This window comes from Pinus tabuliformis, chromosome 1_2 (genome assembly GCF_031772625.1).
Source record: "Pinus tabuliformis cultivar Carrire ecotype Pingquan chromosome 1_2, CPIR1, whole genome shotgun sequence".
NCBI lineage: Eukaryota > Viridiplantae > Streptophyta > Pinopsida > Pinales > Pinaceae > Pinus > Pinus tabuliformis.
The window spans coordinates 364893767-364965855 of NC_142298.1; the positions used below are offsets into that span (position 1 = coordinate 364893767).

The 72089-nt window shown below is 37.9% G+C and overlaps 2 protein-coding genes, 1 long non-coding RNA gene and 1 pseudogene across 5 annotated transcripts; all 4 read right to left on the reverse strand.

The window, feature by feature from the left end:
- Positions 1-25881: 25881 nt before the first annotated feature.
- On the reverse strand, positions 25882-26310 carry LOC149205885 ((S)-8-oxocitronellyl enol synthase ISY1 pseudogene; annotated as a pseudogene).
- Positions 26311-30067: 3757 nt separating this feature from the next.
- LOC149205886 (uncharacterized) lies at positions 30068-33573 on the reverse strand. 3 transcript variants are annotated; one of them, XM_089395201.1, is made up of 7 exons: positions 33548-33573; positions 32719-32841; positions 32225-32461; positions 32050-32097; positions 30798-30944; positions 30572-30706; positions 30068-30496 (listed from the first exon to the last, which is right to left on the reverse strand). In XM_089395201.1, exons 5-7 carry the CDS (start codon positions 30902-30904, stop codon positions 30349-30351), a joined length of 390 nt encoding a protein of 129 aa, XP_089251327.1. In that variant the 5' UTR covers positions 30905-30944; positions 32050-32097; positions 32225-32461; positions 32719-32841; positions 33548-33573; the 3' UTR covers positions 30068-30348. The 3 variants fall into 3 exon arrangements, with proteins under 3 accessions (XP_089251327.1, XP_089251329.1, XP_089251328.1); XM_089395203.1 differs by having other exon boundaries at positions 32225-32403; positions 33548-33566; XM_089395202.1 differs by lacking the exon at positions 33548-33573 and having other exon boundaries at positions 32225-33158.
- A 656-nt stretch (positions 33574-34229) lies between these two features.
- LOC149205887 (uncharacterized) lies at positions 34230-35723 on the reverse strand. The gene is made up of 4 exons (XR_016252500.1): positions 35430-35723; positions 34982-35086; positions 34556-34742; positions 34230-34348 (listed from the first exon to the last, which is right to left on the reverse strand). It is a non-coding gene; the product is annotated as an uncharacterized LOC149205887 (long non-coding RNA).
- Positions 35724-45564: 9841 nt separating this feature from the next.
- LOC149205888 (uncharacterized) lies at positions 45565-46314 on the reverse strand. The gene has a single exon (XM_089397533.1). It carries the CDS (start codon positions 46312-46314, stop codon positions 45565-45567), a length of 750 nt encoding a protein of 249 aa, XP_089253659.1.
- Between the last annotated feature and the right edge of the window lie 25775 nt (positions 46315-72089).

Here is a 72089-nt window from a genome sequence, read left to right on the forward strand (position 1 = left end):
GACAGAACACAGGAACAACTTCTCCTCACCCACAGGGGTACCACACAAGTTTCAGGTGGGCAACAGAGTTTGGTTACATCTGCAGAAAGAACGCCTTACAAGAGCCCATCAGAAGCTCCGACCACTCCGACAGAGTCCTTACAGCAGTACCAAGGCTATGGGGAACAATGCTTTGGAGCACATCAGTCCTCCATTCCTTCGCCGGCACCAAATGTTCAATGTGGACCATCATCAACCATGCTTCCCACCATCACTGGACACATCAGAGATTGCAGGGCAAGTTCAGCAGATGGAGGAACTCAACGCAATGGGGACCATTGCTTCCTAAGGGGGGAGGAATGATCCAGGTGGATGTTGGTGGCCACCCACCAACCCATTTGGACCCCCACGACTGTCTCTTTCAGTCTTTTCAGTTTCCTTAATTGTAGCACAGTTTACTATTTTTAGCAGTTTTTCGGGTCCTGAACTTCCGGAGCCGTTTTGAGGCCCTAAACGACGTTTTTTTGGAATTCTGGGGCAACCGAGCCCTATTGTTGCCTCCCAAAGTGGTAGTACTCGGATAGATCTTTCTAACGAGCTATCGTACGCGTCAAACGGAGATCGTATGCCAAAGTTACGACCCCGGGAAATTGATGTACCAATTTACCCAAACGGGGCCCACAATTTGGCGTTTCATCTTCTAGGGTTAGGTTTCGGTATGTGAAGGGTTTTCCATTGTTTCTCAACAATAAATAGGCCTTCGAGCCTCATTGTAATACAGTTCAGAACAGTTCAGAGGCATGTAGCCGCCACATCTCTTCTCAGAGATAAGCTACCATCGCCCTAGCTGATTTTCTGTTTGTAAGCATATTTCAGTATTTTACAGTAATGAAATGAAGTATTATTTCCGCTGCATCTCTGTATTTATGGTTATCACATCTCTGTATTTATGGTTATCTCTGTAATCTATTGCGTTCCTGCTTAAATCCGGATCAGAGAACTATGGCACAAGAGATTGGGTCATCTACACCATGGTTCCTTACAAATCATGTGGAAATTACAATGAGACTCCCTAAAGGCACCCTTGACTAGTAGGATATCTGCAAGGGGTGCACATTGGGGAAATATTTCAAATCCACTTTCAATGGCCGAGATAACAGAGAAGATGAAATATTTGAGTGAGTCCACTCTTATGTTTGTGGACCCTTTTCTATACCCTCCATAATAAAACATAAGTACTATCTTATCTTTATTGATGATTTCTCTTGAAAATGCTGGATCTTCTTCATGCAAAAGAAGGATGAAGTTTTCTCAAAATTTGTTGAATTCAAAGCATTAGTAGAGAAGGAGACTAGGAAGAAGGTGAATGCTCTTAGGAGTGACAATGGAGGTGAATTTTTTTCACATGCCTTCAAGGAATTTTGCGCAAAATAAGGTATTCAAAGAGAGCTGACAACACCCCATAACCTACATCAAAATGGGGTCGCTAAGAGGAAGAACATGAGCATAGTGGGAGAAGCAAGAGCCATGTTGCATGATCAGGGGTTGCCATTGCATTTATGGGTAGAAGCATGCAACAAAACAATCTAATTGCAGAACCAGATTCCTCATAGAATACTTGGTATGATCACATTGGGAGAAAGCTTGATGTTTTTGATTTCAAATTTTTTGGAGCTTAAATTTATTTTCATATCTCCAAGGATTTGAAGAAGAAAATTGAGCCTATAAAAGAGTTCATTAGGAGAATTTTGAGGTATAAAATGGGCCTCCTAAGGAAATTATAAAAGAATAGTGAAAATAATAAAATAATATTAGATTACATCATCAAATTTTAGAGGGAAAAAAGAAAAAACTATTTTTTCAACTCGTATTTTCAACTTATCTCCCTATTGGTTTACTCAAATTTTGATCAGAAACACTTGTTGGATGCAAAATTTGATTCCTCATCCAAGGAGTACCCATGTTGCATACTTTTGATAGACCCTACTACATGAAAAATGAGAAATACATGAAAAACGTGATTGCAATCACAATTTTTCATGTATTTTTCATTTTTCGTATAGCGGGGTCCTTCAAAAGTATGCAACATGGGTACTCCTTGAATTAGGAATTAAATTTTACATCCAATAAGTACTCTCGCTTGAAATTTGAGTAAAACCTTAGGGAGATAAGTTGAAAATATAAGTTGAAAAAATAGTTTTATTATTTTATTATTTTTTAATCTTTTTAGCTTTTTACTCAAAAAATGGTGAATCATCCCCCATGGTTGACATCATCATAATTAATCCTATTTGTCCTTATAAAGTTTATTTTGGTTGTAGATTTTTCTTAGGAGGCCCATTTTAGACCTCAAAATTCCCCTAATGGGGAGTTTTTGTAGGATACACCAAAAGTCCACACAATTATTGGGTGTATTTTCCTTTACAAAGGATAACAATTGTAAGGAGAGATGTCAAGTTCGATGAGGACAAGGCTATGCGATGCTCTCTGGAATGAGAGTTGAGTATTCCACCAGAGTAGGAGCTTCTATCTCCAAAAGAGGAGCCTTAGGATGAGCTTCAGGAGGTTGTGGAGCAACGACATACTGAGGAGCAAACAAGAGGTAGAGTGGAGGCACCCACTCTACCATAATCTTCTAGAGAAGGGAGAAATAGAGCCAAAGACGCTGATAGATTGTTGCAGGATGTTAGGGACAATGTGGGAGCCCCCACATCGAAACACATGCAGAGGAGGTCAGTTGATAGGTACACTAGTTACATGGCTCTCATGAAAGAGCTCATTGAGACAAAGCCTTCCTCATTTTAGGAAGTAGTTTCTCAACCTGTTTGGGTTGATGCCATGGTGGAATAATACGAATCCATCATGAAGAACAATGTATGGGAGGTGGTGCCTAGACCAGAAGGGAAATTAGTGGTTGGTTGCATATGGATATACAAAGTGAAGCATGCAACTGACGGGAGCATAAAGAAGTACAAGGCCATATTTGTAGCTAAAGGATTCTCTTAGATAGGGGGAGTGGACTATGAGGAAACATTTGCACTAGTTGCAAGATATTACTCAATGAAATCGATTCTAGCATTGGTTGCACAAGTGGGTGGAAAATCCACTAGATGGATGTGAAGGCCGCCTTTCTCAATAGTGTTGTTGAGGAGGAAATTTGCATAGAGAAGCCAAAAGGATTTGAGACATATGATTGGGAGCCACATGTGTGCGACTCAAGAGAGAATTGTATGGTCTCAAACATGCGCCCTGGGCATGGTACACTCGGATTAACAATTATCTCATTGGATTGGACTTCACAAAAAGTGAAGCAGATGTGAACCTCTATCACATTATGGTAGATGGTAAGTGGCTTATTCTTGTTTTGTATGTCGATGATTTAATATTGACATGTGATGAGTAGCTGATCCACTCTTGCAAAGAGGATATTGCAAGAGAATTCGAGATGAAAGATATGGGCCTCATGCATTACTTCCTCAGGATGGAAGTATGGCAGGGTGATGGTGAATTGTTTGTGTCTCAAGGCAAGTATGCTAACATGATACTTCAGAGGTTTCACATGGAAATTTTAAGCCCATGGACACACCTCTAGCCACAAACTAGAGGAAGGAGTATGCTTCTTTGGGTGAGGAAGTTGATGCTACCATTTATAGTAAGCTTGCGGGTTCACCGATGTATCTTGTGAACACATGACTTGACATGTGCTATGCAGTCAACAATCTTAGCCAAGCTATGGTGAGGCTTACCAAATTATATTGTAAGGTAAAAAAGCATGTGTTACAGTCCCTCAGAGGCACCACCAAATATGGATTATGGTACATAAAGACAGAGGGGTTGAAGCTACAAGGCTTCACCAATGCATATTGGGCAGGGAGTCCATATGACAAGAAAAGTATATCAGGTGCTATCTTCAGTGCTAGGTTCGTAACAATTTCCTACTACAACGAGAAGCAAAGGTTTGTGGCACTCAGCTTAACAAAGACTGAATACATGGCTATAAGACAAGCAACATGTGAAGCAATCTCGATGAGGAAAATACTTGTCGATCTTCTCAGTTAGGAGATGGATCCAACAAGGATATATTGTGATAATTAGGGTTGCATTAAGCTCTCTGAGAATTCAATATTTCATGACAGGTCCAAGCACATTGATATCAAGTATCACCATTTGTGAGACTGTGTGCAGAGGATAATTATGTTCCTACAATACATTCCAACTAAGGAGTAAGATGCTGACATCTTGACAAAGGAATTCTCAAGGGGTAAATTCAAATTCCACAGGTGCAGGATAGGGGTGGTGTAAAATCCCTTTATTGCTAAGAGGGAGTGTTGAAAAAATTTAGCAAGAAAGGCTCAATAATATTGTAGTCTTAGTCAAATTGAGTAAATCGAATTTCCACATCAACAAGACAACCTAGAGGCTATTAAGTAGTGTGACATGGATCTTGTCACTCAGCTATCTCAATAAATTCAAGTTAGAGGGCTTAGAGTTCAATTATGCATGTGTGATTGCTAAATTTTAGTAATCTGGTTAAGTTATTTTTAGTTTTATTCAGTTAACTGACCTCTAACTATAGATAGAGTTAGTTGAAGGTTAGTGGTGCAGTGGGACAACAATCTAACTCAGAGATCTGTTAGTTAATTGATCAATCAACTCAAAATATATAGTGAATGCAATGAATTCAAATTCCTCAACTAAATTGGAAATGACAAGGTAGTTTAACATTAGTTGTAAACTAGTTTTGAGTGTATAGGTGTTGCATGCAGTTAGTGATCAATCCTTGGGAATTGCACAATCAATTTGGAGGAAATTCATATCTTATAGTGGCCAATTTACTCAAGATTTGCGCAAGGAAATAAGAGGCTTGGTGAGCAAATAATTGGCTAAGTGTTGGCCAGAATTTCTCATTGAGCAGAGAGAGCAATTATTTTTTTGTAGGTTGAGCTCAAAGTTGGAGCTAGCAATTGTAATAGTTTCTCTATTGAACCGATTAATGCAAAAATGTTTGAGGGTTTTTTCCTAGTTGGGTTCCCCTAGAAATCACTGTGTATTTGTGGTTTTTCTTATTGCATGTCGATGCATTTTGTTCTAAATTGTGATTTTCATTTTGCAGATCAATAAAGTAGAATTGTGTCTCTTGTTTTCAGGTTGATATCTTGAGTAATTGCATTTTCTATCAAAATTTCTGTTTGTTCTTGAGGACCTTTTTTTGGAAGCATTTTTCCTTCGTTCTAGTGTCGGTAGTGCGTTACTTGTGCATTTTATTTATTCTTCTTCGGAGGGGCATTTTTTGTGGATAAAAATTAAGCCAAGGCACTATTGGCACTGGCTTCCTAGGCATTGGGAGGTGGGAAATTGGTGTTCAGTTGGTAGCAGTGGTTTTCTCTGTGGAAAATTCACTTTGGTTGTTTATATCACCAGTGCCCTAGAAGGGTGGGGGAAGAGTTGGAAGTTTGAGTGTGTAGCTTGGAAGTTTTGGTTCGAGGGTTTTATAATTCTTCTAAATGTGTGTTGTGACCACGAATTTTTTTGGAGTGGGTCTCATGCCTGAGCCATAGTTTAGTTCCTTTTCTGGTGTTTTGTTGTCAATAATGAGATGTTGAGGCAGTGAGGTTGGGCTAGGAGAGGGATGGGTCCTCATGGCTACCCAGTGAGTAGGGATGGACCAAAGAGAGCAGTGCAAGATGAAGGGGTTGTGGGCACTGAGTTGGTGGGGGAATTGGCCCAGGAGCGGATTCCCTCACCAGGACGTGTAGACTAGCCACCATCCATGGAATCCATATATATAAATGAGAAGCATAATGGAAACACTGGAGTAAATGAGACAACCAAGACACGATGACTATAATGAAGTCATCATATTCATGAATGAATTGCAACAAAACTAGTGGGATGTTCTTGACTGCTTGTCATCTTTGTGAAGGAGCCAGAGGGGCACCAACGATCGACTAGATGAGATGGAGGCATGCCTAGATCATGTGGAAATCCATGCCCATCGGGATACTAGACCTCTTGTAGCTCCAAGTGCTAGTCATGCACCTAATTTCCCCCATTGATCTGTGATGATTGTTAGTTGTCTTCTTATTCTCGATGTTTTCTAGGCTATGTAGTCTTTTTTTATTTTGGAGATTATGTAAAGCATGACAATTTATCTTAGTTTTTTCATCACTCTCCTAGCCAACACATCCAATTAGAGTGACACCGGGAGAGAAATGGCCTTCATGTTCATCCAATGCAATATTTTGAAGAATTAATATAAAATTTTGACAGAAAAAGAGAAGAAAATTATATATATATATATATATATATATATATATATATATATATATATATATATATATATATGTATATATATATATATATATATATATATATGTATATATATATATATGTATGTATATATATGTATATATGTATATATGTATATATATATATATATGTATATATATATATATATATATGTATATATATGTATATATATGTATGTGTGTATATATATGTGTGTATATATATGTATATGTATATATGTAGATATATATATATATATATCTATATATATATATATATATATATATATATATATATATATATATATATATATATATATATATATATATATATATATATATATGGAGAGAGAGAGAGAGCGCGTGTGTGCATGTTTGGATGAGAGAGATATAGAGAGGTATGGAGATAATACTTTTTGATCTTATTAATATTTTGTTTTTTCACTAAAATAGATGCATTGCTTTTAGTGTAGATGTTGATTCTAATCCTATTCGATTGATCACATATGATACCTTGATTTTAGTGTAGTTGTTGATTTATAATCTATTTGATTTCTTGCACTAGAAGCATTGATTCAGTGTAGATGTTTATTTCTAATCATATTTGATTGCTTGCATTAGATGCATTGATTTATAATCCCATTTGATTGCTTGCACTAGCGGGAGAGACAAACTCTTTCCTCTTATGAATATTTTTCTTTTTCATTGAATGTTTTCTTGATATGTTTGTCATGCCATATCTTACAAATTTCATGTTGGCCAACATTGAAGCAATGGGATATTCTATATGATACAAAACCCTAAAAAAAGTGGACATATTGTTTCATGAATATTATGCGTTCTTTTTATTCAAATCTTATTTGGTAGATCTCATTACACATCTCAGCTTAAAATAACTACATATATTATACACTTACAGTTGAATAACGATAGCAATATGTAAATTTCCATGTTAATATCTTAATCAAATCTTAAAATCCACAATCATATTATTTGAAATAAATATAACAAACTCAACATATAAATTGCCATGTTAATTTGTTAATCAAGTACTTTCAAATTATTTGAAACGTAAAATCTGTGTAGTTATTTTAAATACGACGATTATAGATTATAGTGTGAGCTAGTTAAACCTAAGATGGTGAACATGTATCTATAATATAATAGCAATGTTGGGGAGAAACAATGGAATTTTAAATAATTCAATGTTTGGGATTAGGTCAATTAATTCTTTATATACTTTATCATAGGAAAATGATTGCTTTGTATTTTGGTTGAGAAACCCTAAACATAAAGTAAGTAATATATCACTCTAAAACTTAGAATTACCTTAGCCATTAATTTGTAAGAAAGAAGTAATGAGTTTTAGAATTTGGCCATATGGTTTGTTTAACTGCGATTTTTTTTACATATAAGTAATTTCAAATTTATATACAACATATATTTTTTCTCAAAATATTTTCTTCTATTGTTCTTATTGTCACACGTATTGGTTTTTCCATATTTTCTTATCGATCGTGCAACTGAAATTGTAGACCATTCACATATTTAACTTGAGCTATTATAGTAAACATCATATCTTGACTCTCTTGATCTCAAATTTTAATAGTAGCATTCTCCAAAGTCAATCATTGTGACTTATGGAGTGTTAAAATCTAAGTAATTTTCAATGGTAATTGTTTACTATTACCTCGTTTGCATGAAAAGTGACTAAAATTGTTGAATGATGGAAAATGGGAATAATAAGAATGTAGTCAATTAGAAATAGTTTATAGTTTCAATAAGCAAACATTTCACATAAGTGGACAATTTATCTAAGATGAAAATTCAAGTATTTTATTTATGGTTGAATTATTATAATACAGAAATCAATGCATGTCATCAATAATTCTTTTGTGCTCCCATTGAAATCAATACACTTATTCAATACTATTGGCTTAAGGGGCTTGGGCCCAGGTTCAAAGTGTACTTTGCACCAACAAAACCCTCAACCACTGGCCTTTTGGGCAACGACCTACAAGCAGATCACAGTCTCACTCGAAGCGGTTATGGGGGGTTGCAGAACTAGGTTTCTGCAGCCAAAGGGATCTATGCATTGTGGCATCCCTATGTTTTATACTTATCTACAACTTCACATACATAAATAGCTTCTCACTGTTGATTTTATTCACAGATTTTCACTTATCACATTAACATATCATAGAATAGTATAACATGTATTCAGTATAAAACATGCATAACAATATGTATAAACATAGATAATGAACACATACACATAAGACTTTTCCAAATCTTCTTCTTCTTTATTAAAATGGGTCTTTCAATACATACACTTCTTCAACCTTTGCACCCAGCTGTAGGTGGTCTATGCACTCAGTTTCAGACTCTTCTAGGCCTCCGCGCACTCAGTTGTGGAGGCTTCCCTTAAGGCCCAAAATACAGACTAAAGACAGAAAGTATGACCATTGATTCATCTGTAACTTAACTATATTCAACAAAGTATTACGTCTCCTTATATAGATTTCATTACTACAAAACATGGATCCGAAAAAACAATGAACTAACACCAGATGCTCGTTACAAAATAAGGGGCTTTGACCCACCCCAAATCCCCTAGACACTACGCGATGAATAGAAATTCATGGGCTCCGCAAGCTCTGCTCCTCAAAATGCGGATCTTTAAGCAAAATTAGACCAAGTTTTGTTGCGCCCAATAGGCCCCCAACACTCACATGTGACTCATCTCGAGTCACTCAGCTATGGTGCCCTTGATATTCACTGCAATACCATTGTAGACTGCATTGTAGTATTGGAGTAGTTTGCTACTTGTTTCTCCTCTTGGCGCACCTCCTCTAGCAATGCCTCTATAGTTGGACCAACAGTCTTCCACAATACTTATTTCTCCCTTTTCTTTAACTCCTTGAGCCTTCCATCCACTTCTTGCGAAAGTTGGAGGGCCTCATCCTACCATGGTTGAGTCCTCTCTTGCAAGATATGCTCCTTCCTTTGAATATCTTTTATCTGTTTCTAAAGGTTCTTTCCTTAAGTAAAGTTGAAAGCATCTACGAGACTGGTAGGGTCTTCCAAGTTGCCAGGATCTCTTCCTACTACTTCTGATTCACTTGTAATTCTTCTTCGATCTTCTGAATGTTTGGATCCTCTTGCAATGAGGTCCAAATTTGCATAGTTTCATCCAACAACTTTCCACATTCTGCCACTGTGTCAAAGATGCTTTTCAAAGATGATTTTAAGTTCTTCTCCCTATGCTCTCGTACTTTTGGTGGTGTGGTTGGCTGTAGTATTATTTACAGCTCCGAAATATGCACTTCATATTCAAATTTCATCTTTGCGAGCTTATTCTTTGATTGCTTTATTGCGAGGGTGAGCTTCATGAACTTTTCTGCTGGCGGATCCTCTTCATAAACCTTTATGTCCAGAATTTTGCTACAAGTGTGCAATAAATTTTTACAGTTGCTGCTATTGCTACCATACCTCATCTCTTTGCTTAGCCAACTGCTCCAACTCCTTTTTTAGTGAAGCTTTCTCCTTTTACACATGACTGGTCACAAAGAAGTTCATTGTTCCCACTCCTGCAGCTCATTTGTTATCTTCTAGTGGAATTCATGCAGTACTTGAATCGGCAACACGAAAATTTTCACGTTGACGCTGCTCCAGGCTTTAACTCATTCCCTATCCTCCAGTGCTTCAAACCGTAGTGCTCCAGTTGGCACCTATAAAATCCTAATTCCGAATGTTGTCTTTATTCATCGCTCTACCTACAGTGGTTGAGTCGCCTACTCTGGTTGTCTCGCTGCCTGTGGCAGTGACTTCAATTCTGTGATACCCCGCTAAACCTTGGCCAAGATTTTTCTATATGTTAGCACTCAGAATGAACCTCAAGGCTGAGAAGAGGTAATTCCGAGGTAACCACAGACCAAGTTTTTGATTTGGCATCTAGCCCTGCCAGACTAGAGAGGGCTCTCTCTTTGCCAACAAAACATGGCTGCGATAACTAAATCTTAGGCTAGCTATGAAGTACGGGGATTTGATTGAAAGTTGTGGGTCGAAAACAGCAAGAGAAGGGATCATTGGGCTATGGAATCGAGGCTAGTTTTTGTCGGCAAACTTGGGGCAAAGTAAGTGCAATGTTCAGCCAGATAAAAGATGTAAATGAGAGAAGGAAAGAGGAGAAAGCCTGCTGCCCTACAGGCATCAATCAAGGGATGGATCTACAGTGGCAACTTTAGAAGAAAGAGAAGCACAAGGTTACTCAACAGAGCATCTAACAGAGGATGGATTCTGAAAAGATAACCACTACATTAAACAACATAATCATTGTGAAAGGAGCATCATGAGTGGATGGATTCCTAACAATTCCGTTAGAGAATGCTGTAATGAAATTAGCATAAAAAATAAAGCATGGAAATGAATTTACAAGAAAAACATGCTGCACATTAAACACCGTGATGGATCCCAAATCTAAAGGGCAGAAACTACTCCATTAAAAATAATATTCAGAAAAAGCTTTACACAGTACAAAGAATCTTTCCTTTGCTGAAACATTCGAACTCTTTACACTCTGAAATTCATAAAATTTATACCATTAGCTCATCCCTGTACTAAGGGAGTTGATCTCAACCATCTCCCTCAAGATAGAATTAGTTACATTAAATGACCAAATTTCTGAAAATAGGTGTCAAAGATGAACTCATATCTCTTGAACCATAACACCTGTTACAAAACTGAAAGACATTTCTGTAGATAAGGTCATGTTTGAGAAAAACCTCTCTCAAATTTTGGAAATTTGTTTCCAGTTGCTCGGAATATGTGCCACAAAATAATCTCTAAAACAGGAAATCATTAAATATTTAAATCTGTAAAAATAGGCTGTAAAGATCTAGTAAAATATTCCAATTCACGACACCTGTGAATAAACTGAAAGAGGTTTTTGTTATATGGCTCATGTTTGACAAAAATCTCATTGGGTTTCTCAAAATTACTTTCCATCTGTTGTAAAATGGCGCCACACTAAAATGACTAAAACAGTAAAACAAATGCAAAATTTGTTTTGTTTTAATGTAGGCTTCAAATATCACTGTATATCTCCCACATAGTAACACCTGTGCATAAACTGAAGGAGGTTTTTGTTATTTGGTATGTGATTGACAAAAACCTCTTTCACTTTTGTAAAATTCATGTCTATTACTTCAGAAACTGATTTTGTAGTAAACTTGTCCCTGTGTGTAACAAATGACCTCAAAACATGCATAACCAAGAACTAGTCATTCATTTCTATCATATATTCTAATCCGGGAGCCGGTTTTGGGAGTGTGATATACCGTTAGAAATATTTTTTGAGATGCTTCTGATGAAAATTCTTAGGATATGATTTTCACTGAAGATCATGTGCAAAACATCTCTGAAAACCAGACATTATAAGAGCCCATTTTGATCCCTCGTGATAGGCTACGAAGACTGGAACTAACATTGGCCTTATTGGGGATGGAAGCTCCTTGGAGGTGTCAAGAACACCATAGACTAAGTGCCTAGTTGATTGGGTCAATACGGTCAAAAACTTACAACCAAACTGAACACTGAAAATCACACACTGCAAACTGTAAACTAGATGCTGAAGGATGTCTGTCCAGCAAGCTTATTACACACTTATCCTACACTAATCTACTACAAAATCACTGAATGAAGTGATACTAAAGTGCCAAATCAACCAATCAAGTAGTTGTTGTAATGATGTGGTTGTTTGATGGTGTTTGAAACAGAACATAACTGGAAATTCTACCAGCAATATATACACATAGCACCTCTGGCTCTGTAAAAGGGAATCTGGTTTTTCATCCAACTTAAGAAAATATTCCATATATGCTGCTATAGGATCATAAAAACTAGATTCTATCTATTGCCCCAACTCATTAACATATGCTCTCGGCTAGAGATTGTCACATCCTTGCTGTAAATCAAAACATCCTTCAATCCCACCATCCAAGGGCAGCCTTAACTTTTCTTCTTTGGGAGGAGGGAGAGTTTCCAAGAACTGTTTAGGATCTTGGAAATCATATGATTCAATTTGAACACCCAATAGTTCAATTTCATTTTCTAATCTTTTAGCTACTAAACCAAGAAAACAATTTTTACCTTTAGGTGTGAGTCGGCTGGATTTCAAACAATGAAATAATGATGTTGAGAAACTCTAATCAATTTGAAATTTCACTAACTCATTCCTTAAAGTTAGTAATATTTCCCCTGATAAAATATTTTCCACATACCCTGTCTTTGGTGATTACCATCAATGCTCTAAAATCTGGATTCTTTGGTAGTGAAGTCGCTCTGAACTTTGAAGCTCAGGATCTTGAACAATGGAGTCACCAAGTGAATGATTTCAGCCTTCATATGTGTCTGACTGCTGTCCACCATTAGCAATCAGATCTGCAACTTGAATGATCTTTCCCAGAGAAGATCTATCACCTCGTCCCCGGCAACGGTGCCAATATGTTAGCACTCAGAATGAACCTCAAGGCTGAGAAGAGGTAATTTTGAGGTAACCACAAACCAAGTTTTTGATCTGGCATCTAGCCCTACCAGACAAGAGAGGGCTCTCTCTTTGCCAACAAAACATGGCTACGATAACTAAATCTTAGGCTAGCTGTGAAGTACGGGGATTTGATTGAAAGTTGTGGGTCGAAAATAACAAGAGAAGGGATCACTAGGCTATGGAATCGAGGCTAGTTTCTACCGGAAAACTTGGGGCAAAGTAAGTGCAATGTTCAGCCAGATAAAAGATGTAAATGAGAGAAGGAAAGAGGAGAAAGCCCGCTGCCCTACAAACATCAATCAAGGGATGGATCTATAGTGGCAACTTTAGCAAAAAGAGAAGCATAGGGTTACTCAACAGAGCATCTAACAGAGGATGGATTTTGAAAGGATAACCACTACATTAAACAACATAATCATTGTGAAAGGAGCATCATGAGTGGATGGATTCCTAACACCTCCCTTAGAGAATGCTGTAATGAAATTAGCAGAAAAAAAGCATGGAAATGAATTTACAAGAAAAACATGCTGCACATTAAACACCGTGATGGATCCCAAATCTAAAGGGCAGAAACTACTCCATTAAAAATAATATTCAGAAAAAGCTTTACACAGTCCAAAGCAGCTTTCCTTTACTGAAACATTCGAACCCTTTACACTCTAAAATTCATAAAATATATACAATTAGCTCATCCTTGTACTAAGGGAGTTGAGCTCAACCATCTCCCTCAAGATAGAATCAGTTACATTAAATTTGGACCGAATTTCTGAAAATAGGTGTCAAAGATGAACTCATATCTCTTGAACCATAACACCTATTACAAAATTGAAAGAGGTTTTTGTAGATAAGGTCATGTTTGAGAAAAAACTCTCTCAAATTTTGGAAATTCATTTCCAGTTGCTCGAAATTTGTGCCACAAAATAATCTCTAAAATAGGAAATCATTAAATATTTAAATCTGTAAAAATAGGCTGTAAAGATCTAGTCAAATATTCCAATTCACGACACCTGTGAATAAAATGAAAGAGTTTTTTGTTATATGGATCATGGTTGACAAAAACCTCCTTGGGTTTCTCAAAATTACTTTCCATCTGTTGTAAAATGGCGCCGCACTACAATGACTAAAACAATAAAACAAATGCAAAATTTGTTTTGTTTTAATGTAGGCTTCAAATATCACTGCATATCTCCCACATAGTAACACCTGTGCATAAAATGAAGGAGGTTTTTGTTATTTGGTATGCTATTGACAAAAACCTCTTTCACTTTTTTAAAATTCATGTCTATTATTTCAGAAACTGATTTTGTTGTAAACTTGTCCCTGTGTGCAACAAATGACCTCAAAACATGGATAACCAAGAATTAATCATTCATTTCGATCATATCTTCTGATTTGGGAGCCGGTTTTGGGAGTGTGATATACCGTTGGAAATATTTTTCGAGAGTAAGAGCCCATTTTGATCCTGGTGACAGGCTGCAAAGACTGGAACTAACATTATAGCGATATTCAATTCTATCCCAAGTCTCTGATATTATCTCTTGGAACTTCTCCCCGATTTCGTCGATGTCCCCATCATTGAGGACAAGTGGTATAACACCCCTAGATTTGTCTACCTTCTTCTTTTTCCTCATGCCTCGTGTGGTTATTGTAGGTACCCTCTTTTTAATGATGAATGATGACTCCTATGATACTCCTTCATCACTGAGGGGTTCCTGAGTACCATGTTCCTATTCTGGTTCTGTCTCTTTTGTGCCTTGTTCTTTTTTTGTATCCTTTCCACTCGGACTTGCATGCTGCGGAGTACCCTTCTCCGTTCCAATCTCTTCTCTGGGTGGATTCATCCAATCTGTTGACCATCGTTGTACTACTACAAGTAAGTCATCTTTGATTGCTAAATATGGAAATGGGTGCCATGTCCTTGTCGGGTTTGTCCTTGCCTTCACATAGACTCGATGGAAGTCTGCTTTAAAGTTCACGATGTTGCAGTATTGCCTATACAGATTGGGTGACAGCCTTTGGTGCTGATTCACCACCATGTGTAAATCCATTGACAACAGTATGAAGAAAATCATATTTTCCATCACGCACGATGACTCCTTAGTATGCCAGAGGGAGGCATACCTCGCTGCTTCACAAACATCTGCTTCGACAGGAGGAAACTGCAAGTCCTCTAGATCCTTCCACGCAATTAATGTAACGATGATAATTAACCACACATAATAAAATGTCTTCCCTTCCTCCTGTGCTTCCCTATAGTCTACCAAAAACTCCTTACACAAATAGGCGACCTAGTTAAACTGGACCCCAACGCTGCACTGCGCATCCAAAGAAACCACGGTTACAGGGACCTCATTTTCTCTGCACTTTCACATGATATTTCCTGCTAAGATGTGCGTGGCGAAGCACACCCCTTGGTCGTCGATGGAGTTAATTTCATACCCGCGTGATTTCTTCAATATTCCAAATTTATCCTTCATCGTCTGTGCCATCGCCTTGTCTTGATTCTTGCCCACAAACTCTTATACGGGGTCTTTTCCTTGGTGAGGTAGTCCTGTAATCCTTTTGATCAATATTTCATCGATCAGGATCCTCGTCCCCAACCAAAGGCATCCATCATGTACTAATGTGAGAAGCTTTCGCACACAGGCTGTATTGGATGTGCTTCTACCGAAGTGTGGCACATTTAGCATATTTAACAAGCCTTCTCTCTGTAATCCTGTAGCCCACTAGTGTGGCTCTAACCTTGTAACTCCACTTTCTGGGTAATATACCTACTGCAGGTATCTGCTTGGCTCAAACTGTGGGTATTTTCTTTGATCATTGAAATCCTAGTCCTCCATCTTCAGTTGTGGGATCTTCCCCAACACTTCATCGTCAAATGGCACTTCCTTCGGTAGCAATGGAGTGAACGTGCCAAACTTCACATCTTTTGGGTCCTTGACCAGCTTGGTGCTCGATTTTATTGGTGGCATGTAAGGTGGGAGCACAAAGGGAATTTCTGTGCCCTCTACCTCCATCCGGTGTAATTCAGCCTCCTCTTCACTGTCATGGATCTGTTGAGGTACCTTCTACTGCATTGGCTTCTTTCCCTTCTACATAGGTTTCTTCCCCTTGTCTTCCTTATTCTTTGTTTACAACTCTTTCTGTGTCTTCTTCCTCAAGGATGTTCTTAGTTCTACCTAAGAGACCTTAGCTGACCTCTTTTCCTATTTCTTCTGTGGTTGTGCTTCTGTGGGTACCTGCTTTCTCGGCGACCTCACACACCTTGGGGACATGGGTACATTTGTTGCTGCGGTTTTACCAGCCTGTGCTTCCATAATACCTACTAATCCTTTCTCTGCAAACACTCTAGCAAGTTCTTCAAAGCTTCTCTCAGACATACAATGACTTACTTTTCTCACACTTAGTTGCAAGTTCTCAAACTAAATTCTCTAGAGAGAAAAGTGTAATATGTGGTGCGGGATATGGTTTTTATGACGAATTTGAATTTCCGGTCCCATGATTGGTTAATATCTTGCTCATTTAATGTAGGTATGGTGCTATATTAAGCCAACTATGCCTCATACATGCATTTTACCCGCGCCATTTAACGACAACTTCCTTTTAATGATAGCTTTTTCCTTCCAACAGTCATATTTCCAGCCAACTTTGACAAATCTTCCCTTGTGGCATAGTCATACTTTCTTCATCGGAGTTCCTTCGGACTTCGCCATATTCTCGAGTATCGTGCAGTAATCTCCCTTCAGAAAAGTCCCTTCCTGCAAAGTAGTTTATAGTCCCGTGCCCATTTTCTACTGCAGGTGGCACTAAGACTTTCTTCCCTTCATTTTTCAGTGTGAAGTTCCAAGGATAGAATCGTCCTGATATACTTTCAATCTGCTACCATTCACTTGTCCTGGAATTAGTTGACCATTTAACTTCATGAGCTGAACTGCACCACCATTAGAGATGTCCTTGATGATATATGGCCCTAACCAATGTGTTTTAAATTTTCCTGGGAACTTTGCGAATTTGTTGTCATATAATAGTACAATATCTCCTTCACATAATGTCTTCTTCTTGATGTTTTTGTCATGCCAAACTTTCTCCCTTGCTTTCTGCACTTTTTGATGGAATCCTGCTATGAACCTGTCTTCTTCTAGAGCTAGTAACTGTGACATTGTTTCCTTCATAATGTTATGGTTTGCCATATTTGTGAACGTTGCAATCCTCAAACTTGACACAATGTACTCCATAGGCATAATTGCCTCTTGTCCATACACCAAACTAAAAGGTGTTTGTCCTATCAATTTCTTGCATGTTTTCGTATATGCCCACAACACCGCTGGAATCCTCAGATCTCAGTTATCTTTGTGCACATTGCATACTTAGATCAATGCATTCTCTAGAATCTTATCGAAAGATTCCACTATTCCATTTTCCTGAGGATGATAAGGAGTGCTCTTCTGGTGGTAAACATGAAATTCCTTAGTTAATACTTCAATGGTCTTATTCAAAAAGTGTGTCCCTTGGTCATTAATCAGAATCCTTGGGTAGCCAAATCTGGATAGTATATATTCAATATGAACTTCGCAACAGTTTCCGTACTGCAATCATTTACTGGCTGTGCTTCGACCCATCTTGTAGTTGCAGTGATTATATACCTCACATCAATCATTTTCCCTGGTGGACTGATAGGTCCAACAAATTCAATATCCCACTTGTCAAAAGCCTGCAAAGTTACCTGTGGTACTAGTGGCATCTCATTACTCCTAGATGGCTTCCATGTTCTTTGACATACATCACATGCTTGGCAAAATTCTTTTGAATCCTTATGTACTATAGGCCACCATAACCTAGCTCTCAAGATTTTATGCGCAACCATTTGTTGGCTTAAGGGGCTTGGACCCAGGTTCAAAGTGTACTATACACCAACAAAACCCTCAACCACTAGCCCTTTCGGCAATGACCTGCAAGTAGATCTCAGTCTCACCTGAAGTGGTTATGAGGGGTTGCAGAACCAGGTTTCTGTAGCCAAAAGGATATGCGCGCTATGGTATCCATGTGTTTACTTATGTTTTATACTTATCTACAACTTCACATGCATAAATAGTTTCATGCTGATAATTTTCTTCACAGATTTGCATTTATCACATAAACATATCAAAGTATAGTATAACATGTATTCAGTAAAAATCATGCATAACAGTATGTATAAACACAAATAATGAACACAGATACACAAGACTTCTCCAAATCCTCTTCTTCTTTATTAAGATGGATCTTTCAATACATACACTTCTTCGACTTGCGCACCCAGCTACAGGTGGTCTACGCACTCAGCTGTAGACTCTTCCAGGCCTCCACGCACTCAGCTATGGAGCCTTCCCTTAAGGCCCAAAATACAGACTAAAGACAGAAAGTATGATCAATGATTCATCTATGACTTAGCTATCCTCGACAAAGTATTACATCTCCTTATATAGATTCCATTACTACAAAACTATGGTCCACATACTATGGATCCGACAAAACAATGAACTAACACCCAATGCTCATTACAAAATAAGGGGCTTTGACCCACCCCAAAGCCCCTAGACACTACACGATGAATAGAAATTTGGGGGCTCCGCGTGCTCTGCTCCTTAAAATGCAAAGGCGTTGACCAAAATTGGACCAAGTTGGGATGCGCCCAACAAATACTTCTTTTTTCTTCTAATGAAATCAATGAACACTATTAATATAATTACTTTGAAATTAATGTACATCATACATCTAGTTACATCAAATAAGAAATCAACATCTACACTAAAATCATTGAATCTAGTCCAAGCAATCAAATAGGATTAGAATAAACATCTGCATTGAAATCAATGTATCTAGTGCAAGAAATAAAATAGGATTATAAATCAACATCTACACTGAAATCAATGCATCTATTGTAATCAATCAAATAGGATTAGAAATCAACATCTACACTAAAATCAATTCATCCAGTGCAATCAATCAAATAGGAATATGAATCAACAACTAAAATCAATGCATCCTAGGCAATAATTTGAACAAGATCAGGAATCAAAATCTACACCGAAATCAATGCATCCATTTCAGTAACAACTAAAATATTCATAAGATGCAAGGTTGCGTCTCTCCCTCTAGTGGAAGCAATCAAATATGATTAGAAATCGATAACTACTAAAATCAATTCATCATGTGCGATTAATCAAATAGGATTAGGAATCAATATCTACATGGAAATTGATGCATCTATTTTAGTGAAAAACCAAAATATTCATAAGATGAAAAAGTTTGTCTCCCTCCCTCTCTCAGTCTCTCTCTTCTTCCCTCTCTCTCCCCCACCCTCTATGTATATTTCCATCCATCTCTCCTTCTTTGTCTCTCTATATATCCCCTCCAAACACACACACTCTCCCTCTCTATGATATCTATCTATCTTTTCCTCCCTCCCTATCTTTGTCTTTCTCCTCTTCCTCTCTCCCTCCTCCATCTATATCTCTATCTCCCTTTGTCTCTTCTTCTTCATCTCTCTATCTCACCCCCAAAACATACACACTTTCTCCCTTCGTCTCTCTCTCCCTTCCTCTCTTTATCTCTCTCTTCTTCCCTCTCTCTCCCCCCACCGTCTATATCTATATTATCTCCATCTCTCCATCTTTGTCTCTCTATGTCTCCCCTCCAAACAAACACACACTGTCTCTCTCCATATCTATCTATCTCTCCCCCCCTCTCTCTATGTCTCTCTCTTCTTCCCCATCTCCCCCCTCCATCTATATCTATATTTTCCTCCATCTCTCTTTTTTTGTCTCTCCATCTCACTCCCCAAACATACTCTCTCTCTCTCCATATATATATCTATCTCTCTCTCCCTCCCTTTTCCTCTCTCTCTGTCTCTCTTCTCCTTCTCTCCCTCCCTCTTTCTACCTTTCTCTCTCCATATATTTCTTCTTCCCTCCCCCTCTCTCCCCCTACAACTCCATCTCTCTCTCCCTCTCTCTCTTTATTATATAATATAATATTAATATCCATAATTTTGAAACTTAATATTCATGCATTATATAATTTTATATTAGAACGGTTTATCTTAATATATCAATATATAATATATATGGATATTAATTTTATGATATTAATATATGTCCTAATATATTATTATATATTATAATATATCAAATTTAATATTATACTAAAATTAATATTATATAATATATTACAAAAGTAAAATTTTAATATATATCTATATATATTTTTCGACACATAGATTTTCATATTCCCATTAGAGTTTCTTTACCTAAATAAAACAAATTAATCTTATTGTTCAATCATAAAATACTCACAATTTGGGACGAATATGTAAATAATGGGCACTTTGTCTAATGAGAGAAAATGGTGAGATATAAATAACCATAAAAGAAAAGGGTGTGTATATATATCTATATATATATGAAATATTTTAAACAAATACTTAAATTGATAGATGTAGATAAAGAATTTAAAACCTTAAAAAAACTCATTTTCACTAAAATAGAGAATTTATGTTTATCCATATTTATTTTCCTTTTCCATCACACATCTTGTTTATGTCAATCACATTTGATGGTGCATTGTTTGGTTCTATCTGCTGTAATGTAAAACCAAAAATGATATTAAAGGATTCAGGAGACAATAATCTTTTCTTGATATGTTTGTCATGTCAATTCTTACAAATTTTGTTTTGGCTAGCATTAAAGTAATGAGATATTTTGTATGATACAAAACCCTCAAAATAATACTAAAAATTTGAATGAAAAGAACATGTAATATTCATTAAAAATATATCCAATTTTTCGAGGGTTTTGTATCATATAGAATATCCCATTGCTTCAATGTTCGCTGACAAGAAATTTGTGAGAAATGACACGACAAATATATCAAGAAAATATTTAGTGAAAAACCAAAATATTTATAAGATGAAAGAGTCTGTCTCTCTCCCTCTCTCTTCCCTCCAACCCTCCTCTCACTTTCTCACTCTCTCTATCTCTTCCTTATCACTCCCTCTCTCTCCCCTTCCAACTCCATCTCTCTATCACTCTCTGCTTCTCTCTTTCTTTATTATATAATATAATATTAATATCCATAATTTTAAAACTTTATATTCATATATATATGTAATATTATATTCAACTATTTATCTTAATATATTAATATATAATATATACACATATTAATTTTATATTTATGGTATTAATATCTATCCTAATATATTATAATATATCAAATTTGATATTACATTCAAGTTGATATTATATAATATAATACAAAAATAAAATATAAAATATATTAAAATAAAATTTTAATATTACGATTAAATATACTTGATTATTAAATTATAATTTATAATTTAATAAAACCTTAAAATGTTCATTTTTTCCAAATTAGGGAATTGTGTTTATATATTTAGTTATGACAAGTCTACTCGCATAGTTTCATCCTTCACACATCTTGCCTATGCCAATGACATCGTTTAATTTGATGGTGCATTGTTTGCTTCTATCTACTATAATTGAATCTCTTTTGAAGAATGTAAAACCAAAAATCATATTAGAGGATTCATCATCCTAGAGACGAAAATATTTTCCTGATATTTTTGTCATGCTGTTAAAATCATATTAGAGGATTCATCATCCTAGAGACGAAAATATTTTCTTGATATTTTTGTCATGCTGTTTCTTACAAATTTCATGTTCTCCAACATTGACGCAATGGGATATTCTGTATGATACAACACCCTAAAAAAAAGTGGACATATTTAATATTATGTATTATTTTAATTCAAATCTTGTTTGGTGGATCTCATTACGCATCTGAGCTGAAAATAATTACATATATTATACACTTATATGATAATAATATGTAAATTTCCATCTTAATATCCTAATCAAATCTTAAAATCCAAAATCATACTATTAGTGTTTAAACTCAACATGCAAATTGCCATGTTAATTTGTTAATAAGTACTCCAACATCATACTATTAGTGTAATTGACTCAACATGCAAATTGCCATGTTAATTTGTTAATCAAGTACTTTCAAATTATTTATGTGTAGTTATTTTAAATTTGACAATTATAATTAATTTGTTAATCAAGTACTTTCAAATTATTTATGTGTAGTTATTTTAAATTTGACAATTATAAATTGCAACTTAATCGAGTTAAAACTATAAAATGGCTAACTTGATCCATATTATAATAACAATGTCTGAGAAGGAACAATGGAATTTTAAATAAGGACTAGGCCTTTATATACTTTATCATAAGCAAACAATTGCTTTCTGTTTTAGTTGACAAACCATAAATCCTAATCCTAAAGTAAGTAATATATCAACATAAAATTGAGAATTGCCTTAGCTATTAATTTGTAAGTAATATATCAACATAAAACTGAGAATTGCCTTAGCTATTAATTTGTAAGAAAGAAACCATAAATCCTAATCCTAAAGTAAGTAATATATCAACATAAAACTGAGAATTGCCTTAGCTATTAATTTGTAAGAAAGAAGTAATGAGTTAATTGCCTTAGCTATTAATTTGTAAGAAAGAAACCATAAATCCTAATCCTAAAGTAAGTAATATATCAACATAAAACTGAGAATTGCCTTAGCTATTAATTTGTAAGAAAGAAGTAATGAGTTTTAGAATTCTACTCTCTATCTTTCAACTTTATATACAACCAATATAGTTACATAAATCATTTCAAATTTATATATAACAAATATGGTTAGGTTATTTGTTTAGAGCCGACCTTATACATGAATATATCACGCAAAAGCCTAATCAACAACCCAAAATCACATGGAATCACAAATATTATTATTGTTTAGAATATACTTACCTGAAAGAGAGCAAGCATGAAGAAGGCCTAGAAATCAAATTATACCTTGAATGGTGGCTCATCACACAAAGTAGGGGTGGGTGGGACCACTACGAAGAATTTTAGCAAACCTGAGCAAATTGGAGCACAACAAACCGAGTTAATCCAATGATAAGTTGTAATTGTTATATTAATTGATTTTTAGTTTTTTATTTATATCATTATTTCCATTTTTATTTAGGTAGACATTAATTTGTATAGAGTAAATATTTTTTATTTTATTTTTATTTTATTAAATAAGTGTCAATTATGCATTGAGCAAAAATAAAATTACACATCACTTTCATACTAAACTATACAATATATCTCTCAAAACAACTTTCATATTTTTTTTCTTCTTCTTTATTTTAATAAAAAATGTTTATTTACTTCTATACATCAATATAGATATACCATTAACATTAATAAATGGGATATTATACATCTTACAAATTAATCTCACTATAAAAAAATAAAAATATAAAAAATAAAAATAATGTTGGGGCAAGTCTCACATTTATTAGTCCCTACCTCCGGCATAGCAGGGACTATAGCGTTCCATCAAGAGTTGACCAGGTATTGGTTGTCGTTGACTACGGTGTTCACCAAAATTTAAGCCAAGGTTTGGGCATTTCAGTTTCGCGCAATGAAGTTTTAACCAAACTTCTGAATGTAGTCTCTTATTGCAAGCTTCACATGCCCCAATGCTGTTTTTAGTGAGGGGAAGCTATTTTATCCTAAGTTTTTGAACTGACGGTAAAGTTTTTGAAACAAAGGTCGCAGCAAAGTTTTCAAAAGCTATTTTATCCTAAGTTTTTAAATTGAAGCTTGGGGCAACCCGTAGAGCTTACAAGCTTACACTTGTCACTATTGCATAAACCCGTCGAGCTTACAAGCTTACACTTGTCACTGTTGCATAAACCCGTCGAGCTTACAAGCTTACACTTGTCACTGTTGCATAAACCCGTCGAGCTTACAAGCTTACACTTGTCACTGTTGCATAAACCCGTCGAGCTTACAAGCTTACACTTGTCACTGTTGCATAAACCCGTCGAGCTTACAAGCTTACACTTGTCACTGTTGCATAAACCCGTCGAGCTTACAAGCTTACACTTGTCACTGTTGCATAAACTCGTCGAGCTTACAAGCTTACACTTGTCACTGTTCGCTGCCAGGATAAGTTTTTGAAGTGACGGTAAAGTTTTTGAAACAAAGGTCGAAGAAAATTTTTCAAAAGCTATTTTATCCTAATTTTTTAAACGGAAGGTTGGGGCAACCCGTAGAGCTTACAAGCTTACTTGTCACTGTTGCATAAACCCGTCGAGATTACACTTGTCACTGTTCGCTGCCACTGTTCGCTGCCAGGATTGTTTACAGCTTCCCCTCTTCATTCCATTGCATGTTAGCTTCGGCTCAGGTACCTGAAATTGTTTACGCTTCTTCCTGTACGTAGGATTAGTGGAAGCATCAATCTAGCTTGATAGAAGGGCGAATGCACCCATTTTCACCAGCCTGGTAAAAGGTGAATCACAAGGGGTTACTAGCGTCGTTTAAAATCTGTCGAGAAATCCTGCAGAAACAAGGCAGCAGACACAGATATCTGGAAGGATTTCATCTCCCAAAAAGTTCGGCCTGTAAATTTGTTAGCACATATTCATTCAATGTTTTCTTTTCTTTCCATGCACATATTCTTGTTGTAATGACAATGTCCAAATTATCTATTGCAAATATTCTTGTTATAATTAATTGCATGAAAGATTTCATTATTATTTATATTACTCTACTTCTAAAAATAAAAATAGAAATAAAAATAGAAAGGGAGATTGCTCGTTTAATACCTGGAACATTGATGTCCTGGACATCTTCTCCAACGAGTTTCTGTGTCCCAAAACAAGCTCCCCTGCATTCATGGTATGCCCCATTTTATCCAGTAAGGAATCATTACTTTGAAGCCTTCATTCTATATAGAAACCTCATAAAATTGTCAATATATACCTTTGTTAGTTGTTTTTTGAACATAATTTGTTTTTCTGCAAATTATGGTTTTGAGTGCGCCCTACAAAATGAAGAAACAAAATATAATCCTATAGCATAAACAGAACTAGCACCAATAAGCCAAGAAGCTTAATCTGTAGTCAAATCTATTTCTGCATTTCCTTCGGGTCCAGAAAAACAAGCCATTTAGTTTCTGTAAACACAAAGTGACAGAATAACACATTTATCCCGTTCAAGATGAAAGTATTTCTGCTCCTTGTATTATTTGATGACCAAATCCGTGCTTACAATATGCAACTTTTTCATTCACACAAAACAATGGAATGTATGTCCAAAGAAAAAAAAAAAGTTACCTAGTCGTGCAATAATTTCAATGAACTGTTTATTCTATTGCTTTGTAATATGAAAAGATCCTTGAATGGTTCTCAAATCTCACCTCTAGAAAGAGAGACAAAAACATACAAGCCAAGATTTGAAGTCTGCCACTCAGGTAGCAGCACTATCACATATCAATCGCACATAGCAATGTGTTCTGGTACGTCAGGTCATTCGTTTTGTTCACTAAGACATTCACATGTACAATTAAGGCACATCCTAAATAACAATAAAAATTATTCAAACCAAAAATTCAGAAACATAAAATAATTAGAAAATGCGATTTAATTTTGATTGCACTTTGAAAAGTTACAGGTCGAAATAACTTTCCTTTTTATCCTAATCGAGAAGAGAGACTATGTATGCTTTGTAACTTTAGAAACTGCAATTAGTCATGCCCGTTTTCTGTACCTTTCAATCAAGGAATGATTTTATGGCTTTTCAACATATCAATCCATTCAAGACAAGACCTCTCTGTGTTCCTAAACCCCGGAAAACCATAGTCCTTGCTCTTCTTCATGCTCATGCTCATGCTCACACCCTTCATCAAACTTCTATTCAAACCATAGTCCTTGCTCTTCTTCATGCTCATGCTCATGCTCACACCCTTCATCAAACTTCTGTTCAATATTTTGTCAGCAGATAATCACCATTGTTCACCCACTTCTTCAAGCCTGTGCTCCACAAGCCCCTTTTCCCCTTCACTATTTCCTCCCACACACCGCTCTTACTTTTCATTTCCTCTGCCAAGAAAAATTAACGCCCCTCATAATCACCGGCCTCCACCTCTAGCTTCTCTGCAACCACAGTTCACAGATTTTTCCATCTGAATACATCCTCGTTGCTCACGTTAAATACTTTGTTCTTCCCATTTGGTTCAACGCACGCCCATATCTGCTGCTCCGCAACGGGTTCCGCATCTGAAGCCTCCGAAAGCCCCTCCCATGTGATGGAATTCCCCGGGAATCTGAACTGCGTGCCCTCCTTCTTGCAGATCGCAGCGTAAACTGCTAGAGAAACCAGAAAATTCATGGAGGAGTAGCTAGTTAAAGGAGAGAAACCGAATAATATTACAGCGGGGCGATTGATGGACCGACTGATCTTAATATCACTCTCTCCTCTTAATTTTTCAAATAGTATGTCCTGCAACTTATCATTGTGGCTGAATTTCGAGCCATTAGTCAGCCTGGGAAGTCTCTCCTGATTCGGAACCACGCCAGGATCAGTAATCAAATCCATGGCGGAAATATCATAAGCGCCCGGATATTTCTCCGTTCCCGTTTGCAGACACACATGTTCCAGACTGGGGTCATTGGGAGAAGACAATCCAAGACATTTGCAAGCATTTTACTGTTCCAATCGGCCTCTTCCATTCCTCGGCGGGCATTTGCCATCACCCAGAAGACGTGCGTGACATCAGTGAGAGGCAACGTGGGTTGCATGCAAGCACGATGTGGGGTTTTATTTGTCTTGTTGCTTAGCCAGTCGTATTGCGTGTTATGCATAAGTCAAGCACGTGGGCCTGAATTAATTGCGATTATGGTTAGTTGGTGACGTGGCTTACAGTAACCCTTGTTTTGATGTTATGGACAAATTGAGTAACTGGTTGCTCGGCCTGTACCCTACATGGCCAAGGGTTAAGGTGACAATATTTCCCACGATGGAAGTGATTTGTCTACTTGACTAATCATTTTGGAAAAGATAGCAAGGGAAGTGGGGGAAGGTTTGATTAAGTTATCAGTGATTTTGGGACCGTAGTTACATCTCCGTTCCTCGTCGCTATCCCTAAGAAAGAAGTCTTTATGAAATGGTGAAAAATGAAAATTACAAGAGTGAGTGCATTGATGGAAGGGTAGGAAAATGTAAAGTTTGGCGCGTGTAGGGAAGAACAAAGGAGACGGTGTGGCGTAACAAGAAACACTCTTCATCCTCCTCCACTACTACTACAGGTCTCGCGTCAGTCCAAATCCCAAAACGAAAAGTGGAGCACAGCTTAGCACGGTATACGATACACGATGACAGCAACAACAATAATAACAAGGAGCCACTGTTGTGGCGCTAGTCCTTGCCGGTTAACAGAACAGTTTGGTCAGTTATTATTATGAGATTTAATTTGCGTTATCATGAGAGCTGGTTTCCATTAGTAGTGCGTTGTAGACATGCTTACTTGTATTAAGATTTAATGAATTGGATGGCCAATTGTTGTATGAACTTTTTGACTTTATGCGAAGAGTGAAATATAATGAACTTTGCCTTTGTTAAGTAAGAATTGTCATAAATGTCATTGAACTGATAAATGCTTGTAATGTTGAGTTTGTATTTCTTAAAATAAGATTAGTTTTAGATATAATTTTCCAATGTCTCATGATTTAAAAAACGCTTAGGTTAATAATTAAAATATAATAAAATTTAACAGTGAATCATAGAAAACTTGAGGGAAAAAAACTATAAAAGGTAATAATAATGCATTATAATGTATGAAGAATTAGAGAGTGTTGAAGTAAGTTATGTATTTTAATAAGCACGGGGTATAAAATATGTTGAAATGCATAATAATGAATTATAATGTACGAAGAATTGGAAAGTGTTAAAGTGAGTTATGTATTGTAATAACCATGGTGCACAAAACATATTAAAATAATAGGAAGGTGTTAAAGTAAGTTATGTATTTTAATAACCATGGTGCACAAAACATAGAATTTTCTTATTTTTTTACATTTGAATATTATGGAAATATTCATAAAATGATAATGACCAAATAAACATTATTATGAATATAATTTTGTTAATTAAAGTCGTGGTGGAGAGTGTTCAATATTTACATAGATCATTCTCGAAGGTCAAAGAAGAACTTAAGCATTTAAAAATTATAGTTATGGAGTCTTGAACCCATGATTGAAAGATTACATATCTAGTAACATGTTTGGACATAAATGATACCATTCAGGTTAATCTCAATGCAATCTCAATGCAATGCAATTCTCAAATAGCAATCTCTATGCTTCAGCACCTTATCAACAACTCGCCGCCAAACAAGGTAATTAAAAGTTGGCGCTTGGAATTGATAGGGGAACACATCCAATCCCACCTCTCATTTTTTGATTATGTGATCACGAAGCATGTTGATAAAAAAGGTAACAAAGCAACAAACCTGCTAGCAAAACGGGGAGGTGAGTTATAGGGACAAGAAATGCAGCAAGATTGGCCTCCCTCCTGTAGAGATAACCACCTAGAAGGATGCGGAGAATAGTGGAGGAGGAAGCCACTTCCCCAACGGGGGTGAGACCCGAGACTAGAATGGTTGTCGAGCCCCATGAGGAGTGACAAATGGGTTGAAAACTCGCTTGAGCCTTCAATTGAGATGCAAAGAGAAAATATCCAAATCCATGTCATGTTCTCATTTCTCCTCCTCCTTTTAAAGCTTGATTGCTCCTGAGAAACCATGGGCAATTACCCTTAGTGGATAATGTCAATTGGTTGGGGATATTACACTATATAAAGGAACCATTTGTACAATAGAAAGAAATGCATAGGAATGATGATGAATTAATATAATTTTCTCGTCAAGGGTTTATGGAGCATATACTCCTAGTGCCCATTGTTTTTTATAGAGTTGTGTTCATTTGCAACTAGCATCTACATCAAAGAGTGAGAATTGGAGACATATAATTCCACTAGATAGAGGATGAGGCTATGTGTGTCATCTCTGTATTCATTAACAACATTGTGAAGCCATTGGTGAGGCCTCCCCCAATGGAATTGAGATTATCAAGATAAGATTAATTGTTTAGGATAGGCACCACGTGACTCCTTGCTCATGGTACAATGAACACTTTCCTTATGCAAAATTTAGCAATGGTCTTGGGTGTTCCATGTGCACATAGATATTTTAAACTTGAACAACATTTTCAAGTATAAGTTCACATAAATAAATGAGTTTTCGTACCATGAGAAGCTTCCAATTGTCAAAGCATGATTAAATATAACAATTGTTTTCTTACAAATTAAAAAGGTCATTTGCACTTTAATTAATCATGATGCTACTCAAAATTCCACAACCCAAATGAGACCATGACCTAAGAGTAGAGTTGCTTTCTAGGTAATGGAGGTGTGATAGAAAGGACAACAAAAGGTAGAGATCTAATCCTAGCAATGGGACATATTCAAAATAGTTTTTTTCCCAACTTTATCATGAAGATGATATTCAAGTTAAGGAATATCTAAAGTGAGAACATATTTCTCATAGCCAAATTCTATAAAACGGAGGGGAAAGGAAAAATGTGTTTTAGTTCTCGTAAAGCCTCTCATAAAGTGCCAAGTTGAAAGAACTATAATCATTCTCATAAAGTGCAAAGTTGAAAGAACTATAATCATTCTTTCAACTTAACTTTCCATAATTTTTATAAGCAACAATTTGAAATGGTGTTTATCATAGCCACTTATCAAGAGACATATAAGGAAGATATTTTGCATGGCACAGACCCTTTTTAAATTCATCTTAGCTTCCTTTCTATTAAGCGAAACAAACAAACAAACAAAAAATCAAAGTGCAATTTTCTCATTGCTTAAAAAGAGCAAACATTAAGATATATATACTACCAACTTCATGGTTCTCCATTATAAATAATTCTTCCAACATACCCCTTTCATATCAATACATAACCAAATTATATTACAACCTTGTAATAATTCTTCCAATATACTCCTTTCATATTAATACATAACCAAATTATATTACAATCAAGGCTCTACTAAAAACTCATATTTCCTTTCTTTGCAATTGAAAAAATCATGTTTGAAGCAAACTCTAAGGCATACATGGTCTTGCCCAAGATTTGACCACAAGGCCTGTGAGACCAAACCTCCCCACCTAACCATTGGGACAACATCCTTGGACTTGAAAACTCATATTTCTTATATATATAAAAAATAGTTAAGAATACCCAAAACCCAGAAAGATCTAGCAAGAGAGAATATCTACACTTTATAAACCCTAACAAGTTACTTCTTCGAATTGTCAAGTTTTATTTACATACCTATATTAAAAATAAACTAACCATGTAGTAAATTTGTCTGGTTTAAACACTAAAAAAATTGCAGGGCCACCCATGTCGCAAGAAATGCCACAAGAATATGTCAACCAATACTCTCCGTCACTTTTTATGAACTTTAATCTCCTTTGAACTACAACATGAGCAGATTTCACTACTTTCTTTGATCAAATCTAGATAAGTGGCACATGCAATTCTCCACATTACAGCATATATGATCCATTGCCTAGTGAACAGAAGGAACAGCGCTAATGACTCTGGTCTGCTTTCGGCATCTTTGAAAAATGCTATCGTACAATATATCGAATTGTACCCCTGCTCTTTCTCGGTTGATAACAAAGAGAATGTGATCAGCTTCCACAATTGTATAGTACCTGTCAATCTCACAAATTAGAAATCTTAATTAGGTCTTTCTCAAAGCTTGAGACAAGTTATTTTCTGGTTCTTACCAAACACCTGGTTGCAACGAGTGACCATCCGTTAATTCTGGACTTAGCAAGCAGTGGGGATGGGGCTCAGGAAAGCGGGGATAAAGCATCGAGATTGTGTTTAATGCTCCATCATTGTCTTGCCAATCCTCGTCACTGTTAAGAAATTTAGGGTTAATAGTAGTAACAACATAACCAATTGCTCAAGCAAGCAGGAAAGAAATCTGTCTGTTCAATAATCACTCACTTGTAACCTTTGTAAGGAAGTGGCACATTGCTGGGATAGCACCACTGGCTCATCTGCAGCGTCCTAATAAAGAGAAGAGGATGAATTCCAGACAGACTTGAAGGCATGGTGACTCCAAACAATTTTCGTGTCTTTCTCGTGGCATAGCTGTTTCAAGCAAAAGTGGTTTGAAACATCAATGTTTAGTCAATCCTTCAATTCAGAATTTTTAACCACCACTAATGCATATTACATGCATTCTACATAAAACTATAATTGCTTCCAATGAAACAGGAGGACTTGAATAGTGTCAAAAGCTTCCCTAGTCACTTTATGTCTAGCCTCACAGTTCATAAAGTCATCACCCCATTCCCTAATGATCTGTATGTGAGTAAAATATCTTAAATGGGGCCTTTTAGTAGCTCATGATGACAGGTACAATATGCCCCATACAATGTAAACAAAAAACCTCTTACGAAAATTAATTCATTACCAGAGATAGAGCACTGAAATGTACGACATAAAAGATAATAATAAAAACAAAAAACTGCATTCAGACGTAAACAACAGAGGGTACATCTTATTCTCCTTTGAGTACCCTTTGCATCACATCGCGTCCATAATGATTCCAATTAAATACATGACAAGCCTCTGAGTGATTACTAACCAGCTGGAATACTAGACCAGCTGCCCAAGTATCTTAAACAATCTTCAGAGGTGACTTAATGATATATTGGAAGACAAAATGGCACATTATAACGCATAATCACTTCCCTGACTTGCATAACATTCAATGATGCCCACATCAACAGAGTCTCCTAGTTGCAAATTGACTACCTGTAGCTTGCAACCAGATATGTAGACATTATACCCTGGGTTTCTAAGTGCAATTGAACTTTCTTTTAATTGCGGCTGAACATTCAATTTCAACCAACTCTGCCTTTTGCTTTTTGAGTCGACTTTCGTCTGTAGGCAGTATACCGCAGGCATGTACTAGCACACCATTTACTATGTAAAGTACTAGATTTTGCAAACTTCAGATTTCTATTTTCTTGACCAACCAAAGCTTGTACACAAGTGACGTTTATGTATATCGCAGACTATTTCTAGTTGAATGAAAGAAAAGACTTGCCATAATCTGCTGAGGGTATTTATCCCTGACATAAAGAATAATGACTATAATTCATTCATTAGGAGGATATCAATTATGCATAAACATAGATTCTATGATGACAATAAATAAATTTTACGACAAAAGGAGACAAGTACTTACATGTATCACCAGTGCAGGACATTTCACATGTCGGATCTTGTCAATATTCTGCAGAGCCAAATACCTCTACTTAACATGCTGGCCATGTTTGGTGTGAAAAAATCTTCAAATAGGAACGTGAATAGAAATATATCGGATGCTTAACACAAATCGGCTTATTGTTTCCATCACTTACTTTATAGATATCAAACCAGAAAGTGATTTTGAGAGGATAAAGTACACGGAGGCCTGAAAGTATAGCACTGTGAAGAACAACTGCCCTCAACCTTGGTAAGCGAGCTGCCAAGTGTAATGTAGGGCCAGTGCCAACAGACTGGCCATATAAAATCAATTCCTCCTGCTTCACTCCATATTCTGTTGTCAAACATTGGTACACTGCTTCAATGTCTGAGTATGTGTTTTATTCAGTTGCCTGTTCATTATAACCAGCATTATCTTACAAATGAGCTTCCAGTCTTTTTTACAGTATTCAATGTTTTCCCAGGGAAAAGGTTCCCCAGGATTGTCAAGCATATTGTGATAGTTCTGAATCATACCAATAATCTAGCACACTAACAGTGAAATCTACCTCGGGAGAATATTGAAAACTACTCTATTCATGCATGAACATTGAAAAACAATGGTAAATCATGCAGAACTAACGGCACTTGTCAAGCAGTTGCATCTCACCAGAACATTTCAATATAGTTGAAAAACTCTTGCCAAGACGGACACCTTATAACATTTAAAACAGCTGGCACCGCAATAACATTATTTGATACAACATCTGTCGAGATCAGCATATTATGTTACCTGAAAATTTGGGACCATTATTAGGACTATTTGTAACTAGGTGGAAATAGGCACCAAGCATGTACATGTAGTGACTATACACAAATTATATGCCATCACAAACTGCTCCAAGTGACCAGTAAACCTGATTGACCTGGTCTGATTTAAAAGATATCAGAAAACACCCAGTTCTAGATGTCTACGTCAGTGTTGCAAAAGTCGGACTCAAGAAAACTCAGTTGGGGTCATCAACATAGAGAATAGGAAAACTTGGCAAAAACTCAGCAACCATAAATTCATACTTGAATCGGAAAAAGTTGGAAAACTCAGGATAAATCTCAGAGTTTTACAACAATGGTGTGCATTCCAAAACTCGCTCGTATGAACTAATTAATTAAGCATCCTTCACTGTTCAAACTCTTTTTCATGTACTCTTATCTTCCGGCCTTGTCTAATCATGTTCATGTTGCAGATTCTTTCTGGTTTTGTATCAAATTATAGCTACTAGCATGTAGTATCAATAAAATTAGCAACTTTTCAAAAAAAACTGCTCCTCTGATATAAATCTCGGGGCATGCCGGTATGCTATATGAACACTTGACCTGTACCAGGGGTTTGGATCCCGCTCCGACCAAATATGGGGGTACTTTCTTTCCAAAAAAAATAAAAAAAATTGAATGTTTTTGGTAGCAAATGCTCAGCATTGTACAGGTATAGCCGAACTTACCAAAACGATACCAGACAGTCGAGGCATACAAGCCGGACCTAGAACAACAGAACCACAACCAAACGTTTGCTATACAGTTAACCGAGCAGGCAGGAACCGCATTGTGTTGAATGCTATGGCCATCACAAATCGAGAACTAGAACGAGGTATGTATCGAGAAGGAAGTATATTGAGGCTTGCAAAGTCAAATTTCTTCTAAAACAGAGAGGTGTCCTGCAATTGCATTTTACGTAATGGGTATCCCACGATTAGTGAGATGATCAAGCAATAGTCTGCAGAAGTTGTAGAGGGCTTCACTCCCCACTTAACCACAAAGTGCAATCACAACAGGATGCCAGAAGATGGTAGAAGTCATTACCTGAATGTTGTGGCCATCACAAATTGAGAACTAGAACGGGGTAAATGTAAGGAGGAAGTAAATCTGAGGCTTGCAAAGTCGAATTTCTTCTAAAACAAAGGGTGTCCTGCAATTGCATTTGCTTTTAACTTAATGGGTATCCCACAATTAGTGAGATGATCAAGCAACAGAGTCTTTCACTCCCCACTTAACCATAAAGTGCAAGCACAATAGTATGCCAGAAGATGGCAGAAGTCATTACCTGAATGTTGTGGCCATCACAAATTGAGAACTAGGAGGAGGTAAATCTGGAGGAAGTATATCTAAAACAGAGTGGCGTCCTACAATTGCATTTAATGTAATGGGTACACCATGATTAGTGAGATGCTCAAGCAACAACAGAATCTGCAGAAGTTGTAGAGGACTTCACTCCCCACTTAACCACAAAGTGCAAGCACAACAATCTGCCAGAAGATGGCAGAAGCCATCAGTTTCTGTAAAAGTATATATGAAACACTAAAAATAAATGAATTCAAATTGCAGAAATTCAAATTTATAATTCAAGCCTTATTAAGGATGACAATGGACAGGTAAAATGTGAAAGAATACAAACCAAGCCAGTCACCAGAACCGTAAAAGAGCGCAAGGAATTCATTGAGCAAGGAATTTACCTGCGAGTATCGAGAGCCCATCGGTGCAAGCAGAACCTTCAGAATTTCGTTTCAAAATTTCTTGTAAGGAACTTGGATTTCAGGGAGATTTCGAATCCCATCCCTGCAGAGCCTTTCCTTTCATCCTCTTCTCTCCCGCTCTGCTGTTTTTCTTGGCACAGTGGAAGCGACCTCTGCTCTCCCACTCCTCACAAGATGCAAGCACAAATGTGAAAATATACAAGTCATTGCGAGTCATTTGTTTCTGTAAGTCATTGAAAAAAAACGAATCACATTGGCAGAAATTGAAAGTCAAATTTCTTCTAAGACAAAGAGGTGTCCTGCAATTGCATTTAACGTAATGGGTATCTCATGGTAATAGGTATCCCATAATCAGTGAACTTCTGCAAGCACAACAGTACGCCAGAAGATGGTAGAAATCATTACCTGAATGTTGTGGCCATTGCAAACTGAGAACTAGAAAGAGGTAAATGTGGAGGAAGTATATCTGAAGCTAGCAAAGTCGAAATTCTTCTAAAACAGAGAGGTGCCCTGCACTTGCATTTAATGTAATGGGTATCCCATGATTAGTGAGATGATCAAGCAACAAAATCTGCAGAAGTTGTAGAGGGCTTCACTCCCCACTTAACCCCAAAGTGCAATCACAACAGTTTGCCAGAAGATGGTATAAGTCATTACGGGTCGTCCGCTTCTGTGAAACACTAAAAATATATGAATTAAAATTGCAGAAATTTAAATCTATAATCCAAGCCTTATTAAGGATGACAATGGACAGGTAAAATGTGAATGAATGCAAACCAAGCCGGTCACCAAAATCGTAAAAGAACCCAAGGAATTCAGTCATGAGAATCCTAAAAGAACCTAAGGAATTTACCTGTCAGTATAGAGAACCCAGCCCATCGATGCAAGCAGAAACTTCAGAAATTCGTTTCAGAATTTCTTGTATGAATTTGGATTTCAAGGAGATTTCGACTCCCAACCCTGCAGATCCTTTCCTTTTGTCCTCTTCTCTCCCGCGCTGCTGTTTTTCTTGGCACGGTGACAGCGACCTCTCCTCAGACAAACCCTCAGTATTCAACCAGAATGCCATTAACTTATAATGCTCAAATAACCATGGACTCTTGCATGCAGGTAAGAGAAACCCTCAGTATTTAACCAGAAGACAAACCCTCAGTATTCAACCAGAATTCCATTAACTTATAATGCTCAAATAACCATCGACTCTTGCATGCAGGCCACACAGTAGCCGAACTTACCAAAGCCACACCGAGCAGGCAGGAACTCCACCGCAGACGAAAAATCGTACACTCTGCAGAGCTAAACAAGCAAGTAACAATACCCGAGCAGGCAGGAACTCAACCGCAGACGGAAAATCGCACAGACTGCAGAGCTAAACAAGCAAGTAACAATACCAACCCAAATGCCGCGAAGACAGTAAAACACAACCCGAACATTCCAGCATCTCGAGGAGGGACACCTGGCCGCCGATCAGACCACCAGAGCGCATGCAACCACGTGCCCCTCACGCGCGCCACGTGCCATTCGCCTCGATCCATGCGAAGCGCGTAATAAGACCCCCAATCCCTTCCGCCCCGTAAACCTTAGTTCGACTTAGGAAAAATCACAAATATTTGCAAAAATTGCGTCGGTCAACCCAAAGTCAGCGATCTATAGATCGCTTATAGTCCCCGGTAGGGACTAATAACTACCACTGTAGATGGATGCCATCACACATGCGATAACATCATCATTGTTAGGAGTTGTAAGTGAAAAGGAAGAGGAGGAAATTGGAATGATCGTTCGGCCACCACCCGTTTTAGGTTTTTTCAAAGTGCCAGTGAAATCGACATGCTTTTCGACGACAAGCGCTAACTAGCCTGTTATAGGGCATTTAATGTTTCTATGGTGATTGGTTCACATCATAGTTATCAAATTCGGCTGTATTGTCGAAAAAAATTCGAAAATTCGTTGGTTCGATTCGATTTGAGAATTAATTCGAAAATTCGGGTTCGATTCGGTGCACTGAATATTATGTTCACGGATTAAGAATCCACGCCTCTGACTAGAATGGGAAAGTCGAGGAATTATAGCCGACATTGCTTTTGAGAAAAGAAAACATTATACTCTTAGACCGGTTCTTAGCCCATACTTTCATAATTTTTGGAAAGTCCTCGTCCAAAGAACTTTTTACATGCGATCAACGAGTGGTTTAACAAATTAATGTTATTGTACATTTCTAATCGAGATTCTAGTTTCCAATTTACAGTTCAAAACCTTTTTTAATTTAGGAAATAGCGTAAGAATATGGTTACTAAATGATAATGTTACCTCTCAGTTTATGCAATAAGCATTTACAGCAAATTTAGCAAGTATTGTTGAAACATGTAAAAATCTATAGTTTTTAGATAATTATGTGTTTATAGAGTAAAACAATAAATATATATGATATATATAATTTGTAAATTTGTAGATTTATTAAATTTAAACAAATATATTTAAAAATAAGAAATATTGTATGAATTATATTAGTAAAAAGTAGAAATACTCCCTGAATTATAGTAGTAAATGGATTTTCTTTTAAAATGGATTTTCTTAATTAAAATTTTGAGTAAGTAATAAAATATACATATTAACATTTTATTATTATTTTGAGTAAGTATTAAGTATTAAATTATACAGATTAACATTTTGTATTATACTAAATAATAGATGTTGTTACTATACCTTATAAATTAGAGGTGAGGTTGGTTTGAAAAATAAATAATTAGCAATTGATAATATAAGCATATATTTTTAAAGACGGTTTGCACACACTTAATATACCATTTCATTATGAACATAAAATACTTAATAATGTGGAATTTATGTGGTTCATTGTAATATATTATTTCTTGAAAATTCACTCTATATTAAATGCCATAATTTGTGGTGCAAGTGGGTGAATGAATCAATACAAAAATTCTTAAAACTTACTATTTTACTTGCTCTTTTAAGTATAAAACTAAGCTAATTGGTTCGATATATAATTTTTTTGTTGTTTTCAATGTTATAATTGTATATTTAAATTATTTAAAATATTAGAATAAGAAGTATACTGCCGAATTTTTCCCATATTAAATTTTAAGTAACCGAATTTTTTCTGTATCTAATCAAATTCAAATTCGAACTTGGTAACTATGGTTCACATACATAAGCACATACATATTGCATAGCCTGATTTGACAGCCCATATGATGGTCATACATTTTCCGGAACACCTTCACGACTCTCTCCTATTTCCCGGTAGCCCCGCATGCGAACCGAACTGGCGGACAAGACAGGCCCCAGATGAATATTTATTCGTCCAGCTACAGCCAGGCGATGTGCATTAATGCGATGGCGATGCTCTGAAATTCAAATTTTCAATCTAACTCCCGCGTCCAAGAAAATGCTCTCAAATTCAATTTTTCACGTTTCAGAGTAATAGGGAAATCAACTCATGGGGCAAAAATTTGTTTACCAGAGCTCAAAGGCCGGTATTCAGTTCCTTGTCAGGCGTATTTCCAGGTTTCTCAAGGCTGCAAAGTAGGTCGAGCGGGTTGGATGAGCACCAGTTTACCTCCCTGTCATTCTCAATCTTTGGCTGGACCCTCATGATATGTTATCTGATTTACAGAAAGTACTCTGGAAGCAACAAGGAGTGCGAAAGGAAAATGCATGTTGGCCAGAGGCATCGTGTCTTCCAAGCTCGCTTTAGCCCATGGATTGAACAACAATGAATTCATGTTCATGGGATACCTTGTTGTAGGGTTTCAGAACTGCATGAAGACATCCCCATCGTGCTAGAGATCGTCGTCCTCCGATATTCTGAGCACCTGTTATTGGGATTCCAGGTCCAAAAGTTTGTTCTTATATGAGAAAACAATTATTTTCAGCCTCTCGAAAATGAAGCCCTTCATCTCAGACGTGAAGAAGTTGCAGGACATGGCGCCCCAAAGATTTTGCGAAGTGGAAGTTTACAATGATTTTCTGATACGCTTCCTCAAGGGCTCCACCACGTAACACGGGCAAGCCGAGGATTCAGTGGTCATCGAATTCAATTAGTATCGCGTGGAGAACAGATCACAGACGAGGTTGAATGAAGAAGGGTGGGAGGAGGTTGAGCAGATGGCTTTCTTCAAGCACGACTGGATATTTGTTGCCATGTGAAGGTGGTTCGTTCACTATCAGTTAATAAATCCCGGAGCAGAGCCTGAAAATTAAAAAATGTTGTCCATAACTGCGTCTCAAGAGATCATATCTAGTTATTATATCACCATGAATTTTCTAAACAATCGAATAGCTGATTCGAACAAGGATCTAGTTTATCTTGCATTGTTCTGTGGCGCCATATCTCTGGCGGGGCTGGCTTCAGTCCTTCCATGGGACAACATTTGGAGGTCATGGCATGATCATATGGACAACAGACGGACTAATACATGCATGGATGACAAATCCATAAAAGCGCTCCCTTGTCTCATTTAGGGAGAATTTATTATGCCACAACTTGCAGCAGTGTGTGTTATCTGCTTGACAGAATTCATGGGAGGAGAAGTTGTGAGATTGTTGCCGAGCTACAACCATGGCTTCCACATGGCATGTGTAGACAAATGGCTCCGTTCTCACTCTTCTTGCCCTACCTGTAGACATTGTCTTCATTCTGGCTCTAAAGATGGGGCAGACAACATTCAGCCCCCCAAATTATCTGTCCAGGGAGAGCAGACTCATCAGCCGAGAGCTTCTCGGGAGCCTGGATCCATCATCGACTTAGAGTTTCGGGTTAAACGGTAGTGGCTACATCAAATTGTGTCTGTGTGATTTTTGGATGAATTTTAAATCAATTCTCCCATGTTATGGAAAGGCAAATTTTCATAAGTGTCCAAACAGTTTTATATTTATATTAATATGGAAACTTAGTCGTAGAAAGGAATTAATAAATTATGTAATGTAATTGATTCACTAGGATAAAATTTAGTGAAGACCAGGTTCTAGCAGGGTTAATAACTTTATTACTCGGTAAAGTAATTAATTTATTTTTCTAAACTGTTTCATCTGTAAAATTTGGCACATTTTTGAATTGGGTTAATAACTTAACTTTATTACTCGGTAAAGTATTTAATTTAATTTTTTAAATTGTTTCATTTGTAAAATTTGGAATTTTTGAATTTCCAATTTATTAAAAATATAAATATATATTATATCATCATAATTATTTTTCAAAATTGTGCACATTGTAATTCAAAATTGAAAAACATCTCAAAAGAAAACTTTTCCTATTATTTGAAAAAATGTGGAAGGTAAATCCAAAATCTCATAATATAGGTGAATTATAAGTCAAAATAGTTTTGTATGAAAGCCTAATTTCTTTATTATTTTTTTTCATATATTTATATATAAAACATATTTTTGAATTATTTATTTTTAAATTAAAATAATAAAAAAAACATAATTTTTATTTATTTGTTTTTAATTTAAAATATAAAAAATAATTATATAATTAAATATGAAAGATGTATAATTCTTTCTGTGTTTAATTTTAAATTAATATATATATTTTTAATAAAAATAAATGATTCTTTAATTAAAAAAACAAAATAAACTATAATAAAAAAACATAAACATAGATCCATGCATGGGTTAGTTTTAATAAAAATATTATAAAACACTTGTAATTTTATTGTCATCATGCTTGCTCTATTTGTTGTTGACATTATAATATGGTATGAATGAGATTAGTCAAGATATTTCACTCTTATTCTTAACCATAAATAAAAAATAATCAACATTTTTCTCTATATATATAATCTTTTAAAAATATTTCAATATAAAAAGTAATTTTATAGGTATATATATAGAAAAAGAATTGATATATGTGTATAAATAAAAAAATAATTTAATGTTTACTATATAAAATATTTTCTATATATATATAATCTTTTAAAAATATTTCAATATAAAAAGTAATTTTATATGTATATATATATAGAGAAAAAGAATTGATATATGTGTATAAATACAAAGATATTTTAATGTTTATTATATAAAATATTTTAATGTAAAGAAGAAGTGGTTATTTTAATGTAAAGAAGAAGTGGTTGAAAGTAAAAAAATGTTCATTTACTTAATACAAAGTTGATATAATGAATTTAATATTAATAAGAACAATAACAACAATAATAACAAATTCAATGTAGATTATAAATATATTTTTTCAATCTATAAGATCAATATGCTTATTTTAAAATATATTAATAAAAAGACAAATTAATAAAACAACAAATTTAATGTAAAAAAATATTTTACCAATAGAATATTTCAATTCACAATTAAATATAATATTTCAATTTTAACTATCTATTTATTATATATTGATAAAAATAAAGTTTGCATATATATGTTAAATAAACTAATAAATATTTCAATGCATAGGTTAAATATAACATTTTAATTTCAATTATGTATTTATTAAATATGGTTAAAATAAAATCTGTGTACTAAATAAAGCAATAGTAAAAATACATTTTTGTGGGTAAAACATTTTAAGTGGTTTTATTTTTTTACATTTTGGACTATTTTCAAGTATAATTTTTTGATTAATTTTTAAATTAAATAAATCTTTATTGAAATTACAAGTTTAAACTATTTAATTTACACAAGCCAAGTGTCTAAAAAAAATTCATAACATCAAATTCATTATACATTTAAAAATACAATTCAATATATATAGTGAGATTAAATTCTTTGAAATATAAATATTTTTTTCTAAATTTTACACCTTAAAAAAAATTGAAATTTAATCCTTTCAATACTTAACAAATTATATTTAACATAAATCTATAAAATTTTGATATTTAAATTATCTATCAACTACAACACTAACTAACTATATATATATTATAATAAACAAATAAAAATATATTAACTTACTTAAAATTTGCATTAATTCAACACTTCATCAGTATCATGTCAACTTTGCAATGTACTTAATTGGCATTAGAGATGAAATAATAGACTCCATTAGTATATAGAAAATCAAAGAAAAGATTTTTAAAGTTAGGCGAGAAGTGGAAAAATAGTAATTTAAAAATATATTGATTTTGAAAGTCGAATTTCAATGTGTAATTGATGGCTAAAATATTTCCATATATATTATAATATTATAATTATTTTTGTGAGAAGTTAAATAAGTTTTATTTGTATTTTTTAAATATTATAAAACTAGAAGGTATACTGGATAGACATGTGAACATATTAACCAATTAACTTGATATCTCATACTTAATTAGATATACGAATTCATTTTCATTGCCACAATTACTTTTGCTTATATTATATATTAAATTATTATATCTACACAAATTTGTAACCTATATAAAAGATAACTCAACACTCTTAATACTTTTTTAGATTTTTTTGGTTATAAAAATAACTAGTCTCATTTTATATTCCCTTTAATTTGCCTCTTACATAATCCAAGATTAAGTAATTCATATCAATGTTGAGTCACTTAGTACATGTTATTTGCACAATTATATGATTTTCATATGGTTGATTTGCTTATATGTCAAGATTATTTTAGTGTGTTGCTTACGCACTAATAATTTGATAGTATATGGGTAATTTGATTTATTTAATTTAACAAATAATTTGTGTATATTATATATTTGTGTATGTTTTGAATAATTGTATATAGATGACAATTATAAGATAGGTTGTTTATGAGGTATTATTTTTATAAAAAAAATTTAGAAGGGGGATTTGGAGTGCAAGTCCTTAGTTTGATATGATAATATTTTGCCTCCATTTATGGTTGAAATTTTCAAGGCCTAGCAATTTGAGTGTCATGCAAGGTGGGCATTTTGTAACTTATGGTTGTTATCTACATGATGCTTGTAATTAAAAACTATCTTACTAGAGTGGCATATACCCATGATGGTGTTTCATTCCACAATTGATACTCCTAATTATGTGTGTTCTTACATGGATAATGATTATTAGTTAAAGGTAGCCGGTGAAGCATTACATGCACCTAAAACTTTTCCATATTGTTAACTTTTTAATAACTTCTTTAAAATAAAAAAATAAATCTTTAATTTTTTTATTAAAATTTTGATTGAGTAAAGATTATAATTAAATATAATTATTTTTAATATATATATATATATATATATAAGCTTAGGTAAGTCCTTCTTTTCTATTTATATAAAAGCAAACTGAATCCATATACTATCAATAGGTGGCCTCAACTTGCCCAATGGGAAACCAAGTCTGTTGGCCATCTATGCATATTATAAGCCATCTAAAATTGGAAAGTTATCAGTCTTTCTACCCAAGCAATATATATAGAATTATTTAAAAACCAGTCTTTAATCTTAGGTCCCATAATCATGCATATAAAAGAAAACTAGTCGCTAAAAAGACAGCAACCTGAGATCCATGAGCTCAGTCTATTCCTTGGGCTCTTCCTGTTCTGACTCGACGTTCGTTGGGTCTTCAGCTGAATCTCCATTCGTTGGTGTCATTTCAACGATGCATGGAATGTGTCTCTGTATTCAGTCTAATCTTATGTCCTGCTTGCATAGCTGGAACTGTATGGTTTGCAGGTCTCGTTTATAATCTGGCATGTCTCTGATTATCAAAGCCATCCCCATGGACACTTGTTCCATCGCTTTTCCAACCAACCTCTTCATGAGCCAGTACAAATGTAAGGTCTGTTTAAATTGAGAAAGTCTTCCTCTAGTATTTCCAGGATCGGGAATGAGGTCTCTCCATTCCTCCATTTCTTCCTCCGAGTCCTCTTCCCTAATCCTTTCCTCCATTTCCTCAATAATTTTCCTTATCCCTTCATCTGTGCCTTTCTTATAAGCCTTGGCTGCTTCCTTCACGGTCTCATCCATGGGTCGTCTTCCCATCCTTTTTTTTGAGGTTCCCATATCCTGCGATCGAGGTCTGTTATTTCCCCGTCCTCTGTGACCTCATCCTCTGGTTGCCCACGCCATGTCTCTGGTCTCTGCTACCTGTTCACAATGGACACAATTCAGAGTTAGGATAAAACAACCATTACCCGTCCAAATTCCAATTGTTTCATAGGGTTTATGTCTACCTGTGCTATCTCCCCTATGTCTACACTCCTCTGCTCCCAAGTACTCCAATGAGCCAGGGATGGTCCTCACCTTCTCCCTGCTCCCTCTGTCCTGCTTCTCTTTCGGACCCCTGGTTACTGTCTCTCCTCCTTTTTCATGTCCTCCCTCCTTGGGTTCCCTCGAGCTGACCCCCTCTCTAAGCAGCCCTGGGATAGTGAACATGGGGAGCTTCCCACTAAGATTCTCCTCTCCCTTCCTGCCTTGCTGGCTGACACCACTCCCTCTCTTCGCAGCATTACCCCCTTTGAGGGTCACCCCATTCTTTCTTAGCTTCCTGCCCGGCTTCCCCTCACAAGCTCGCTCCTCTCTGCTACCCGAGCTTACCTTACCTACCCAGAATTTCTGCCTGAAGAAATTTGCCGGACTCTCAGACCTCCCTGCCACCCTGATACAATCCTTTCTAGCCTTTCTATCCTTAGCCCTGAGCACAATGCACCCCTCCCTATTATCTTTTATGCCCTCCATCCTTTCTAGCCTCAAAGCAAAGCTACCGGGCCACTCTCTCTCGCTACTACTGCTCTGTTTGCACAACATAACCTCTATGCGAGGTCTCTCCTTCCCTCCCTGACCCAAGTTCCTTTCCCCTCCCATCATACTAAATTTTCCTTTGCAAATTATAGAGAAAAGATAGTAAACATACCCGAGGTTACTCTTCCTGCTTGTTGGATGCGTGTCTGGCTTGCCCGTCGCTCTCCTTCGCCTTCTCCCTTGCAATCTATCCATCCTTCTTTCCTTACCCCCACTTTCATACTCTGTCGCACCTACCTGCCGTCCCATCCTCCTTACGCCGCCGTCCTTACCACCTCTCCTCTTCCCAACATTCCTCACGCCACTTCGCCCGTCTGACATCCCTCTTGGTATGCAGTACCTCTCCACGTTCTACAATATAATCATGCAAGCTGCAGTAAGCAGTCCTTGCACCTCCTGGCTTCTGACATCGCCATTACTTTTGTTTATCCACTCTGTCACCCCGATTGGGGAATTAATATGAACATTATCATTTTGTTTATTCATAATCATCATCTTGGGCTAATATTTCTCTCAGCATATCCATTTTTGTATCCCTTGGTTGAATAGGCTAAGTTCTTTCCATGTGTCCCGTTTGTTGATTACATCCCCAGTTGGCTAGGAAATTAGTCGCTTTATTCCCTTCTTGTTTAACGTGCTTCATTATCATATAATGTAACCTTTTCATTATTTCTCCCATCTCTTGGATGAGGCTTGCTGTTCTCTAGCTATGGCTAATCTTATCCCATGCCTTTTTGTTGTAAAGTTTCCTCATCATGTTGATTACCATTAGTGAGTCCCCTTCAACTTCCAGTTGTTTGTACCTGAGCCTTGCAGCTATTCTCATCCCTTGTTGTACTGCCATGAGTTCTGCTTCATTGTTGCTCATCATGCCTCCATATGCTGAGTACAACAATCGTACCCTGCCATGGCTGTCTCTAAAGATGCCACCTATTCCTGCAATACCAGGTTCCCTTTGGAGGCTCCATCAAAGTTCAGTTTAATGAATCCTTCTGCTGGTCTGCTGAAATTCTGGGGCGATACCCCGCTTGTTCGCATTGCTTTCCATGTATTTGCTCCCACCATTTCTTTGGCTAGGTTGAGCTTTTTTAGGATTCTTGCTTCCTGAGGCAGGATCTCCCAGTCTTCTTGGTGCCATTCTTCTGCTAAGATGGTTTCTCTGATATGTTCTATTACTCCTCTCCATACCTGCTCCGGCATTGATTCCTTACTTTTGAAAATCCTTTGGTTCCGTTCCTTCCATATCATCCAAAGATTAAAACCTACGGCTAGCCCCCATGCTCTATTTAGAACCGGGCTGGTAAAGTGGTCTCATCCCCATTATTGAACAGTCTCTTTTATGCTCTGTTGATTCCTGTCTGTCCTTTTGAAGACCTCATAGATAGCTTCCCATTGTCGATGTGCGAACTGGTATGAGTTCATTAAGTGTTCTATATTTTCATTGTCCTTCTTGCATAGACCACATAGGGATGGTCCTTGCATCCCTGTTTTTTGTAGTTGGTCCCATGTCAAAATTCGGCCTTTACATGTTAACCATAGGAAGTGAGCAACTTTCGGCCACCATTTGTTGTGCCAGATTTGTTTCCATAGATGATGGTGTCCTTCCTGTTCCTGTTCAGTTTTTAGATCATATGCCTCTTTGACCGAGAAAGTTCCTTTCGTAGAATGTCCCCATCTCAATATATCAAGTCCTGATCTGATTGGTATCTTTCTCGTTCCCATTTCTTTCACATAGAGCTCTCTCTGTTCTTCTTCTATATTTTGACCCCACTCTTCTGGGTTTTTCCAGACTCTCCAATTCTCCTCATTGTTGTCATCCTTCCAGAATTCATCTACTCGATTTAGTCCTACATCTTTTGAAAACTGAAGAATATTTCTGAGTTCCTGCTTTCCATTTAATTTTTCTCGTTGTTTCCAAGCCTCATCCCAGAACTTTTCTATTTTTCCATTTCGTATTTCCCAGAAGGCATGGTTTGTGATTATGTCCCTATTCTCGCTAGCCAAGTTCCAAATGGTAGAGCCTCTCGGTGTTTCTGTATGCCTTAATATATCCTCTGCTCTTCCTGGCATGTTATACTTCTTCGTCCATATTTGCTTCTAGAGGTCCCCTCCTCCTGCCATCCATCTCCACCACAGCTTGGCCCCCATAATTTGGTTGGTGAGGTATGGATCCCTCAGTCCTAGGCCCCTTCCTCCTTTTTTCTGGTCATCCCCTGCCATGAAATCAAAGCCCATTTTTTCTGCTGTTGAGGCCCTCCCCATATGAATTTCTTAAATATTTCCACCATTTTGGAGCAAGCCCCTTTCGGGGCTGCCATCCCCGATAGTTGGTAAATTGGTATTGATTACAGGACTGCTTTTACCAAAACAACTCTTCCTGCAAGGTTTAGAGATCTGAACGACCAGTTGGCTATCCTTCCTTGGATCTTTTGTATAGTCTGTTGCCAATTTACCATTTTTAAAGAGTTGATTGCCAAAGGTATACCTAGATACTTGGTGGGTAACTCTCCTTCCCTAAATCCCAGCATTCGCGCAAGGTAAGACTTTACATTACTAGTTATAAGCACATGATTTCTCTTTGTTAATTTGGGTGCCCGAGGCTTCCATGAAGAGATCCAGGATGTCTTTCATCCTTTTAACTTCCCTAAGAGAGACATTACAGAATAACATAATATCATCCACGAACTGTTGGTGGGTTATCAGGAGCTCATTCCCCCATACCCTTATCCCTTTGATTCTATCCTCCTGTACTTCCTTTTTGATATACCTTCCTAGCCCATTTGCAGCAATAATGAAGAGGAAGGGAGATAGGGGGTCTCCCTGCCGGAGCCCTCTAGTGGCGTTGAAGGTGGATGACGGGGTTCCATTTAGGAGGATTGAGAAGACCGGGGTAGATATCATCACTAGAATCCATTCTATCCATCTGCTACAGAACCCAAAGGCTTCCAGAACTTTCCTTAGGTACACCCAATTTAATCTATTGTAAGCTTTGGATAGATCCAATTTAATCATCACTCCAGCCATCTTCTTTGATTTTAGTGAATGCACCACTTCTTGGGATACTATCAGACCATCTAGAATCTGTCTACCTTCTACAAAACCTATTTGTTCTAGGGATATAATGCTTGGGAGAATCGGTTTCAATCTCTTAACTATCAGAGTAGAGATAATTTTATAAATAACATTACAAAGAGCAATAGGTCTAAATCCTTGTGGCTCATCTGACTTGGAGGTTTTAGGTATGAGAGATAGGAGGGTAGCATTTAAACCTAGACATACCTTTTGGTTCCTTCTGGATTCTTCCACCACTGCTAGGATGTCATTGCCTATGAACTTCCATGCAACTTGATAGAATTCCGTCGTAAAGCCATCCGGTCCCGGGGCCTTATTTTTCTTCAGTCCTTGCACTACTTCTTCAACCTCCTCTATCATAACTGCTCTCATTAACGCAAGGTTTTGATCTCTGGTGATCATCTTGGGGATCTAGTTGCATATTCTACATACTGCCTATTGCCTTTCCTCCTGAGGTTCTGTTAAAAGTTCTTTGAAATGTCTAACCACGGTTTCCTCCATATCCTCGTGCTGAGTTTGTGACACTCCTTCGTCAATTTTCAGGGAAAAAATTTTGTTTCTCTGCCTATGCTGTATCATCGCTTTGTGGAAAAATTTGGTGTTCCTTTCTCCCTCCCTTAACCAGTTCACTCTTGACTTCTGTTGCCATAAGATTTCTTCCTGCTTTCTTTGTTCCTCTATTTGGCTGACCAATCTACCTTCTTCTGCTGCTAATTATTCACTTCTCCCTTCCCTTATAGTTTCTTGTTGAATTGCCTTCATCCTTTGATTTAACTGCTGTTGATCGTGTATTATGTTTCCAAATTATTTTTGGTTCCATTTCTTAGTTTTTTGCTTTATTTCCTTTAACTTGAGCTGGAACGTTTGCATTATATTCCTTCCCCTTTGTTCACTTTGCTTCCACCATTCCTCTACCTTGTTTATAAACTTAGGATCTCTAAGCCAGAAAGCTTCAAATCGGAATAGCTTTGAGGTCAATCTCTAATCTCACCGGCCAGTGGTCCGATCCCATCCCTGGTAATATCATCGCTTCCACAAAAATATCTCTGCTTACGATCTGCTCAGATATTAGGAATCTATCTAACCTTGAGGCTATTTGATGCCTGCCCCCTCTTCTATTATTCCAGGTGTGAGTCCCATTAGTAGTTGTAATATCAACTAGCCTCTGGTCATTTATGGTATCCTCAAACAGTTCCATGTCTGCATCCACCCTTCTCACACCTCCTCTTTTTTCATCTAGGGATTTAATCATGTTGAAGTCCCCTCCTATGATCCATGGTATATTTTGGTATAGACCACTCACTTTTATTAAGTTATTGAAGAAATTTCTTCTTTCTCTTGAGATATGAGGACCATAGACCCCTGAGAGGAGGATCCATTCTTTGGATCCAATATTTCTAAATTTTCCAGAAAGTATTCTTGGCATACTTACCCATTCTTCGAAACGAATTTCTTCTGGGTTCCATAGTATGGCTAATCCTCCTGCACTTCCCATGGCATCTTGTCCTACTACCTCGTATCTTGGACGAAAGTTTGCCATAATCTCCTTCAGTTTTAATTCACTGATCTTGGTCTCTTGCAGTATCATAACACTAGGTTTATCTTTCCTCAATCTTTCTTTGAGGTATCTCTATTTCCCTTTACTATTCAGACCTCTTATGTTCCAGGTCGTGATTATCATTTCAACAATTTGGTTGGTTGGTGGAATACATCCGATAATGGCACCACTCTCCCTGAGTTAACGAGCATTTCTCCCACCATTTGGATGGATTCAATCATGGGTCATCTACCCCTTTTTTTCCTCCTTTACTTGATGCTCCCGTTTCCTGACCCTGTCCCCCCTGTGATCCAATATGCTCGGGTTGGCTTATCACTATCATTCCTAGTTTCATTTTATATTGTTGAAACATTTCTTTGTATAGTTGTTTTTGGTCTTCTGGGATGAACCTCTCATCCAAGTGTCTCCATTCCTGTAGTAATCTCTTCATTACTTGTTCCTCTTCGCTAAAATTTTCTTTCTGTGGGTCTATCTCCATCTGGCTTTGCTCCGTTTGCATTCTATTTATTTCTCCTTCGTTTTCTTTCACTTTTTTATATGTTCCTGCTTTTTCCCTTTTTCTTTATGTTTGGCTCAGCGGGTTCTTCACTACTCTCCACATATACCTCTTCCATTTCCTCTTCCTGTAGCACAACGAATTTGTTTTGGTTTTCCTGTTCCTTCTCTTTCTGAGGACTCTTATGGATACTCATCGGTTTTTTATTCCTTTTTCTTCTGTGGACCTCCTGAAAGCCCCCTTCCATTTCCTTACCCGATCCTTCTTCCTTTTTGTTTCCCTGAGTGGACTTTGGGATGTTCTGGGAGAAATATCTGAATAGGTGCCCATATTCATGGCATCTCCTACACCTGAAAGGTATGTGCTCACAATCCGAAGGTTGTTGCTAGATTTCATCATGATATTATACTTCTATGCAGTCATGGAGAGGTTCTGTAATGTTCATATAAACACATATCCAGGCATAAGAAGTGTACCTTCCTTTTCTTGTTGTGTCAGCCACCTTGACAAAGGTCCCAATCGAGTTTCCTATTCCTTCTAGGATTTCTGGATCCCAGAAATCCATTGGGAGGCCAAACAGTCGAACCCAAATTGGCGCCACCAACATTTTTTCCTGATCCAGATTATAACACTCTTCCCAGTGATGCATGAATAAGCCAACATTATTGAAGAAATATGGACCCTCCTCAAATACCTTCTCTTTGTCTTCTAGGTTAGAAAATACTACTGAAAAGAATCCTTTCGCTCCTAGTTTTAGATCTATGTGACCTTTCGGTTGCCAACGTTGCTGTATCCATTTAACCAGTTCCTTCTCTGTAGGCCAGGCCCCTATGAATTTGCAGATCAACGCGTGATCTTTCATGAACCCCTATATTCCTCCAGTTTATTGTTGGGAATGACAAACCTAGGTTTTTTTGCTGCTCTGGGTAGGAATTTACCTCCGAGACCAGCTTGCCAACGCGCTCCCATGACCGGTGTATCTTTGCTCCTTTTTCCATGATTTTCGTTAGTCCCATTTTTGCTTGCTTCTCTTGCCATCACATTCTTATAGGAGGGATCACTCCCCCCCCTTCCAAGCTCATCATGCCTTCGTCAGTCCGCACCTGCCTCAGTCTGTCTCACTCTGCGGTCTGTTGTGGTGTGCTTTCGTCCGGATCTGCTGTATCCCCTGTCTGTTGTTGCTGTTGCAGGCTTGCCAGGGAAAACCTGCATCAAACCCTAGCTCATGACCCTAAGCTCCTTGCCATCCGATCAACCTATTTTTAGTATATCTTTAATAAACAATTTTTAAATAATTTATTTCAAAAATTCTTAAACAATTTCAAGTTAGCATATATTTATAACTTATTTGACAATAACTATATTGCACATGTTATATAAAGGGACCATTTATACACTAGAAAAAACACATGTGAATAATTAATTAATATATTTTTCCCTTCAAAAGTTTGGGAGCATATTTCTTATTGTTTCTTTACTTTATATAATTTTGCATAGTATAGTGTATGTTTTTAAATGATAATTAATTTTTTTCCCCAATGGGGGTGTACAAGTGGGTGTGTTCATATCATCGGGATGAGCGTTGGTATACCACCTGGTTGATTGTCATGACACAATGGCTGTAGGTAGTTAATATGGATTTAGTTGTTATGTGTGCCATTAGTTGTATTAATATTTGCTTCCGGTTGAGGAATGTATGTTGCTGGTGGTGTTGGGGGTTTGAGGGAGTGGTTACCACCTCGTCCTCTGGTTTTGATAACTCCTTTTGTGTGATCTATAATAGTGTAGTTGCCTCAGTTAGTGGAGGAGATGCATTGACAAGCATTCTTTGTTCGGTGAGCCATTCCTTATATGCCTTTGTGAATCATTTTATTCACTATTTATGGGGGACAATTGTTATGTCTATGATGTATTTTTTAGTTGCCTTTTTGTCTTTGCTCCTTTTCTAGTGTAACTCTCATCTATTTAGTTGTGTTGGCTCAATTGTAGTCTCAGTCCTGTTTAGTGGGTTTATAATTCAAGGTGGTGATTTACATTGCTTTGGGGCATTCACTTGGTGGTTTTGTTTCGGTGTCTTCGCGTAATGCTCAGTGGTATTCACTATGTAAAGTGTCATAAGTGGAAGGTCGGGTTGTGTTTTTGTATGTGTAGTGAGTTTCTCAACCTTTTGGGTTGTTGAATGGTTCATTAGGGATGTCATTATTGTCTTTAGGTTTGGTTATCAATTTATCCCTCCTTGTCCCTCGGTTTTCTTCATTGGGTGTTGTTCATCTTCTGGTTGTTCTCTCTGTCTTACCTCTTAGGTTTTCATGGCTCCTTGCCAACGAATGCCCAATTGTCGAGGATGAGGATCTTTTGTTGGGAAGAGAAGGTCTCATCCTGATGACCCTTCTCTTATCATTATATTGCCTCTTCTTTTGAATTAGTTCCATTGGAGGTCCATCGTGAAATTTTATATTTGGGGTATTTGGAGATTGGTTATTGTCCATACAGATTCAGAACTAGCTAGTGTTAATGTCAGATGGTTTCTAAAATTGGGTCATTTTGTAAGAGGAGGTTGCATTTTCTCAGCTCCCTAGCCTTGAATCAACAAACTTCTACTTTCTTGCATCTTTTGTTAACAGAAAAGCAGATTGAGATATACAACGTCTTCTGCTCTTTGGAGGATATGAAGCATATGGTTCACAATATTCATTTCTGTATCAACAATGTCAATTCTTACTTGGAAAAGGTGGAGCCTTTTTTGGTTACATATTTGGTTTTGGCGATATCACAGATCCCCTACTCATAGTGGGCACACTCCTGTTCTATTTTCTTCGGACCATGACTCATCAAAAGTGGATAAATGATGGTTTATGTTTACTTTTGATCCTATGTTTTCTGGATAAAGTTTTGGGTGGATGTAGTTTCGGTTATGTGGACGTTTTTGGCTACTTCAGGTTTTGGCCTTGACTCTATGTGTATGCATATGGTGTTGGAAGTATATTTCTTAGTTATTGGTCTCTTTGCCTACAATATATTGCGACGTTATTGTTGTGTATATACCCTACCAAAGTCTCTATTTCTCTTCGAAGTTCCTTTGGTATGGCTCGTTATTGCTACCATGGATTTGATTTTTGGCTGATGGATGTGTTTCTTGATATGCTTCATGCACTGGTAAAATATTTTTGTGGTTTTGTTGTTAGTTTATGCTAGAGTTTATTATCTTTGATTCTCATAATGTTGGGTCGTGTTCTTGAGACAACGCTTCTCCATTTGTTTCTCACCAACTTCTGGAATGTGTCTATGAAGTAATCATTGATGTACCTCCTTTTCTGTTAATGGAAATCAATGTTGTTTATTTACAAAAAAATTATAATTAATAATGTATACTGAAGTTGTGTCTCTGAAGCATCATTTTAGTATCAAATCTCATGGTTGTAATTGATAAAAATATTATGTGTATGAAGAAAAAGTTCATTGTGAAGAACACTATGGTATCATGAGTATTTTCTATGATATTTTGATAAATTAGATTGTGGTGGATGTTGGTTATAAACTTAATGTGGAGATATGAAAATACATGTGATTGAGTCCACTAATGTCTTATTTGAAGAAATAACATCATTTGTGTGAATAAGTCGAGCTATAAGAAATAGTTATCCAAGAGAATGTTTTCAATTTTGAGCTCTATATAGGAAATGTAGGTTTTCCATCTTTTTGTTGAGTGTGGTCATCTGTTGATTTAAAGCATTTTCATTTTATCATGCACTTGTTCACAACTTGGTGAATAATTTTCTAAGAAATTCTATAATGTCAAGTCCACTAGATAGATTTGCAAGGCTATGTTTTGAGGGATGTTTTGTTAGGATGAAGTAGAAGAGTCCATCATCCCCATCATTTCATTTTGTTGTATTCACTTCCTTGGAATTTTCGGCCTACCAATTCCTGGGCCAATGATGGAAGTGTGGTATATGAATGAAAATGACAAGGATCATAGGTTGCCTCATCACTAATAGCCAAGGAAACACATTTTTTTGGAGAATTTTGCAAATTTAGGGGTATTATATCAGCACATGTATGTTGATAAGTATGAAATGAGATGGACTATGATAAAGAGAACGCACACACACACACACACTAATGACTTGACAATGCAAAAAATCATGGGACATAGATTTCCCTTCTCATCATCAAATATATTTTATAATGCATGGAGAAATTTCTAGAATTATCTAGCATTGTGAGATTCTAGAGATAACCATAATTAACTAATTCTAAAAATACTATTTATCTAAAATTAGTTGGGACTCACAACTAAGTGTCCAACAAGAGTTCACATGTAACTAAATTCTCACTCTAGTTAACATGGGAGATTACTATACTTTCACACTCCCCCTTAACATCAATTGTTATATTTACTGACAATGCTTAAGTGTTGTCTCTGAAACTCAAAAAAAATTCTTGGTGAAGATATATATTAGCTAATCTCTAGATCCACAAAATTTAAGAGATATATCCCCTTTATTGACAAGATCGTGAATGAAATGATATATTGTATCAACGTGTTTACTTTTGTGGTGAAAAACATTATTTATGGAAAGTGAAATACCTAAATTATTATCATAGAAAATATGAGTTGGCTCCTTCTTCTCAGGCTCAAGATCACTTATCAATCTTCTTAACCAAAGTGCCTGGCATGTTGCTTGTATTGTTGCTACATACTATGCTTTTACTGATGAAATGGAAATAATGGGGTACTTCTTGGATGCCCATGAAATCAATCTTGTACCTAGGTGAAATGCATAACATGATGTACTCTTTTGGACATCAATATTTCCTGTAAAGTCACTATCTGTGAACTAATGAGATAGTTATCAATGTACAAAATTACGCACTATGTTTTTTGTGCAATATACTTAAAATCATTTTTCCTGATTTCCAATGAGTTTCTTTTGGTGACTCCATGAACTTGGATATAAGACTTACTAAATACATTATGTGAAGCCTTGTTCTTATGAGATACATTAGGTTGCCTATTAGCTGCTTGTGCACAGTGGACTTTATTTTTTGAATGTTGTCATCTTTTCTTAACTTGGTTCCTGGGATAATTGGTGTGTATGCTAACTTGCATTCACTCATCTTGAATCTTGTCAAAATGTCCCTTGCATACTTTCTTTGAAAAATGAAGATTCCTTTTTCAGATTGTTCAACTTATATCCTAAGAAAATATTTCATATGACCAAGATTGGTCATCTCAAATTCCTTCTCCATGGCCGTTCAAAGATCTTCAAGCTACAAATTTATGATGTAAATCATATCATCAACATAAATGCAAAAAATTAAATTATTATCTTGTATATATGTTTTTGTATAGAGAGTGGGTTCATTATTCATGTGTTTGAATCCTTTCTTAAGTATATATGAATCAATTCTATTGTACCATGCTTTGGGGGCTTGTTTTAAACCATACAAATATATCTTTAACCTGCAAACTTTATGTTCTTGACACTTGATTTCATACCCTGGAGGTTGATCTACATAAACTTCTTCCTTCAAGATTCCATTTAAAAATGTTGATTTGACATCCATTTGGTAATATGGCCAATGATTCTTTGTTTTTATTGCTAATATTGTTCTAACATTATCCAATCTTTCTATTGGGGTGAAGGTTTCTTCATAATTGAATCCAAGTTGTTGTGCAAATCCTTTTGCTACCAATTTGGCCTTATGCTTTACAAATTCCCCCTTTCATTAAACTTGGTCTTATAGACCCATTTGAATCCAATGGTTGTTTTTCCTTATGGTACATCTAGAAGACTCCATGTATCATTCCTCTCAATAGCTACAATTTCGTCATTCATAACTTCAACCCATTATTTTTTTTTTTTACTGCTTCTTTAAAATGTGTTGGCTAGCAAGATAATATAGGAAGATGTACTTGTTCATTATCTAGTTTCTCATAAATCCACTCAAAATTCTTGTCTATTGCAGAATGGTGGATTTAGATTTGCTTCTTGGGGATGGATTGTGCACATTTTGTCCTTCTTAGGTTGCACCTTCAGCTGGAACTTGCAGGTGTGGCAATCCTTGTCTTAGTTGTTCTACTTCTATTGCGTCACATGGTTCAAATGCATGTGGATAAATTTGATTCCTATATGCCCCTTTATCTTGAATTTAACATATCTTGAAATAATTGTCTTCTTGGTGACATGAATGTACAATTTATAAGCCTTGGATTCTTCATTATATCCAATAAATATGCATTTTTCACTACTATCATCCATTTTCTAAACATGTGCATATGATACACAACCAAAGACCCTCAAGCATGATAGACTTGTCTTGACACCACTCCAAGATTCTAAAGGAACTATGTCTTTGGCACTTTTAGTTGGCGATCAGTTCAAAATATAAATTGAACATGTCATTGCTTCTGCCTAATACTCATTTGGAAATTCTTTTCCTTTAACATGCTTCTTGCTATATTCCTGATGGTAAGATTTTTTCTTTCTGCAACTCCATTTTTCTTTCGAGTGCACCTTGTTGTAAATTTCCTCTTGATACAGATCCCTGCAATATTTTGTAAACTCTTTGGAATTACATTCACCTCCTCCATCTAATCTTACAACTTTAATTTTCTTGCCACTTTGCTTCTCTGCCATGGATTTGAATTGCTTGAGTTTTCCAAATGTATTAAATTTGTTTTTAATGAAGAAGAACCATGCCATTCTGCCGAAATCATCAATAAAGGTAAAAAAATAATACATTCCTCCTATTGATAGGATTTGCATTGGACCACAAAGTTCTTTGTGTACTAGTAGTTCAAGTGGAATTTTGGCTCTATATTTGGCAATATTTGGAAATTTGTTTCTTTGGTGTTAGGCAAAGATACAACTTTCACATGGATTATGATGGACATCTATCATAAGAATACCTAATACCATAGACTTCTTTTGTAATATATCAAGACTATTAAACACTAAATGGCCATATATAAGATGCCATAACCAAGTTTCATCAGAACTTGTTACAAATTAAGCATATGATAATGAATGCTTGACATTTATCATGACTAGAGGAAACATCATATTTTTGGTCATTTGGATCCTTGCTATGACTCTTTGACTGGATGTCCTATCAAGAATGTGCAAGTAGGACCTTTAAACTTGACTTCAAAACCATTTTCACTTATTTGTCCTACTCTTAATAGGTTATGTTTCAGAATTTGTACATAATAGACATCATGAATGCCATTTTTTTTCATTCTACTTGGTTACAACTGTAATAATACCTTTACCTAAGGAATTAACTATAGAAATTCCTTGTAGATTCAAATTGAAAATTGTAATATGCTAAAACAATAGACTTGAATCTACTCTACTCATCAGCCGAAACAATTAATTGATCAAGAAATCATGAAGCATACAAGAGAAATAATTCATTCACACATAACACAATAATTTTCTGGAGAAAGACACAACTAAAAACCCTTGCTATCTATATATTTCATTAACCAGAATAAGTTAGAAGATTACAATGCTTTTCTCAAGCCCAAGAAACCTTTGCACTATCTCAATCTATCTCACTACTTCACAAACCAGCTTAAGCCAATACTTAGCCAATTCTACTGCTTGCCAAGCTCCTATTTCCTTGTACAGTTTCCTAAGGAATTAACTCACATTTAATTGGGAAATTCCACAAATATGAATTGCACAATCCTCATAGGCCTTCCTTTGATTGCATGCACCACCTGTACAATTCAGATGATTATACAATTGATAATACATTGTCCCTGAACTCTAATATCAACTGGGTATTTCTATGATTTGACATGCATGATCTAATAATGAGCGAATCTTCAGTTTATTGGTTGATTAGTGCTGGTTACACCCCACTACTGGATCTCCAACTAATTCCTTCATCAGTTGGAACTAGTTTAATTGAATTTAACTCAATTAAACTGAATTAAATAATTACAACTCAAAATAAACTCAACGAGGGCTCCTAAAAAGTAGGAGACACTCTACATGACTCTAATTAGACTCTCCCAAATCGAATTAACTAAACCAACTAAGTCAAATTAACTTAGTTAACTATTACAAGTTGTCATGGGATGTGGAATTTCAATTTAATTCAAGGACAAAATAAAATTAGGATTTTCTTGTTGCATTTTCAATACATCCTCTCAACAAGAAAGGGATTATCTGCTACCTTGATCCTTCCCTTGTGAAACTTGAATTTGTATCTTGATAATTCCTTTGTCAAAATACTTGCATCCTCCTCCTCTATAGGAATGTACTCCAACATCATGATACTCCTCTGCACACAATGATCCAGGTGGATGTTGGTGGCCACCCGCCTATCCCACTTGGACCCCCACAACTGTCTCTTTCAATTTTGAGTTTCCTTAATTGTAGCACAATTTACTATTTTTGGCATTTTTTTGGGTCATGAACTTCCGGAGCCGTTTTAAGCCCCTAAACGATGTTTTTTGGGAAAATGGGGACTAGCATGGGTCATAAACAAATATTAGTCACTCAAAAGTTGTAGTCCTCGGATAGATATTTCTAACGAGGTATTGTGCACGTCAAACAGAGAGCATATGCCAAAGTTATGACCCCGGGAAGTTGATGTACCAATTTACCCAAACGGGGCCCATAGTTTGGCGCTTCATCTCCTACGGTTAGGTTTTTGGATGTTTAGGGTTTTCCATTGTTTCTCAACAATAAATAGGTCTTCGAAGCCTCATTATAACATAGTTCAGAGGCATGTAGCCACCACATCTCTTCTCAGAGATAAGCTACCATCGCCCGAGCTAGTCTTATTTCCATTATGTTTGTAAGCATATTTCAATACTTTTCTATTAATGAAATGAAGTATTATTTCTATTGCATCTATGTATTTATGGTTATCTATGTAATTTTTTGTGTTCCTGTTTAAATCCGGATCAGTGGTATTAGAGCAATATTCTCTTTCTATGTTTTTCTTTGCATGTCCCCAACGAGGTCAGGATATAAGGATTTAGGGTTTGAACTGGTCGAACCTTTGCAAGGCCAGCCTTGCAAATCCCGACGGCCTCCCATGGCAGAAGAAAAGAAAGATGAGGGGCAAGAGATCCTATCAAAATCTTGCTCGAAGAAGCCCTCGAGCGACAAAGGAACGCGATGATGGACAACTTTGCCCAGATCCTTCAACAGCTACCTAAGGGCGACACATCTACTTCCAGCAGCTACTCTCGAAACGCCACACCCTTTAAGGTACAAGTTAACTTTGAAATCCCCATATTCGAGGGTCAGATAGATGCAGAGGTCATAGATAAATGGTTAAATCTACTAGAAGGGTATTTTTCTGTTCATGATTTTTCCATCCGGGAAAATATTACTTTTTCTCTTCTCAAAGCCCCCCCACACGTTAAGGACTGGTGGGAAACCTACTGTGAGTAGAAGGATGGAAGCACAAGCTCACTGTTTTCAGCCGCATACACTTGGAACTCGTTCTGGGATGCCATCAAGGAGTAGTCCTACCCTGTCGGGAGCCATAAGGATAAGTATATAAAGTAGACAACGTTGCGACAGGGAAGGGACCAAGATGTGCCAGAGTTTACCAATGTTTTTCATACCCTTTGCTCGAAGTTGGGTATCAAGGATTTTGAGAAACATTTGGTTCTCAAGTATAGCGGCTGCCTACATAGGTACATCCAGAATGAGATGGAGTTCCTGGACATCTCCTTGTTTGACACAACATACCGATATGCTGTCAAGATTGAGCAAAGGTTTAAACAGAAGAAGCGAGACTTTAGATCTACGAATCTAAAGCAAGGGAAAGGTGCTCCCAGACCGCAGAACAAAGGACAAAGCCAAGGTGGGGCATCCCAGGACAACCCGCCAAAGCCTCAAGAAAAGAACAACACTGTGAAGCCGAAGAAGGACACGGGAAAGTGGTGTGAGTTCCATAAGAGCTCCACTCACAACACAAGTCAGTGTCGGGCCAAGCAGTCACTGGTGGCCGAGCTAAAGGCTTCAGAATTAGATGCATGTTCAGACCCTGAGTCAGAACCTGACAAGGGGAATGACAAAGGGAAGCAGATTATTGATGCGGAGCCCAACGCCACCGTTGCCACCACGAAGATCCAGAAGGAGGAACCTGATGATGCAGAGGAGGAGGAGTGCCTCTTCCACTCCTAGATGTGGGTAAAGGGTTCTCCGCAACAGTTCATTGTCGACAATGGGAGCCAAAAGAAGCTCATTTTAGTAGAGGTCGTGAAGCTGTTGGGCCTATCGACTACACCACACCCGCATCCGTACAGTATCATGTGGCTTCACCAAGGACGAGATCTCTGAGTCCGCTAGTAGTGACGCCTTCCCTACAACATCAAGCCCTTCATAGATGAGGTATTGTGTGATGTTGCACCTCTTGATGTTTGTGATGTACTACTAGGTCAACCTTACTTGTGGAAGCGACATGCTGTGTATGAGTGAAGGCCTCGTGCTACTATTATTTCTTTGGGTAATACATTATACAGGATACCGGAGGTAGCCCCACCTACCGCCACTTCTTTGATCTTTGCTAAGAAATGCAGTAAGATCATCTCCCAGACTAGGAAATTTATTTTCTTTTTGGTTTGCTCTCAAAGTAAGAGGAAGATCGTAGCCACATCCATGGCCCCCAGGAAGGGTTCCTCCACACTACAGAAGTAGGTGGATATGGTCATGAAAGAAGACATGAACATATCCTCCTCACCCATAGGGGTACCTTTGCAATGCCTGGTCAAGCATTCCTTCGATCTGACTCCCGGAGCACCTCTACCCAACGGGCCGATATATCATCGCTCCATTCTAGAAAATTCCAAGTAGCGACATGATTGACATCAAGTGCCTCACAATTTTCAAGTGGGCGAAAAAGTCTGGTTGCATCTGCAGAAAGAACACCTTACAAGAGCCCATTGGAAGTTCAAACCACTCCGATATGGTCCTTACACCATTACCAAGGTTGTGGGAAACAATGATTTGGAGCACATCATTCATCTATTATTTGGCTTGCACCAAGTGTTCAATGTGGACCGTCCTTGACCATGCTTCCCACCATCACTGGACACATCAAATATTGTAGAACAGGTCACCCTGGACCAAGTTCAGCAAAAGTTTCTACATCTCATGGAGGCACTCAACCCAACGGGGATCACTGCTTCCTAAGGGGGGAGGAATGATCCAAGTGGATGTTGGTGGCCACCGGCCTATCCCACTTGGACCCCCGCAACTATCTCTTTCATTTTTTCAGTTTCCTTAATTATAGCACAATTTACTATTTTTGGTAGTTTTTCGGGTCTTGAACTTCCGGAGCCATTTTGAGGCCCTAAACGACGTTTTTTTGGAAAACATGGATCAACATGGGTTCGAAATTGATGTTGGTCACTCGAAAGTTGTATTCCTTAGATAGATATTTCTAGCAAGGTATTGTGCGTGTCAAACAGAGATCGTATGTCAAAGTTACGACCCCGGCAAGTTGATGTACCAATTTACCCAAACGGGGCCCATATTTTGGCGCTTCATCTCCTAGGGTTAGGTTTTTGGAAGTTTAGTGTTTTCCATTGTTTCTCAACAATAAATAGGACTTCGAAGCCTCATTGTAACACAACTCATAGGCATGTAGCCACCACATCTCTTCTTAGAGATAAGCTATCATCCCCCAAGCTAGTCTTATTTCCATTCTATTTGTAAGCATATTTCAGTATTTTTCTATTAATGAAATGAAGTATTATTGTTGCATCTCTATATTTATGGTTATCTATGTAATTTGTTGCGTTCCTGTTTAAATCCAGATTAGTGGTATCAGAGCGGTATGCTCTTTCTCTGCTTTTCTTTGCATGTCCCCAACGAGGTCAAGATATAAGGAGTTAGGGCTTGAACTGGTCAAACCTTCGCAAGACCATACTCACAAATCCAAACGGCCTCCCATGGCGGAAGAAAAGAAAGACATGGGGGTAGAAGATCCTATTAAAATCTTTCTTGAAGAAACCCTCGAGCGACAAAGGAATGCGATAATGGACAACTTTTCCTAAATCCTTCAACATCTACCTAGGGGCGACACATCTACTTCCAACAACTACTCTGGAAATGCCACACCCTTTAAGGTACAAGTTAACTTTGAAATCCCCATATTCAAGGGTTAGATAAATGCATATGCCGTATATAAATGGTTAAATCTGCTAGAAGGGTATTTTTCTTTCATGATTTTTTCCATCCAGTAAAAGATTACTTTTGCTCTTCTCAAAGCTGCCCCCCACGTTAAGGATTGGTGGGAAATCTACTCTGAGTAGAAGGATGAAAGCACAAGCTCACTGTTTTCAACCGCACCCACTTGGAACTCGTTTTGAGATGCCATCAAGGAGCAGTACTACCTTGTCAGGAGCTATGAGGATAAGTACATAAAGTGGAAAACGTTGCGACAGGGGAGGGACCAAGATGTGCCAGAGTTTACCAATGTTTACCCTTCGCACGAAGTTGGGTATCAAGGATTCTGAGAAACATTTGGTTCTCAAGTACCGTGGATGCCTACATAGGTACATCCAGGACGAGATGGAGTTCCTAGACATCTCCTCTCTTAGCACGACATACCAATATGCTGTCAAGATTGAGCAAGAGTTTAAACAGAAGAAGCGAGACTTTGGATCTGCGAATTCGAAGCAAGGGAAAGGTGCCCCCAAACCACAGAACAAAGGACAAATCCAAGGTGGGGCATCTTGGGACAACCTTCCAAAGCAGCAAGCAAAGAACAACACCGCGAAGCCGAAAAAGGACATGGGAAAGTGGTGTGAGTTCCATAAGGGCTCCACTCACAACACAAGTGAGTGTCGGGCCAAGCAGTCACTGGTGGCTGAGCTAAAGGCTTCAGAATCGGATGCATGTACAGACTCTGAGTTAGAAATTGACAAGGGGAATGACAAAGGGAACCAGATTATCAGTGCGGAGCCCAAAGCCACCTTTTCCACCATGAAGATCCAGAAGGAGGAACCCGAAGATCCAGAGGAGGAGGAGTGCCTCTTCCACTCCCAGATGCGGGTAAAGGGTTCCCCACTATAGTTCATTGTCGACAGCGGGAGCCAAAAGAACCTCATTTTAGCAGAGGCCGTGAAGCGGTTGGGCTTACCGACTACACCACACCCACATCCGTACAGTATTGGGTGGCTTCACCAAGGACGAGATCTTTGAGTCCGCCAGCAGTGTCGCCTTCCCTACAACATCAAACCCTTTACAGATGAGGTATTGTGTGATGTTGCACCTCTTGATGTTTGTGATGTACTACTAGGCCAACCTTACTTGTGGAAGCAACATGCTGTGTATGAGTCAAGGCCTTGCGCTGTTATTATTTCTTTGGGTAATACATTATACAGGATACCGGAGGTAGCCCCACCTATCACCACTTCTTGGATCGCTACTAAGAAATGCAGTAAGATCATCTCCCAGACTAGGAAATTTATTTTCTTTTTGGTTTTCTCTCAAAATAAGGGGAAGATCGTAGCCACATCCATGGCCCTCGGGAAGGGTTCCTCCACGCAGTAGAAGGAGGTGGATACAGTTATGAAAGAATACAGGAACATCTTCTCCTCACCCATAGGGCTACTGTTGCAATGTCCGGTCAAGCATTCCTTCGATCTGACTCCCGGAGCACCTCTACCCAACAGGCTGATATATTTCCATTCCATTCTAGAAAATGCCAAGAATCAACATGATTAACATCAGGTGCCTCACAAGTTTTAAGTGGGTGACAAAGTCTGGTTGCATTTGCCGAAATAACGCCTTACAAGAGCCCATTGGAAGCTCAAACCACTTTCATATGGTCCTTACACCATTTTTTTTTTGACAGAAATGGTTATATTGTGATTATATTCCTCCTGACCTAAATGCAAAGTATCTTATACAATGAGGATGTCTAGATCCTGAAAAGTCTCACTAATGGGAGTGAGAGAATTATTATGACTTGAGATTTTTTTCCTAGCTTGGATTCCTATAGATTCTATATCCGCTATTTTCCCCCACTTGGATATACAAACAATTTTTTTTAAGATCAAGCAGTTAACATGGTGGCCCGTGGCTTATGGGATGGGTTCCCATGATTCTTTTCCGTCTTTCAACTTGACCTCGGCGGAGAGGAGGGCTGCTTTATTTGCTTCGTTGTCCGCTTCTTTATTATGAGCTCTTAGAACATGATAGTAGTTCAGCTTCTGAAAAGCGTTTTCTAGGCCCTTAATTCTGGAAATCATCCTGGCTAGACTAAGATCAGCAGCAAAGGAGTTAGAAACCATTGCACTTATAATAATCTGAGAGTCTCCTATAACTATTGCTTCCCTTATGTCTAACTCCTTTAGAGTCTTAAGGCCTTGCAGGAGGGCCAAAGCCTCAACTTGAGTGCTGGTCATGTGTCCAAGCCCCCAAGCATATGAATGAATTTTTTCTCCCGTTGAGTTTAGGATGACTCCTCCAGCACCTGCTCTGCCTGGATTACCCTTAGCTGCCCCGTCGAAAAAAAGAAAGTGCCCTGATTGTGATGTAAGCCAGTCTTGGAAGTCTACTTCCGGTTTTCTTATTTGCCAGTCTTTGAGAGGTGGAGCATTTCTGGTTGCTGGGAGAAATTGTAATCCAAGGAAAGAGCCCCAAATGATATCTTGATGACGAAGATTAGCATCATTGTTTATCTGAGATAGGCATTCCTTTATTTGGAACTTGATCTTAACTTCGATGATCTTGTGGTGCAGTCTAGAATTCCTGAAGGTTCTTCTGTTTCGTTCCAGCCATAACTGCCAGCAGATGACCTTTGGAAGAGTGGCCCAGGCTGATTTGATCAATCGATTTTGTGGAGGAGGACCAGGGTATTTGAGTACCCAGCTAGAGAAAAGATCTGCGATAGAATTCAGAAGCAAGAAGGCGGGATCCAAGGCATGAAGGAGGGTGCTCCATACCTGATTGGCGTAACAACATTCCAAGAAAATATGTGCTGCTATTTCTACGCTGTTACTGCACATAAGGCAAATGGGAGGGCGGTTGTATCCCATTTTCTGCAGCTTGTCGAAGGTGAGGAGTCGACCGTGGCAAAGGATCCATGCAAATGTGTCAATTTTGGGCCAAGACTGACAGCGCCAGATCGCTTGCCAGGGCGCAAGATTTGAGGGGACGTGTAGACGCTCACAGTGTTTGGCATATCCCTCAGCGACAGAGTAGCCTTTGGCTTTCTTTCCCCAACCGATTTCATCTTGTTTTTTTCTGTTGATGGGCGCAAGACCGTGAAGGAGGCCTGTCATCGTGGCCCAATCATCGACCAGGTGATCTGGAAATTCCGTTCTCTTCCAGCCTGTCCATTCATTGTCATTCCAGAGGGAGATGTCCCAAAGAGTTCTCAGCTTCTCTCTTTCCATCCACTCCCGCAGCTCTCCCATTTGCGCTCTGTCAGTGATCGGATCTGAGAGCATGATCTTGTCAGTCCAGATTTTTATTTTCTTACCGTTTCCAGGAATCCAGTAGATGTGGTTCTTGATCAGAGCAGCGGCCTTGTCATATAGCTTGAGAAATGTCGAATTAGGTAGACGGATCACTCTGTCTAAGCAGCTGGAGCGAGGGCCACAGAAATATTTTTTTCTGAGGGCTGTTTGGGCCCAGCTAGGATTAGGCGCGACAACTCTCCAAATGACCTTTGCAACCATTGCTACATTTAGGTGGCCTAAGTTTATGAAATTAAGGCCTCCTTCCCATAGAGGCTTAGATATGACTTCCCAACTGATGAGGGGAATTTTTCTTTCATTCTGCTTTCCTCCCTTCTAGAAGAATCTCCGGATATGCTCTTCTATTTTTTTTAGTATGATTGATGGAGCTAGGATCCCTGCAAATTGAAAAATTGGAAGACTGGTGAGCACTAATTTGATAAGGACAGATTTGCCAGCATAGTTGAGCCAGGTGAAGCCCCAGGCCTGAATTTTTGACTGAAATTTTTCGAGCTGGGGTAGCCAATCTTTGCTTGAGATTCTTTTGTGGGAAACAGGAAGACCCAGGTATTTGAAGGAATTCCATGAAGCGGAGGCTGCAAATCCTAGGCACCTGGAGATAGCAGAGAGAAGTCTGGGCGGGGTATTCCAACTGAAGATGTGGCACTTATTCTTGTTCACAACGCTGCCTGAGCCCTTGCTGAATTCTTCCAGAACAGATTTGAATTTGGAGGCGGAGGGGAGAGAGGCAGCCCCCAATAGCAGGGTGTCGTCTGCGAAAAGGGCATGATTAATGTTCTTGACTCCTCTTGCTATACACAGTCCCATAAGATCTTGGTCTTGCATTTTTTTGTCGAGCAGAAAGCTGAGAGCTGAGGCTTGAATGACAAAGAGCATAGGGGAGAGTGGAAATCCCTGCCTGAGCCCTCTTGATGCTTTGAAGAAGTTCGTAGCTCTTCCATTTATGAGTGGAGCAATCCATGGCTCCGAGATGCAAGCCCGAATCCAATTAATGAAGTTTGATCCAAATCCAAACCTGTTCATGACTTTTAACAGAAATATATGATTTACACGGTCAAAAGCATTTGCTAAATCTAGTTTTATTACCATACCTTGCTCTTTTCGTTGAAGACTTGAGTGGATTGCCTCTTGAACGAGGGTGAAATTGTCCACTATCTGCCTCCCTTGGATGAAGCCTCCTTGATTCTCTGGGATTATTTTGGGAAGGATGTGCTTCAATCGATTTGCTATAACTTTTGTGATTAGCTTGTACCCAATATTGCATAAAGAGATCGGCCGGAATCTTCTGAAATTGCTGGCTCATTTTTTCTTGGGTATGAGGGCTAAGAAGGCAGAATTTGTACTGCCGCCCATTTTCTAGGATTTCTGAGATTTTCGAATCATTTTGATCAGATCCTTTTCAATAATAGACCAAAATATTTGGAGGAACCTGGCAGAGAATCCGTCTGGCCCGGGGGCCTTGTCCGGATCCATGTCATATAAGGCTTTTCTGACTTCCTCTTTGGTTATTTTGGCCTCTAAGATTTCATTCATACCCGAAGAAATTGTGGCTGGGATCAAGTCTAACAGATATGTAGCTTGATGCTGGACCTTTTCTTCGCTGTACAACTTTAAGAAGTGATCATGGGCTGCCTTATTTATGTCTGCAAAATCCTTGTAAGTTTCGCTGTCCACATTGATCTCAGATATGGTGTTAAAACATTTTATGCTCTGCGCTTGTTTATGGAAGAAAGTAGTGTTTCTATCCCCTGATTTGAGCTAGAGGTTTCTTGATTTTAATCTCCAGTATTCCTCTTCAACAAGACAGGCCTTATGATAATGCTGTTGCAGATGGGCTTCTTGTTCAAGCAGATCCTTGGTGACTGAAGTGTCTTCCATGTGAGATTGATGAATGACAAGGGCGGCTTTGATATTTTTTCTTTCTATATCAGGTTTGGGGAGGTTTTTGGCCCAATGTTTTAGAGCTCTTTTAACCCTTCTGAATTTTTCTTCCCATATATAGAAGGGGGATCCTTTAACAGATTGGATCCAACATTCCTTGACTAGCTGCATGAAGTCAGGTTCCTTGACCCAGATTGGGCTGAATCTGAAGGGAATAGGGCCCAGATCCAGATGAGCTAGAAGGTCTAGCTTTATAGGTTTATGGTCCGAGATGCTGTTAGCGAGAATGTGCATTCTTGGTTCTAGTCCAAGCAACAAGTATGAGCTTTGAATGAAGAATCTATCTAATCTAGCAGCAATATGACCTGGGCCTATTCTTTTATTGGACCAGGAGTACTTACTAGAGGAGGGTTTGATGTCCAGCAAATCCCAGTCTTGCATGAGGTCCTCCGCCCATTCTCTTGCCGGATCACGAACAGCGCTGCCACCCCTTTTTTCAGTTGAGCTGAGGGTGAGGTTGAGGTCTCCGACGATGATAGTGTTTTCCAGATTCATAAGATCTGCTTGAAGTCTTATCGAATCCCAGCATGCTTTTTTTTCCCCAGCGTTGACTGGAGAGTAGACATTGAAGATACAATGTATTTCTTTAGTGATCAGATTCTGCATTTTCAACAGCAACCAGTGTGTGTTGCTAGCCTCACTGGTGACTGCAAATTTGTTAGCATTCCAAAGGGTACCAATCCCTCCCGAGGCTCCCCTTGCAGAGACTGCTCTTGCTTCACTGTTGAACCAAAATTTCTTGCTTGTTTGGAGGAAGGCTGAGCCTTCCAATTTGGTCTCCTGGATGAGAAGTATATCTGGGGTTTCTGTTCTGATCAGACTTCGCATGGCTTCCTCCTTGACTTTGCTCCCCATACCTCTGCAGTTCCAGGAGATGATCTTCATTATTTATGTTTCTAGTGGGCTCCATTGGAGCCTTGTGGCTAGCTTTTCTGCATCCTAGGCTTTGAGGCTAGCAGTTTTTCTAGGGTTGGATGACTGCCTTGTAGTTTTTCCTTGTACGTCTCGTCCTCTCTTTTTTCTCTGTCGGTTTTGCGGCCCCTCGTGGATCTTCTTACTGAGGCTTGGGACTCTCCTATTTCTCCTTCCTCCTCTGAGTCATCTGTGATCTGCTCTTCTTCTTTGTCTTCCTCAGTCTTGCCTTTGGAATTTTCAGCATTTGTGTCTTTGATGGGGGCTGAAGGTGTGTCTTTGCTTGAAGATTCTGGATTTTTTTTTTCAATCTCCTCTGTGGATTCTGTCTCCTTTTGAGTCTCTGCCTCCTGAGTTTTCTCTTGTTGCGAGCTGAGAGGATCAAACCTGTTTTCTGAAGGTGGAATATGTTGGACAAGTGGCTGACCTTTGCCGCTAGGTCCTCCCGTCTTCTTAGATTTGTGTCGCTTGGTTTGGTTCCATCTATCCTCCTTTCCCTTCGTGGCTTCCATGTTGGATGGGCAGCCTCTGGCGAAATGGCCGTACACGTGACATTTCCGACATTTGAAGGGCAGCTGCTCATAGTCCATCTTCTGCAGATGCGTCCAGCTTCCGACATTTAACGTAATGGCCTCTGGAAGCCCTACCTCCAGATCTACTTCTATGCAAATCCGCGCACAGTCGTATTGATATTTGTTGTTCGCTTGATCAATAAATTTCCCCAGGGCATTGCCAATGTGACGCAGGGAGTCCCAATTCCAACAATGGACCGGGAGGTTCGGGAGTCTAACCCACACCGGGACTGCATTAGGAACATCGACTGTTGGATCAAAATCCGGGGTCCATTTGTTGAGGTACAGACCCCGAGGACCCATGAAGTAGGGGCCGTTTCGGAAGATCAGGTCTTTGTCTTCCTTTGTAGTGAATTCAAAGAGGAAGTACCCTCTCCCCAGAAAATAAGAGGTAACATTTTCTCTGATCAGCGGCGCCCAATTTCTGGAGACCCAGCTCTCCGTGGATTTTGGGGACAGCCAGAGCCCCGTAAACTGGCTGATTAGGGCTCGTTCGGACAGCGACAGAGCAACTTGCATCGGGGTTTCAGGCGGAAGGGAGATCGAAGGGATATCATCCAGCTTTTTGACAAATTTTGAAGGATCAGGGGATTTATTCTTGGGGAGCCCTGTTAGAAGCTGCTTGAAGGCCTCCGAAGGTGAAAGTGGCGGAGGAGCAGATGGGGAGCCCTGGGGGGAACCCAGAGTCTCCATGATCTCGGATCTCTGCCAGTCAGATTCCAATGTAGATCTCCATAAAGCAGCCCACCGTCAGGCTCAGACGGATCCACCCTCAGGGGACGCGTGCACAGGTTGATGCGGCCTCCAGTTCTGCAACAAATCCGATCTGGCTCAACTCGCTGAGGATGATTCAGAGCACGCAGGGAGCGGCCTGTGAGGGCCGAGGCAGCTCGCTCCTGATCGCTTAGATCGCTCTATCGCATGCAGAGCATTCCCACCGACTCTTGAGCCAAGAGTTATCCGGTCCTTACACCATTACTAAGGCTGTGGGAAACAATGATTTGGAGCACAAAATTCCCCCATTCCTTGGCTTGCACTGAGTGTTCAATGCGGACCGCCCTCGACCATGCTTCCCACCATCACTGGACACATCAAAGATTGCAGAACAACTCACCCAGGAATATGTTCAACAGAAGTTTCTGCATCTCATGGAGGCACTCGACACAATGGGTACCATTGCTTCCTAAGGGCGGAGGAATGATCCAAGTGGATGTTGGTGGCCACCTGCCTATCCCACTTGGACCCCCACAACTATCTCTTTGATTTTTTCAGTTTCCTTAATCGTAGCACAATTTACTATTTTATTTTTTTCGGGTCCTGAACTTCTAGAGCCGTTTTGAGGCCCTAAACGACGTTTTTTGGGAAAACGGGGACCAACAATGGAAATGTTTTGGTTACTTAAAAGTTGTAGTCCTCAGATAGATCTTTTGAACGAGGTATTGTGTGCGTCAAACAAAGATCATATGCCAAAATTACGACCCTGGGAAGTTGATGTACCAATTTACCCAAACGGGGCCCATAGTTTGGCACTTCATGTCTTAGGGTTAGGTTTTTGGATGTTTAGGGTTTTCCATTGTTTCTCAACAATAAATAGGCCTTCGAAGCCTCATTGTAACACAGTTTAGAGGCATGTAGCTGCAACATCTCTTCTCAGAGATACGCTACCATCGCCCGAGCTAGTCTTATTTCCATTCTGTTTGTAATCATATTTTAGTATTTTTCTATTAACTAAATGAAGTATTATTTATGTTGCATCTCTGTATTTATGGTTATCTCTATAATTTGTTTCATTCCTATTTAAATCCGGGTCACACAATCTCGTAGATGGTGATACTGGATGTTGACATGCTTGGATCGATCATGAAAAACTGGATTCTTAGAGAGTTTGATACAAATCTTATTGTCATAGTAAATCACTGTAGGATCCATCTGTTGACCAAATAATCCAACAAGGATCATCCAGATAGCCTCACAAGTTGCTTAACTAGCAACCATGTACTCTACTTTTGCTGAATCGAGTGCAACTAATCTCTGCTTCCTGCTGTACTAAGAAACTATTGCTGACCCAATACTAAAGATTCCCCCTGATGTGCTCTTCCCGTCGGATGGTTAACTGGAAAACACATGTGCGGTTGTGTGCTCACCAAATAAATAAGTGAACCCACAAGCTGTCTATAAATAATAGCCTCCACTACTTCACCTAAAGTAGCATCCTCCTTCCTCCAATTACCTGTTAGAGGAGTCTCCATGGGTTTCCTGCTCTCCATGTGGAACTTCTTCTGTATATGATTAGCATACTTTCCCTAAGAGACAAACAATTCCTCATCTCCTTGCCACACTTCCATACTAAGAAAGTAATGCATTAACCCGAGGTCCTTCATCTCGAATTCTGTTGAAAGTTTCTCTTTGCAAGATTTTATCAACTTATCATCACTTGTTAGAATCAAATCATCGACATATAATACTATAATCAACAATTTACCTTCAACCAAAATATGGTAAAGGTTCACATCTGCTTCACTTTTGGTGAAGCCCAACTCGGTGAAATAACTGTCAATTTTGGTGTACCAAGCAAGGAGTGCTTATTTTAGTCCATATAGTGCTCACTTGAGTCTGCACACATGCGACTCTCTATTGAAGGTCTCAAATCCTTCTGGTTGCTCAATATACACCTCTTCCTCAATCATACTATTGAGGAATGTTGTCTTCACATCCATCTGATGTATCTTCCATCCCATCTATGCTGACAATGTTAAAATAGATCTGATTGAAGAGTACCTTACTACTGGAGAAAATGTATCATCGTAATAAATTCCCTTCACCTAAGAGAATCCTCTAGCCACAAATATGGCCTTGTGTTTCTCCACACTTCCATCTATTGCTTGCTTTACCTTGTAAAGCCATATGGAACTCACCACCGACTTGTCTGATGGTATTGGGACCACTTCCCAAACACTTTTTCTGATAAAGGAGTCATACTCCTCAACCATGGCATTTACCCATATTGGCTGCTGCACTGATTCCTCGAATGAGGATGGCTCAACCTCTACACTCTCACTCATCAGAGCCATGTAGTCAATGTGCTCATATGGTGACCTTCTCTTCCTATGCTGTGATGTGGGTGCTCCCACATTATCTCTAGCATCATGCATCAATCTGTCAGCCTCTTTGGTGCACTTCCTTCCATCTCTGGAAGTCTCTGAATGAGTGGGTGCTTCCACTCTCTGCTCCTCTGCATGAGGTTGATCCACATCATCCCGTGGTTCCTCCTATGGAGCTAAAATCTCCTCATCTGCATGTAACCAAAGCTCCCTCTCAATGTAACATCTCATGGCCTTCTCTTCATCGAAATTAACATCCCTATGAACCACTGTCATCCTATTGGATGACAAGTACACCCAATAGTTGTGAGGTGTATCAGTGTACCCCAAAAATATTCCCAACTCAGCTATTAGTTCTAGCTTTTTTTGTGCATCCCTGGTAACATGAAAATAAACTAGTGAACCAAATATCTTGAGGTTTGCCACATCTTGTTTCTTACCTGAAAAATCTTCTTCTGGTGTATTCATTCCAAAAATTCTATGAGGGCTTCTATTCTGAAAATAAACAACTGCGTTTTATGCTTCAGGCCACAAGTGCAATGGTAGGCCTTGATCATGTAACATCGCCTGTGCTGCTCCCACAATAATTTTGTTCTTCCTTTCAGCCACCCCATTCTGCTATGGGTTATGAGGTGCTATTAATTCCCATCAAATTCCTTATGATGCACACAAGTTCTTGAATTGATTCGACACATATTCTCCACCGTTATCACTTCAG

Coding starts and splice junctions, on each gene's coding strand:
- LOC149205886 (XM_089395201.1), bottom strand. CDS start 30,904: ATGCCTTCAAGTCTGTCTGGAATTCATCCTCTTCTCTTTATTAGGACG. Junction 30,707..30,797: donor CTTCCTTACAAAGGTTACAA/GTGAGTGATTAT, acceptor ATTTCTTAACAG/TGACGAGGATTGGCAAGACA. Junction 30,497..30,571: donor TCGTTGCAACCAGGTGTTTG/GTAAGAACCAGA, acceptor TGAGATTGACAG/GTACTATACAATTGTGGAAG.
- LOC149205888 (XM_089397533.1), bottom strand. CDS start 46,314: ATGCCAGGAAGAGCAGAGGATATATTAAGGCATACAGAAACACCGAGA.